Here is a 57,634-nt window from a genome sequence, read left to right as displayed (position 1 = left end):
CCAATGAACCAAAAAGAAAAGTTCTGCAGAGAAGATGGTGCTGAAAAGGTTGATGAAAAGCTGTTTAGATCCTTAATTGGATGCTTAATGTATTTAACTGCCACCAGACCAGACATCATGCATTCAGTGAGTTTGTTATCAAGGTACATGCATTGTGCTAGTGAAATTCATTTTCAAGCAGCAAAAAGAATTCTTAGATATGTTAAAGGCACAATTGATTATGGTATACGGTTCAAGAAAGTTGAAAGCTTAAGTTTTCATGGTTATTCAGATAGTGATTGGGCAGGATGTGTTGATGATATGAGAAGCACTTCTGGTTATTGTTTCTCACTTGGTTCTGGAGTTTTTTCATGGTGTTCCAAAAAACAAGAAATTATAGCTCAATCAACAGCAGAAGCAGAGTATGTTGCTGCTGCAGCTGCTGTAAATCAAACTGTCTGGATAAGGAAGATCATGGCTGATTTACACATAGAACAAGAAGACAGCACAAAGATTTTTGTTGATAATCAAGCTGCAATTTCAATTGCCAATAATCCTGTTTTTCATGGCAAAACAAAGCATTTTAAGATAAAACTTTTCCTTTTAAGAGAAGTTCAAAGAGAAGGACAAGTGAAACTAGTCTACTGCAAATCAGAAGATCAAGTTGCTGATATCCTAACCAAGGCACTTCCAAAATCTAGATTTGAGTTCTTGAGACAAAAGCTTGGAGTTTGCAGTTCCAAAGTCAAGGAGGAGTGTTGATTAATGACTATTGGAAATTAAAAAAAATTAAAATTATATGTTATGCTATTTTTTAGGAAAATAAAAAAAATAAACGAACACCATTTACTATCCTGCCAAGGACCGAATTTAGTTGTTTCGTAATAAATGTGTTTTTATGAACCCAAATATAGTATTATACCTTCTAAATTTAAAAGGGGGGACTAATTAAGTAACTCTGTAATGTTTTAATTTTGAATAGTCGTTTTAAAAATATTTCTTTACATTATTATATTTAGTTGCGAGTTAATTATAAATAACAGTTAATTATAAATGGCAGTATTTGTGTCAAATCGAGATGAAATAATACACAATGTTTATCACTAAATAACCTAATAAATGTATTTCATTAAAGAAAAGTTATTAACTTTATTTCATTATCCATCATCACAAATTTTATTAACAAACAATTTAATTGAGGGGTCTTGCTTCCTTAACTTGTTTGAATTAGGTAATATACATTGATTACTGTTTTCGTTCCACTCCTCAATTTCCTATTTTTTACTCATCACTTAACCCTTTTCGTTCTGTATTTGGTCACCATTATTTGTTGTTCCATTACAAATTATCTTCTCTTCCCTCAATCTCCTTGCCGCCCCTATTATCATCACCCATGTCATTCTCTAAACATTTGAAGCTCGGTTACAACTAGTTTCACGCTCTCAAGTTCATAAAAATTTAAATTTCTCTTTTATATATTTTTTTATATATTTGTATTAAAGTATTTTTTTATGTTTAATGTGTTTTTTTGGACATGTTTGATATATGTCATATTGTTTGTTTTTTATAATTCGTAATTATATGTGCTTATATGTTATTTACACGAGAATTGTTATTGAGTTAGCTTTAATTTTCTTTTTGAGATTACTCAACAATCATCACAAATAGTTTGACTAAACACACATACTGCTAAACAATCATAACAAACAGCTCAATCAATTAAGCAAACACACAATATAACATCATACAAAAATAACACAGCAACAAACCCAAAGATCATAACATCATACAAATAGCATGACTATAGACTCCAAAATAAATAAGATAAATATTTCTTTTTTTTCACAAGTGATGTATAACTCAGTTAGCAAGAATTTCTTGTAATAGGATAAATAGTTTGATGTTTAAGTAATAAGAATATGATTTTATTATTTTATTTAGTCTGTTATGTATCCAGGGTATGAATAGGTATTTTTTTTATTAAGTCAGACTATCCAATCGAATACCGTATATGATTTTTAATGCAAGTGATCCCTTTTAGTTAAAAAAAACACGTAACTTCCCATTTTTCGCCTTCCATAAACGTGTTTTCTCTCTTTTCCCACACCCTTGGACTATTTTTTCTTTTTCCACATACAGAATTTGTTGTCTTCCTTTTCAAACCTTGACGTTTTTGGTTTCACACAACAAATTTTTCTCAGAAGTAACCAAAAGATATGCAGGACTTTGAAATGGGACACAACCGTCATTATTTAGGCGGCTGAATTACAAGATTAAAAGGGTGTCTTCCTCCTTAATTGAAACTAAGCCAAAATTAACAAAGAAAACTGGAGGAGTGAACTAAAATAAGTGAACATTGTGCATAATATGGTTCGAACTTGTGTCGATTAAGAGCAGCTTTATTCTTTTGCCTCGTACAAAATTTTGTCATTTTCATAAGGGTAGGACAGATTTGTACCCTTTTAATTTTTTATTGAACATGTTATTTTAATTGAACTAATCTTCACTCTACACACCCTTTTGACGGTGATGATTCATATTGAATGAATGTATAACAAACCAAACGATCAATTAATACATCCACGTGCAACACTTTAAGTTATTTAAAGTTGCATCTTAATTGTCACATGGGTGGGACATCTTACTCTCTCATCCATAAACTTCCCTTTTAGTGCAGATTTTTCTGGTTTTATTTTTTACTGGAGGGTTAGACTTCTTTTCGGCTAAGATGCAGTGCTATTGTTCTCCGTCATCTTGAATCCATGAACAACATGATAATTCCTAAAACGAGTAGCTTAATTAATGAAAACTAAAAAGGATCTGCAGAACGTTTTAGTACAACATCATTTAAATCTGGTTTCGTTTTTATAATCTAATATATGCAAAGAAATTCTGTTTGGACATGCCTGGTTCATGGCCTTGAGTGCATAGTTGAACCAGTAATTAATTTCTGTTTAGTCTGAAATGTTTTTGATGTAGTGATATTAATGTTGGAAAGCTGACAAAATAGTATTTCCTGAGGCGTGTAGAGTCACTGTCCTTAAGGACTTATCCGCGGAGTGTTGCGCAAGTCCCCCAGGATACAACAGGAACTTCTCAGAATGTCTGAGGATCTCAGAACTAGCAAGTAACTCTTTAACAGAGTACAAGAATAACCCAGAATAATTTTAGAAGAGAGAAAGAGCCGAAGAAAGAAATTCAGAAAAGAGAAAATGAGAGAGAATGAATTTTGGTGTGTCTTGGAATGGAGGAGGAGCTCCCTATTTATAGAGCTGGAAAGAATCAATAAAATAAAAGGAAATTAAAACCCATAAATGATTTAATTAAAACAATTTTTAACATTTGAAAGAAAATGAACGTTGGGTGGCAACGTTCCAAACAATAAAGCTCACCATTTAATGGTTTTAAAGCACACATTAACTTTTGCAATAATATAATATTAATATATTATAACAATCCCCCACATATTGCAAAAGAAGTTGAAAGAAAATAGTCTTTGACTCAAATAGTTCAAACACTAAAAGAAAAATAAGAAACTTTTATTCTGGGTCTCATAGGATGTAATGCATCAGAGCTGGTATAGCAAGCTATATGAACCAGTCTTAGATTTAGAAACTTAACACACAATGTAGTTGGTATAGCAAGCTATATGAACCAAAGACATTTGACGTGTGTTAGAGGTTTATCAATCACAATACAACAGGAACTTCTCAGAATGTCTGAGGATCTCAGAACTAGCAAGTAACTCTTTAACAGAGTACAAGAATAACCCAGAATAATTTTAGAAGAGAGAAAGAGCCGAAGAAAGAAATTCAGAAAAGAGAAAATGAGAGAGAATGAATTTTGGTGTGTCTTGGAATGGAGGAGGAGCTCCCTATTTATAGAGCTGGAAAGAATCAATAAAATAAAAGGAAATTAAAACCCATAAATGATTTAATTAAAACAATTTTTAACATTTGAAAGAAAATGAACGTTGGGTGGCAACGTTCCAAACAATAAAGCTCACCATTTAATGGTTTTAAAGCACACATTAACTTTTGCAATAATATAATATTAATATATTATAACAATCCCCCACATATTGCAAAAGAAGTTGAAAGAAAATAGTCTTTGACTCAAATAGTTCAAACACTAAAAGAAAAATAAGAAACTTTTATTCTGGGTCTCATAGGATGTAATGCATCAGAGCTGGTATAGCAAGCTATATGAACCAGTCTTAGATTTAGAAACTTAACACACAATGTAGTTGGTATAGCAAGCTATATGAACCAAAGACATTTGACGTGTGTTAGAGGTTTATCAATCACAATACACCCCCACAATCCTTGCTGTTATCGCTGTCTTGCGCTTACTAGGCCATGCGCGTGCCCGGTATTCATGAGTGCTCTAGAGATCATGCCAAGATCTCATGCAAGCGGCCCCACTTGACACTCATATAGGTGATTTCATCAAGTGTATGCTGCAAATCATACACCACCCATAAGGGATATGAAAATCATTAAAACTTTGTTTCAGACAAAATTCTATCACCGTATAGAATTTTAATGACAAAGTTTAACCTCTCAATATTGCAGTCTCTAACACTTTCACACACACCATAGGAAGGGACATAATTGATTAAAATCAATTTAGTGCTATCAGAACTAACAAATGACTTGTTTTTACCCATATGAACCTTATTCATGGGATCTCCAATCACAAAGGTTGGGTTACCATCACTTGTTTGTTTGCAAGCGGCTTAAGTCCCATTCCCCTCGATGTTTCTAATATCATTTGTCTTCCCATGGGTTTTGTCAGAGGATCTGCTAGATTCCGTTCTGACTTCACATAATCAATGGAAATAGTTCCACTCTTTAGCAGCTGCTTCACCAAATTGTGTCTCAATTGAATATGTCTATTCTTTCCATTGTAATTTTTGTTTTTAGCTATAGCTATTGCCGATTGGCAATCACAGTGTATTGACACAGATGGGGTTGGTTTCATTCCTAGTGGAATGTTTGCTAAGAAGTTTTTCAACCACTCAGCCTCACTACCAACCATCTCAAGAGCGACAAACTCAGACTCCATTGTTGATCTTGCAATAATTGTTTGTCTGGCTGATCTCCATGTAATCGTACCACCCCCAAGAGTGAATACATAACCACTAGTGGATTTTGTCTCATCTGAATCAGAGATCCAGTTAGCATCACTGTACCCTTCTAGTACAGCGGGAAATCCACTATATTCAATGGCATAATCCATTGAACCTCTTAAGTATCTCATAAGCCTAGCAAGTGCATCCCAATGTTCCTGATTTGGACATTGAGTGTACCTACTTAGTCTACCTACTGCATAAGCAATATCAGGTCTAGAAAAGCTCATCAAGTGCAGTAAGCTCCCAATTATCTGGGCATACTGAGGCTGAGATAATGATTCTCCTCTATTTTTCATTAATTTAGAGTTAGCATCATAAGGGGTACTCACTGGTTTTAAGTCATAAAATCCAAACTTCTTAAGAAGTTTCTCAATGTATTGTTCTTGAGATAGTAATATACTATCTCCCTTCCTTATGATTCTAATACCTAAAATCACATTGGCTTCACCCATGTCTTTCATTTCAAATTTTGATCCTAGAAACAATTTAGTTCTAGCGACAATCTCATCGCATGTACCAAAGATTAACATGTCATCCACATACAAGCATATAATGACACAATCACCATTTTCAAACTTAGAGTATACACATTTATCAGCATCATTAGGTGAAAATCCATCACAAAGCAACACATCATCAAGTTTTTCATGCCATTGTTTTGGTGCTTGTTTCAACCCATATAAGGATTTTAAGAGTTTGCATACTTTATCCTCTTGACCAGGTACAACACACCCTTCAGGTTGAGTCATATAAATTTCCTCCTCTAAATCACCATTCAAAAATGTTGTTTTAACATCCATCTGATGTATCACTAGTTTATGGATAGCAGCTAAGGCTAACAACACTCTAATAGAGGAAATCCTAGTCACTGGAGCAAAAGTATCAAAGTAATCTATGTTGGGTTTTTGAGTAAAACCTTTTGCTACTAATCTTGCCTTATATTTTTCTATGGATCCATCAGGGTGATACTTTTTCTTAAAGATCCACTTACAACCAATGGGTTTTGCTCCTTTAGGCAAATCTACTAAAGTCCAAGTATTGTTTTTCTGAATTGATTCAATTTCAGTCCTAATGGCCTTATCCCACTGTTTTGCATCAGGAGCACTAGTAGCTTCTATAAAGCTTATTGGATCATTATCAACAAGATAAGTATAAAAGTCGTCTCCAAAGGAAGTTTCCTTTCTCTGCCTTTTGCTTCTCCTCAAATCCTCATTTATGGTATTACTATTATCATTATCATCAACAGGTTGAGACATCTCACTAACCTTTAAGGGAAACACGTGTTCAAAAAATTCAGCATTTTTCGTCTCCATTATAGAATTTCTCTCAAGTATGTTACTTTTAACAACTAGAAACCTATAGGCAGCACTATGTTCAGCATAACCTAAGAACATACAATCAGAGGTTTTAGATCCTATTTTCCTTTTCTTAGGATCAGGTAACATCACCTTAGCTAAGCACCCCCACACCCTTAAATATTTAAGGTTAGGCTGGTAACCTTTCCACAACTCATAAGGAGTTTTACCAGTTTTCTTATGGGGTATTCTATTTTGTAAAAAACATGCAGTAAGCAAGGCTTCTCCCCAAAGGTTATCAGGTGCACCAGAACTAATAAGCATAGCATTCATCATTTCCTTAAGGGTTCTATTTTTCCTCTCAGCTACTCCATTAGACTCAGGTGAATATGGTGGGGTCACTTCATGGATAATTCCTTCTTTAACACAATAGTCATTAAAAAGCACATACTCACCACCTCTATCTGATCTAATCCTTTTAATTTTCTTATTCAACTGATTTTCTACTCTGTTTATCATGCATATTAATCAATCCTAGTAGTTGTAATTTCAAAACATACGAGGAATTCACATGTCCTAATCTAGCATGCCATATATCATACGAGTCAACAATATAAGCAGAAGAACTTGATTCATTAATATTTTCAGAAACATTTAGAATGAAGAGTCCTTGATCACAATATCCCTTCCCCACGAACACATTATTTTTTGTCATGATGATCTTGTCAGACTCAAATGACACTTTAACCCCCACCTTTCCCAATAGTGCTACAGAGATTAAATTAACTCTGATTGATGGCACATGTAGCACATCACTCAAGGCCAGAGTCTTTCCAGATGTGAGTTTGAGAAGAACTTTTCCTTTTCCCAGAACAGGAGTGGTCCTGGAATCACCGAGGTAGACGTGTTCTTCTCCATCCCCTACACTAGTGTAAGAGGTAAAAGCACTTCTGTTCGCACAGATATGCCTAGTAGCACCAGAGTCTACTACCCACTTGCTCACATTGGTCATCAGATTCACTTGAGAAACGACCGCAGCAATAATGTCATCTCCTTCGGCTATATTGGCCCTAGGAGGATTGTCGTTTCTCACTCTACGCCTGCACTGTGGTGCATGATGGCCTGGCTTCCCACATACGAAGCAATTTCCTTTCTTTTTAAAAGTGGGTTTAGATTCATGGGGACGAGATTTAAGAAAATTATTTTTCTTTTTGTGATCAGGTTTGTATTCGTACCTTTTTGGAGTAGGTTTTACTTCTACCATATTTGCTTTCGCAGATAAAGCTTTGGCCCTTGTAGTAGCAGACTCCTTCCTGTTGGTATCTTCAATTATTATGTGTGTAATGAGTTCTGGTAGAGACATTTGCTTGTGCCTGTGTTTCAACTGTTGTTTGTAATCTGTCCAGGATGGCGGCAATTTCTCGATCAGAAGTTCTGAAACAAATTCATCCGGCAGTAGAATGTTTTCTGCTTTGATGTCTTCGAGCAACTTGTGGTATTCATTGATTTGAGTTTTTATGTCCTTGTCTTCAATCATTTCCCAACGATAGTAATTTCCTATGACGAATCTCTGTCTGACGACATCTTCGGCAGTGTATTTGAGAATCAACGAGTCCCAAATATCCTTTGCTTCCTTGTAGGAACAATACACGTCGAACAAATCATTAGAAAGTGCACTAAGCAAAGTGTGTCGGCATACCTTGTTCGCGTAAGTCCACTCTTCAACTAGTTTTGAGTTTGAAGGAATAGTGGAGTCGGGCTTTGGAGATGAAAGAGCAGCAACAACTCCATACATGTCTAAAAGGGTGGAAACGCGTTCTTGCCAACGTCGGAAGTTCTGTCCAGAGAAAATCTCGATCTTTGACACGTCCGGAAGAGATTTTGCGAAGACCGTCTGGGTTCCGGAAGCAATGGTTTGGCTCTCTGAAGGCATGTTGTTGATGTCAGCCATAAGTCCTTAAGATTGTTGGAAAGCTGACAAAATAGTATTTCCTGAGGCGTGTAGAGTCACTGTCCTTAAGGACTTATCCGCGGAGTGTTGCGCAAGTCCCCCAGGATACAACAGGAACTTCTCAGAATGTCTGAGGATCTCAGAACTAGCAAGTAACTCTTTAACATAGTACAAGAATAACCCAGAATAATTTTAGAAGAGAGAAAGAGCCGAAGAAAGAAATTCAGAAAAGAGAAAATGAGAGAGAATGAATTTTGGTGTGTCTTGGAATGGAGGAGGAGCTCCCTATTTATAGAGCTGGAAAGAATCAATAAAATAAAAGGAAATTAAAACCCATAAATGATTTAATTAAAACAATTTTTAACATTTGAAAGAAAATGAACGTTGGGTGGCAACGTTCCAAACAATAAAGCTCACCATTTAATGGTTTTAAAGCACACATTAACTTTTGCAATAATATAATATTAATATATTATAACAATTAATGGTATGGTTGTATCTTGAAAAGAAGTGGGATGTGTTTGAATCAATTAAAATTTGGGTATTAACGAATAACAGAGTTGGAAAGTTAAATATAAGGATATATGTGTGGGGTAAGTTGGTATTGTTGGAATTATCTTCAAATTCTGAAACGGTAGAAGACACGTTATAATGTGAGAATGATAGTATGTACTCATACAATTTTTCTTTTTATTGAAATGATTAGTTTAGTTAAATTAGTTAAACTTGAGACTATGGGAGTAACAAACACTAGTACAACCAAGGTGTTACTAGCGATCGGTCTTAGGGCTCACATACTATCGATCGGTCTTAGGCTATCGATCAGTCTCGACAAGCTTCTCAGCGGTTCAGTCCCGACAACCGTTGAGCAAAGTTAAGGCGCAATAACTGTGACAACGACTATAGTTAGACAGTAAAAGTTTGCATTAATGACCATTAAGAGGTAAATTAATTGGTCAGATTCCTTTAAACTCTATAAATAAGGGTTTAGGCTTGAGGTAAATTAATTGGTCAGATCCCTTTAAACTCTATAAATAAGGGTTTAGGCTTGAGATAAAATCACGATCAACTCATACTCCACTACGCCTTATTTATGTCCGGTCAGGACACAAATATACAACTGTGATATACAGTTCATTAAACCGCTCCTGACTTGAACATCGGAGTGCCTTTTGCAGGTACCTCCCCCTCCGGTCCAAAGCGACAACCGAGCGGTCAGGAGCATTGTCGACCAGAACTAAGTGACAACCGAACAGTAGACTGGGAGTATACAAGCGGAGCACACAAGTTAAAGGTTAGTGCCTCGGTCTCACAAACCCAACCGAAACACAAGGGATATTGCCATTGTTGTTTTTGATTTATGACCACAGTTATAGAACCGAGGTATATTCAAGTGAGGTAAAATGTTCGAACTTTTAGCTTCGGTTCAAAAAACCCGAAGCAGTAAACCAAAAAAAAGAAAAAATAGGTCTATTACCTTGGTTCTAGTTTGAACCGAGCCGTAACCCTTAAAAATAATTGATTTAACGGTCTATGACCTCTGTTGGGGTTCAGAACCGAGACAATAGACCCTTTTTTGCCTCGGCTCTTACCAAAATCACTGCCTAAAGTATGTTTTTTTAAAAAAAATTGCTTGTTTCTACAAACATTCCGTAGCATATATACAAGAACACAAACCCATAAACAAACATATAATCTGAATTTTAAAAAAATATTTGCATTGCAAAACTTAAAAAGTCTTTAACTTTCACTCTGTTAACCAATCAATATGTTGTTTTCTATTTTTACGATTTTTTTTTTGTTTTTTTTTTCAAACTTTACAAAACGAAAATATCAAAAACTTAAAACGAAACTAAACTTGAAGGTTGAAGACGAATTTTGTGCTAAAACAAAACGAAATAAACATCAAAAAACACTTGTGCACAAAATTAATTGGTAAAAAGGAAAGACAATGATAAATAAACATTTGATCAACGAAAAACGAAAGAAAAAATGAAAAAGCTGGAAGATGATGGTATGAAAGGCGTGGAGAGAGCAACGACGCATAGGAAATACAAATGTTTCAAATGTGCAAGAAATTTTGTTTGAGAAATTTAACCTTAAAAAAAATGTTATTATCTTAGTTATAATATTAACCGAGACGATAAGGTTTTATGGCCTCAGTTCTTTTAAGAACCACTGCCTAAAGCCTTTCAAACAAATTTTTAAAATATATTTAAGTTATTTTATGCCTCTATAGCCTCAGTTCTCTAAACAATCGAAGTCATAGACGCTTTAGGGCTCGGTTTTCTGTGAATCGAGGCATATACATTTGTGATAATTGTAAAAATGACACAGTACTACTTTATGCCTCGGTTGTAACTAAACTCAAGGTAAAATCTATATTAATGTATATTTTTTTTTCAATCTGTTTTGGTACGTGGTAAATAAGATAAAGTTAAAGTGTAAGACATAGATTATGGTATTTTAAAATTAAGAAAAATGGGATAAGAGTTTAGAATAAATTCTGATAAATATAGTTAGTCCTCTTATTCTGCTTAGGGAGACAAGTATTGAAGACTTTCCAATTTGAAGGTGAGATAACTTGGAGTGTTTGGAAGGAAGTAAAGGACATCTAGATCATAAAAAAATTTTAAATAAAATTCTAGATCATAAAAAAAAATTCTTTTTAAAAACATGTACTTATTTCAATAATCAAATAAAATATTAATAAAATTATAAATTTTATAAAACCCTTATATTAAAGGAAAAAATATAAAAAAAATCTTAAAAATAGAACTCACGATTAATAACAAGAGCATATAATAAATCTTGTAATTTAACACCACATATCTTAAGTGACTGATTTCGTCCACCAATTATCAAACCTACCACCAAACCTACCACTTGTATAGAAAATAATACAGCATTACCGTACGGACCAAAGTCACCGTTATTAAAGCCTTCAAATTCAATAACTACAGTTAAACCAATAAAAGAGCTGAAAACTGCTTAAAAACAAATCTTATGGACTAATATTTTGAAGAATCCAACTTTTAGGCATCCATTACTTTCTGTCCTTGTATTAATCCACGGCTCACCAGGAGAGTTCTAGAAGCTAGCTCCAGCTATAAAGCATGAAAGTGATGAGAGAAAAGGTTGAGAAAAGAGCATAAAAAATGGGAAAGTTGAAGTCAAGTGTCATTTCTTCAGATTTGGTTCACCGTCGTATTCTACTTTTCCTACTTCTTTTGTCACACTATTCCATTGAACCAGCGTCTTGTGCCTCCAGAGTGAAGTTCCTTCCAGGATTCGAGGGACCCCTTCCTTTTGTTCTTGAAACTGGGTAAGTTAAACTCTTAGTGCTAACTACTAATCCTATATATGGTTTAAGTTTTGGGTTATGAGATGGAAAGCATTTGGTTGAAACTGATAATATCAAAGGTATGTGGGAGTGGGAGAATCAGAGGATGTGCAGACATTTTATTACTTCATTGAGTCAGATAACAATCCCAAGGAAGATCCTCTCCTGCTTTGGCTATCCGGTGGCCATGGTTGTTCATCCCTAACTGCCCTTTTACTTGAAATAGGTAACACCGTTTATCTTCCTTTTCATTTTGCGTTTAGAAAGAGAAAAAACTATGTTTACTCCGTATGGGTGATACAGGTCCACTTGCATTAAAACAGGAGGAGTACAATGGAGGTGCACCCAACTTGATCGTCAGGAATGAATCATGGAACAAGGTGCTAGTCTACATCCACTTCTCACACAAATAAGTTCATGACATTACTAACATTATATACAAAATGACGTTACTTATATTCAAATTTTATTAAAAATATAAAAATCACTTGTGCATAAATGATTTTCTTATCACGAGTAAAATTGACATATTATAATAGCTGGATTGATGTCATAGTTGTAACAGTCATCACATTTAATTTGTCATAAAAAGTATTCGTCATTACAATTTATTTTTTATTACCTATCATATCATAAGATATTCAGTCTATCATAACAAACTTTTAGTTAACAGTCATATAATACATGTTATTTCGAATTAATCTATTATGACATCCAATCCTTTTATCATTTCATCTATTCAATTTATAATTCATGTACCTAAAAATAAATAGATTCAATTGAACAAACAAAATAAAATTTATTTCATATATTAAATTATCTAATAATATTTAATACATTATTTGTACCTAAAATTATATATTTAATCAAAATATTATATTAACCTACGTATACTACTAAATTGTAGTTAAGTTTCTACAATTGAGTAACACTTAAAATAAAAGAAATTCACTTGTTTCTAATGTCTTTCATGTTTGAACCTTCCATGGAAGATAAATCATTAAAATCTACAAATAAAATAATGAAGTTAAAATAATATCGTAATGAACAATTACATGAGTATTTAGTCACTTTTTTAATACCTTATTCCATGAATAAGTAATGTTTGTATAAATAATGGTGTGCATGTGTTTCATTACTTAATATCCACACTCATAAGTGTCAATTGATGTCAACATTGCAAATTAAATACAAATAATCAAGACTCATTCAAGATAAGGACACACAAAATTCAATTATACTCTAGCTATCTCTTTGCAATATGTAGTTTTGATCAATTTTACTAAACCAACCAAAAAACGAATTTCACAAAACCAACAAAACAATCAATTCCTCGTAAAAAAAAATAGTAATCACAAAAAACAGAACAAAGGTTAATTTCCCTTACAAGTCAGGTGTCATTATTTACATATACGGAACAAAGAATCACTGTATATATATATACATTACTGAAAGGCTTGGATTAACAACAACCACCTAGATGAAATTCAGACTTAAATACAACTATTTTTTCTTTTTTTACATTGTCAATAAAATTGTAATCTAAACTTTGCTTATTTTTTTTACTTGTCGGACTTGCTTTTTTTTTTTTTCCTTTTTTACTTGTCCTACATGAACCAGTCATGGTTTTTGTGTTTGGAGATTAAGGTTTTAAAAATTGGAAAATTTTGACACCAGTATCAAGATTTCTTTAGGAAATAAATCTCTAACAAGTATTTATGCATATAAACAGAATAGAAATAAAAATAATCTTTAAATCACAAAATTCAGTTAAAAGTTAGATTAAGTATGAATAAGATCAACTCGACAAGTCAAAACCCCACGAGGTAGAGAACCATTAACAAAACTATGTTGGTATGGAATAGTATACACAGAGACTGAGTAGAGACTAAACTTGCTATAAAATTATAGTAAAAAAAAATATTTATTAAAAATTTATGATTTTTTAAAAATTATTTTATATTTTAAATTTTATATGAAAAAAACATTTCTTATCATATTAAAAAGAATTATAACGAAACGATCCTGTTATATTTAAAAAAGGAAAAATATATTTTCTGTTTTCAAATTGGGTCTTATTCTTATGTTTTTTTGTCCTTTTGATAGGTTAGTAGCATTATATACGTAGACTTGCCTGTTTTAACAGGCTTTAGTTATGCCAGAACAGAACTTGCTGCTCAAAGAAGTGATACGTTGTTAGCCGATCAAGCCCATGAATTTCTAAGGAAGGTATTCTCCAAATTTTATTTCTTTATTTTAAAATCCTTGTCTTTTCTTTGTTTTTAGTTGCGTTTGCAGCTACATTTCTTTTCTTTTCTTTGTCAGTCAATCATTTTCTTTTCTTAATTGTTTGTAGTGGTTAATTGATCATCCAAAATTTTTGTCAAACGAAGTTTACATTGCTGGTGCTTCATATTCTGGCATTCCAGTTCCAGTAATTGTTCAAGAAATTGCACAAGGTAAAATGTTTCTAAATGATTTTAAAACCACATATTAACAATCATTAGACCGTTAATTGGTGACGGCTGAAATGTAAATTATATCATTAAGTTACTATAGTTTGTTATAATACGTATTAGCAAATTTCATTACTTTCAGCTAATCATGAAGGGATTCAACCAACGATAAATCTCCAGGTTAGCATTTTAAATTATTGTTTTATGTTGTATATAAAAATAAGTCTTTTTATAACAGTTAAAAATAAGTTTTTACATCGATTATATAGAAGTAAGGAAGAGTATTAATCAAGAATTCAAAATAAAAATAAAAAAAGAATTTGAAAATGCAAATGAGCAGGAAGATGTGAAATAATAGGTATTACAGAAAAAATTGAAAGTTATGAAATTGATATATAAATAAGAAAATGGAGACATTAGAGAAACCATGTATTATTGGGTGGTGAATCAAAGACAGTTTGGGAAGATGCAGAGGTTTTGAAGGAACTAAAGCGAGGTTTATTCCTCAATCAAGTCACAAAAAATAATGTGTTTATAATTAAAAATAAAAAAGAATATTTTTTATAACTGTTATAATTAGAATTTATATATACAGTTTTTTTCACTATGAAAATGAAAATGTTATTATTTCACTTTTTATATCAATTATAAAATTGATATAATTTTTTTTTCTTTTTTAAAAGATGTCATCGCATATAGTTATCTCTCACTTTTATACTAAATGAATTATAATTAATATAACAAAATTACTTTTACAATTGTGATATTTTAAATTAGAGTTGGACTGTATGTACATGGAAACTTAATATCGGATAATAATGTATTTTGTATGGTGATGTGAAATCATTAAATAATAATTAATTTTAGAGATAAAATAATTAGTTACTGAATTAACTAAGTAAGCTAGATACTATTTTGTAAATTAAAATATTAATATTTAAAATAGTCTCTATTATAAATAAAATATTATAATTGATATATGAATTAAAGTTAAATTAATCTCTAATATTAATTATCTAAATTTTATCTATTTAATATTATTGTTTTTAAATTATTTATAACTTTAAATTAAAGACTAATTTAGATACTAGTTTTTCATGGTAACTAAGTCAGAAATTAATTTAAACTCTAAATCACACAACAATTATAACTTTTTTATTCATGATAAAGAATATTTTATGTATTAACTGTTTTTAATTTATAAAATAGAATCTAAGTTAATATAGTGAATAATTATTTCTTTATGTAAAATCAATTTTTATTTAATAATTTATTGTACTATTATGAGAAAAATTAAAAGTTTATTTCAACTATGATAGAACTAGAGAAAGTTAACTAAAATGGAGATTCAAAGTAGTTTAAAACAAAAAATATCTTCATAATCAGCAATAACAAGATATAAAATATTAAAAACAATAATTTTAGAAAGAAAACGCTTTCATTATAAAAAGTTAGTACGTTACTTCCTTCCACTTTTATGTCATCAACCATGTTTTCGAATTCATAAATTTAATTAAAAATAGATTCATTATGGTTCATTTCAATCATTTTTCACAAAAATATTTGTTAAATATTTTTTAATAAACTTATATTTCATGTCATAATTCAACATTAATTTTAGTATAACATTGTTTTGAAAATACTAAAAGACAAAGATCTTAAAATATTGAAATACATTCCCAATATAAAATATCTTTCTTAAAATTACCATGATTAATGATAGAAGATTTCTAATAGTCACTTATTACAATATTACAATAAAGGGAAAATAAGTTTTAATTTTAGTTTTGGTTATCACAAAAAGGACCAAGTTCAATGAGTCAAAGCTTGTTTGATAAAGACTCAATGATGTAGATATTAATAAAAGAATATACTATATCTTCAACTTTTGTAATTACGAAAAAAAAAAAAAGAGAAATAAATAAAAGAACTTTTTTTCACCTGAATAAGAAAATTTAATGAAATGAAACAAGCTAGAGATCAAAATAAACAATTCTTAGAATATATTAGGATAACAAATGAGAAAAAGTATGGGATAACAAATATTAACTTTGCATGGTAAGAAAAATTAATACGCACTTATTTTTTAATACCGTATGTCAAATCACTTAAACGTAACGAAGAATCTTCAAACCTTAGCAGTATCAATAATTTTAAAGACTACAAATTTAGAAATTGTTTTAGAGAAAACAAATAACACACACACACACACACACATATATATATATATATATATATATATATATATATTTTGCTCTCAACTACTTATCTTTTTTTACAGTAACAAAATTCCATAGATGACCTATTTAATTTGGTACTCTTTGTGGTAGTACAGTGGAATGCAACATGAAAAACCTAGAAATAAGATTCTTAACAAAAGCTAAAAATGGAATTATGTAACAAATGAAAAAAATTATTTATATTTTAATAGAAAAAGGTGGCATCAAACTTAATTTCTGATAATGAAGCGTTATTTTACTTTAGGGATACCTTTTGGGGGATCCACTAACAACTAGAAGGGAACCAAACTATAGAATCCCTTTTGCTTATGGAATGGCACTTATTTCTGAAGAGCTATATGAGGTGATTTTATTTTATTTTAATTCATGAATTTCTATTTTAAAGGATTCTACTCATTAAAAAAAAAATCAAAGACTAAGGAATTCTCTTAATTTATTAATAGTCACTACAAAAAAATTGTAAAGGAAACTACATCGATGTGGACTCCGAAAATGCATTATGCTATAAAGATATGGAATCATTCAATAAGGTATGCATTCTCTCTTTTTTATATCCCTTCTTTTCTTATAAAATTTTGGTGACTAGAATTTTTAGTGAAATAATAAAACATTATAAGGTCAAATATTATTTATGTTATAATTTTAAGAGTAAAAAAATATAGTTGCTATGTTAGACATGTTTAATTTAGTGAATAGTAATATAGTAAATATAAGTTGTAGAAGATAGTTTTGGAAATAATGAATAATGTGGAGGAGTTTATATTGTTACAATAAGTGACTTTACCTATCTACTTAAGTAAACCACTAATTCTACACTTTTCTAGATGATTTTAGATTTTCTTAACTTTTGTAATTATCTTATTGTTATAATTTTAGGTTTTATCTATTATTTGTCTAGCATAATTTCTTTGTTTTTAGATTTTTCTTTTCTTATAACTTCTAGAAGTTTATGCCAAACTTAACACTTTTAAATGCAAATTTATGACTTTGGGTGATACCTTGGTGAATATGTTTTCAATTTGATTTTTGTGTTTATAGTACTTGAGTTGAATTTGCTTGTTTGATTATACCCCTTTGATGAAGTGATATTTAATAAGTGTATGATTTGTTTCTTGATAATGGAATGAATTATTTTACATTATCATAATTGGTTTGTTGTCATGATAGTAAATTTATATTGTTTTTCTTTTATTTATTCATGTATTCTTTCATGTTTTGTTGATTGACTTGTAGTTTTTACAACGGTCATATAAATTGTTTCTGCGGTTGATTTTTTTATGTCTATGAAACATAATCCTAATCCAAGTAAGGTGTAACCTGCTCTACTCTTCATGTCAACCAATCACTACTAGTGCAATTGACTAGTCTTAAGTTTTTCATGAACTTGTACTTACCAAACTCTCTTAATGTTTTAGGGATTAAAGTTCTTTTTTTGTTTCTCCAAGGTGTACTTAATTAATATCAACTTTGACAAAAGACTTCTAACTTACATAATATTTGACTTTGTGTTACCAGACATAATAAGTTTTAATTAAACATGTCTAACATGATGCATCAACTTACCGTGCTCCATCATCCTTTTGCATCTTCTCATTTGTCATTAGTGGAGTAACAAAATTTTTCACTATACATCTTGAACATCTTTAGTCAAGTCTCACTATATTTATTTTGAGAGGTAAACATTCTTTCTTTTTGTTGTCTTACCTCTATATGTCGAGGAAGTAATTTATTAAGTCAAGGTCGATTATCTCAGATGTTTTCATTATTTTTTCTGAGTTCCACCATCATATTGTTTCCTATGTAGATAAGATATACTTAAAAAGATATAATAAGAACATCATATTAACCTTAAGTCTTAATGTATAGAGTTGTCTCACTTTTTTTCCTCTTGAATCCTTTATTGATGATGCAGTTGTCAATTTTGCTCTATTAGGATCAAGGAGATTGCTCAAAGCCATATACAATTTTAACTTATGTTTTTTTTCTCCATTTTAACATCACCTATCCCTCATCTTCTATTATCATATATTACACATGTAAATCCATTAAAGTAAAAAGTGTAATATTTCTCCATCACTAGTTAATGCTCAAGAGATTCTTTGGAGATCTCCATGACTATGCAATTTATCCTTTCTAACAAAGTATTTTGTTATGAAGAATATAATTGTAAGTTGTTTAATTCTTTCATCCTCACGAAACTTATTGAATTCATGTGAGTTATGTTTTTTTCCTCAACCACTTCTTAAAATTTTGTATATGTCTACCACTTCATTTGTCGTTGAGAGCTTTAATCTTTTTGAATATTCCAAAAACTTCTAATCTTTCTACATCTAAGTCATTCTAGAAAACTAATTAGTGAAAAGTAAAAAATACTTGTTAGTTATTTATGGTAGCTCTAAAAAGTTTTTCACTCTCCATGCTTTTGTCTATTGAAAATGATAATATGTATTACTTTCCTATGAGATCCTTAGCTAACTTTATAATTTCATCTATGTATGGTAAACCTATCCTAATGTCTAATAACTTCAAATTTTGGGTGTTGACGCAACAAAATCTTGATTCCAATGTTATGAGTCATTAATGGTGGGACTTTCATGGAATTATCTATAAAAGCTTATATTTCTCTTCTCCATTTTAACTTCACCTATCTCTCATCTTCTATTATCATATCTTACACATATATCCCCATTAAAGTGAAGAATGTAACATTTATTTATCATTGGCTAATGCTCAAGAGATATTTTTTAAGATTTAGAGCTAAAAATAGTTCTTTTATTGGTCTTGTACTTTTCTTTATCTCTACAACAACATTGACTTTACCTTTTAACTCCACTAGTGCATCGTTCATTAATTGAACTTTCACTTTGATATACAATCATCAATATTTCTAAATATGCTCATGTATTTGGTAATGTGATTATTGAATTCGGTACCCAAGTATCAACTTTCACTTGTTTTTTTAATGAAATCTAATGTAGCATAAAAATGTATTATTCACAATCACATTCTTTGATGAAATTGCTTTATGGTTGTTTTTTGTAACAATTCTTTATGTGTCTAAATTTGTTGTAGTACTAATGTTGAGTTTCTTGGTGATACTAACAATCTCTTTCTTAGTAACTTGACATTTTGTAAATGTCACATTGAGAACATTTGTCTTTATTGGATTTTGAGAAGCTTTTAGAATTATTATTGTTTCAATTTTTTTCCTTTTTCTTTGCTTTGTTTCCTTTATTATAAGATTGTGATTTAACCTTTGATTTAAAAATATATGAAAAGTGTCTTTGTTGTACCTTTTCAATCTTCGCTTAAGGGAACCTATTCATATTAGTAATAAGATGGACATATCCTTATCTTGCTCGATCATTATCATAATTGCATCATAGTTTACAGGGGATAGAAATCATAATTTTTTTTATCAAGCATATGTCTTCATTTTAATGTTTTGATAAATATAATTTTTAGTGAAAATAGTCATGGGTAACGATGAAGTTGAATTTGTATAGATCATGATTAAGGCAACTTTTTGGAAAATACTCAAAAACAATTGAAATTTTGAGGTAGTTGGGTAAGATATCTATATCCTATAAATAACCAATCTTAACTTTGGTACACCATACTTAGAATTTTAGAGGAAATAGTAAAGGTTAATTGTTTTGTTATGATAGTTTAAGATTTTGTTTTAGTAACAATGTACTAAATATAGAGTTAGACATATTAATTTAGCTCTATCATATATGGTGTAAGTAAAAAGAGGGGGTGTATTTAGTATATGATTAACTATTTTGTGTGTTTCAGTTGACTTTATCTTGGTATGACATTTATTTAATTATTATCTTGTGAATGCAACTATGTGAGGGACAATTTTGTATGAGATACTAGACAACATATTTTCGAGTGTGAAGTTGTGAATATGTGTATTTCTGTTTGGTTGTTTGCGTGCGAGGATAAGACATGGGAGTACAGTGTGTTATTTTAAAATATGGGAAATATAGTGTAGATTGACATGTAAATTGGAGTTTTCCAGTCTCTTACTATATTCTCTAAGTGTGATTTTGGATTGTTGTTGTGTTGTTTAGGTGTGTTTTAGATTGTTCCTTTGTTGGTTGAGTGTGTGTTTGAATTGTTATTAATCAGTTTAGGTGTATTATTATGCGTGTTTTGGGATGTAGCTGACCTATTGGTTATTTTACTAGATTGATTTAGTTACAGTATAATGGTCTTTGAATGCTATGGGTGATGAGTGAATTGATATTGTTGGATTGTGGGTTGGATGTATGGTTGTATGAACTATAAATGCCAAACTATGTGTGATTAAACGTTGGTTATGATGTGGTTGTGCTGTGTGAAGTTGAAACAAGTGTTGTTTGCTTTGTCTTCTTGCCATACTTCATTAATTCGTTGTTGTACCTTTCCTCTTGTGAAATTGTAGAAAGGTGAATCTCTTCATATTTAAGAGGCAATGGAAGAGATGAGTCTCTTCATATTTAAGAGGCAATGGAAGAGATGAGTCTCTTCATCCATGATGGGCAGTAGAATGGCCTTATATTTGAGTGTTTCTCTTTCCGCTTTCAAGGGGTAGAACGAAATGGATGTCTCACTGTAGGGTTCCAAGTTATGTTGAGTATAGTGCCAATGGGAATCATATAAGAGTTTTTAGTCATAAGTCTTTAAGGAGTAGGAGAGAGAGGTCCAGAGCTACAATGGAAGACGATTCAAATCGTCTTATTTTGGTAAATAGGAATGGTGTGATGAAGTATGAAAGATGACATACGATTGTGGAGATAGTTGGTATTGGCACGAGTTGTCCTTAATTCAAACTTGTGTACAATGCTCATTATAATTTTATTGTGTATTGGTATTTTGATGTTTATCGGTAGCTTGATGTTTATTCTATTAGCTCACCCTTACTTGTTTATGTTTGTGTGATGATCATATAACTCGTGTTATTATACGAGAACAATTGTTTTTTATAGATGCATTAGTTGATGAGTAAAGTGACAATGATTAGCGAGTGTTTGGGAAACTTTTGGGTGTTCAACAATTTTTTTTATTTAATAATGTAATGATGCCCAGCCCATGAAATTCGATGTCGAATGAGTACGATTTCGAGCATAAAGAGAGAAGAAAAAGGAACTCTTTAGCAAGAATCTAGGTTTAGCAAGATAGCTGCCAGAAAGACTGAGCTTAGGTGCATAGCGCTTAAATAAGTGGTTGAAGAGTAGCTTTCCATCCCGACAATGACTACTGACTTTCCATTTTTGGGATTTCACTTAACTTAAAAGACTGGACTTCCAGCAGCAATGAGAGCAAAGGCAAGGAATTGATCCATTTCTTCTTCTTTTTGATTCCCTTGATTTTCTCAAAAAAGGAATACGGGAATAATTCAAATATTTGTTTGATTGAAAGAGTATTTTCAATTCCTATAAGATACATAGAATACATTACACTACTAGAATATAATAGAACCAAGATAGATTTTCTATTTGAAGGCTTATATGGTGTGAGACAAGAAAGACGACCTCGAGCTTGAGACTGACAGGGCAGGGCAACCTGTCTTCTTTTCTATTGTTTTTTTTATAATAAGAGCGAGATGTAGTAGTCTCCTTAGTTAGCGTCCGAGACTCAATTGTCGAAAGCTCAGAAAAAAGTTCCAAGATGGTGCGAAGACCTAGACCTAAGCCTAAGCCTTCAACTCCGCAGTCCGGTATTTGACGAAGATGTTTCTATCAATAGATAGGATTTAGTGTTCGATATAGGGGATAGGATCCATCTGCTCTTTCTCTCTCCATTTTTTAGAGAGAGCAGATCAGATATAACGCTAAAAAAAGGGGATAAAGATACATAGACATCTAAGGGGGTTCCTTCTCCCTGCTTTAGGGCAAAAGTGCCCAATCTACAGAGCATTGAAAGAAGAGCTATGTTGTTACCAATTCCTATCTAACCAGCAAGCCCAACAGCAAATAGAGTTAGGTACCTCTGTGATAGGTAGTAAGCGGAAGGGAAATGCCACTTCTTTTCTTTCGGGACAGAGACCTTTCTTTCCTCATTGCTGGATCGAGAGATTGAAGTCTTGCTGTGACCCGTGCTACCTATTCTAGTGCTCCTAGGGCTGTGGTGCTGCCTGAAGCTCTCCACTCCGATCTCGGAAGGACTAGGCAAGACATAAGAGCTGCTAAAGGCATCGGGCTCAGAGCCGAGTTGCAAGGCGAAAGTCAGTAGCTTTTGCCTTCCCCATAGAGTTGAGATTCAAAAACATCCTAATTCAATTGAATGACTTATCTTTTTTATTTTCGTATCGTATGTCCAGAAAAAGTATTGGAAACATATTCTAGAATAGAAATAAAAATCCAATTTGCATGAATTGTATATAAACCTTAAAACCCGGTCAAATAATTTCTGGATAAGTTATTCATTTAGTAGTAGGGTCAATCCCATCTTAATCTTGATACTAACCTACTTGATAGGGAACTCTGAAAGTTGAAACTTTTTTTTTCACTTGAAAAGATCTTTTAAAAAAGAACGTTTCAAAGATTAGAACTTACTCATAAACCATGGATCAAATTGACACTTCTATAGACGTGGATAACAACATTGAAGATTGAGGATAATATGTTAGAAATTTATATTACTTGTATTTTCTATTTTATATATGTTCAGTCAATTTTACAATTTTCTAAATTATTATCTAGAATTATATAGTTGTAATCTATTACTTATGGTGGTTATAAGAGAATCTAAGTTTCTAGATTTTTGTTTTCTTGAAACTCTTAGAAAATTGTATCGAATTTAACAATTCCACTGCCACAGCTTGTATCAGGACTTTATACATACAATATTTTGGAGCCGTTGTGTGTGTTCGATCAACCTGAAGCTCTTTTGAGAAGATCCCTAATTAAGAAATTTTCTGAAAAGCATTTCTTGAAAACTGATCTCAAAGTGTCAGACGTAACATGTCCGGTAATGTTGATGCCTTAAATGAATGAGAGATGTTCTCTAATTACTATTTCCTTTCCGTGTATTTGGCAATGATGTTTGCTTCTTTACCACTATTAGAGTTATACAACACTCCTTATGACTTATTGGGCAAATGATGATAATGTTCGAACTGCACTTAATGTTCGCAAGGTGAGTTCATACAACTCACTGCTTTTGGTTTTCCTTTACACATGCTAACTCATTATATAACAATTACAAATGCATGCATTGCAGGGAAGTATAGGAACATGGATTCGTTGTAATCATGATGAAGATTTCAAGTACGATATTCCAAGCAGCGTTGAATATCACGCAAATCTTAGTAAAAAAGGATATCGTTCATTAATATACAAGTTAATGTTCCTTCTTTATGTTGTTGTATTGCTTGAAGTAAAACTATACAACAAATTAACTATATATAATTCAAATTTCTTGTGCCAAATAACAGTGGCGATCATGACATATTGGTTCCTTTCTTGGGAACTGAAGAATGGACAAGATCTTTAAACTACTCTATTGTTGATGATTGGAGGCCATGGAATTCAAATGGCCAAGTTGCAGGGTATAATTTTATAACTTTCTTTTTTTCTTACCATAATTTGAACCCTATCTCTTACTGAATTGTCTTCCAACAATACCATGCAGACCAATAAATAAGTTATATTTAATCATGCTTAATATATATTAAAATAATAATTAAATATTGTATTTAATGTTTGTGTTTCCTGCATGTAGATACACGAGGACTTACTCCAATCGAATGACATTTGCAACTGTGAAGGCAAGTATCTCATTCTCTTTGTTACACTTGTGGGATCACGTACGCATATATATATATATATATATATATATATATATATATATATATATATATATATATATATATATATATATATATATTGTAAATCTTTGCCAGCTTTTTGTTTTGTTATTTTTTCTCCAATAATTTCAGGGTGCGGGCCACAGACCTCCGACTGACAAAGCCGGAGAATGTTTTGACATGTTCAGTAGATGGATATCTAAGAAGGCTTTGTAGAAAATTAAAACAAAGGCCATTTAAGATGCTGCAAAGGACCGAATTTATCTGTTTCCTAATAAATGTGTTCTGATGAACCCAAAAATAGTATTCTACCTTCTAATATAAAAGGAGGGATTAAGTAATTAAGTAATGTTTTAATTTCGAATAATCACTTAAAAAATAAGATGATATTTCTTTCCATTATTATATTTAGTTGCGAGTTAATTATAATGACAGTATTTCGTGTCAAATCGAGATGAGTTAACACAATTTTTATCGGTAAATAACCTAATAAATGTATTTGTCATTAAAGAGAAGTTATTAACTTTTATTTCATTATCTATCATCACAAATATTGATATATTGAAATTAATGATGTTTCATTTATTATAATGTTTATAAACAATTTAGTTGAGGAGCCTTGCTTCCTTTGAATTAGATAATATAGATTGATTATGAATTATGTGCATACAAATTTTGTTACTTCTTTATTTTTTACATCTCAATCTAAATAATTTAAGTTAACATTGATCAATTTTTTATTTGTATATTCTTATTATTTTAATTTTACATCAATACAACAATATAATGTATTATATTTCAGATATAATTTGTATTTTGGTTTTAATATTTATGGAGTTTATTTAATGTGTTTTTTTAATTTTTTGTTTTGTTTTCAATTCTGCCTTGATTTTATTTGAATGGTTTAATATAACTTTTTCAGTTATTTTGACATTAATATCATTTGAAAAGTAATTACATATCACTATTTTGAGTTTTTTGAGTTTGTTTTTTATTTTCTTATTGTTTTTTTTTTAATTTTAACTATCACTTATTTATTTAAATCAAGAGGTAAAGGAATAAAATTTTAAACATAGATACTTGAAAACGTATAAGATATTTAACAAATTGATTAATATTTTGATAAATTCATTTTATTTACACTACAAAAGTATATATTTATACCTGGGTTTATTTTCGCGTTACCAGGGTTTTAACATCTGGTAAATGTGTTACCTGTTGTTGGAAAAATCGCGAGAAAAACTGTCATCGATAAATAATTTTCACCGAGTTTGTTTAAAACCGTCGCTATTTACGAGAGTTTCATAAAAACCTACAGAAACCGACTATATTCGCTGGAGTTACTAAAACCGCCGAGACTTGTATAGATTATCCAAAATCGTCAAAAGTTTCTAGATTTACTTACTTAGAATTTTAAAAACCGCCCGCCGATAATACAATTCATTTAATTATTTAAATGATTTGTTTAATTTGAATAACAAAAAATATGTTTAATTATAAATCATAATAATCTGAAATCAAAAGTAATTAATAATATATAAAATAAATGTCAACATTAAAAATACAAATATTTTGTCATGAGGTTCTTAATAACAAGCTCTAACACGTTATTTTTTATTTTATTTCATGTCTAAGTTGCATCTACTTTACTATTGGTTTTCTCTTGAATTGCATTTTTCTCAATTTTCTCTTGAATTGCACTCTTCTCATGGTCATCTTAAAGCTAGTTTAAATTTCCCTTCTTTTCAATTTTCTCTTGAATTGCACTCTTCTCATGTCATCTTCGAGCTGGTTTAAATTTTCCTTCTCCTTGATCTTCAAGCTTGTGGAGAGAGTTGGGAACTCGAAATCCAATTGAAATTGTACTCTTCTTTCTTTATTTGTACTTTTGACTCTTGTTCTTTCATCTCTATTTTTGGAACGTTTCCCTGGAGAACATCATCAGTAGTATTGGATATTTTTACAGCAACATTTGCTTAAGACAAAACCGGTCTATAAGCTTCATGCAACATAGAAATCCCGCATGATTTTCTGAGCTCGCATTACACTTTTCTCAAGTACTATATAATATTATGGCTTAACACTAGTACAGAGAATAGAAATTGCATCGGTTAGATTCGTTTATACGCACCGGTTTTACAACCGGTGCATATAGAGGCGAGGTAGAAAAGTTCCGTTTAATGTCTCGGTTCTAAACCGGGTCAAAAAGAGATTGATTTTTGTCTCGGTTATCTTTTGAACCGAGTTAGTATCTTAAAAAATTCAACAAAAAAAAATTTCAGAATCCATGTCTCAATCCTTTTCGGTCCTGAATCATTTTCTGGTCTTTCCTCAATCCTTTAACACAGAAGCCATGTTTCAATGCAGAATTCGAACTCAAGCAGCTATAATTCCAAAACAGAAACCAACTCCAAAAATCAGAATAAGATACATCACAGCATCACAGAGCAGATAAAACCATAAATCAGAGTAAGGATACATCTAAGAACAGATAAAACCAGTATAACAAAAATGAAAGAAAATCCTCATTTGACGCTGCCATCGGCCCCCATTTCCCAGCTCCTTCCTTCTCCCCCATTTCCAGTACCATTTCCAGTACAAAGAAATCACCTTTTCAATTGGTAGAACCCAGCCTTCGAAGCGAAGCCGGACGGTCCCACAACGGCTTCATCCACGGTGATTGAGGGCTCGGAAGGGGGCTGAACGGGTGCTAGGCCAGCGGCTCCACCACTGGCACGGGCCGCACCAGGCGGTCCACGAAAAACACTAGATCTGAGATCGCGTCAGCTGGTGGAGTGAGATCGCGTCCGGTTGGGTGGCGATTGGTGGTGGGGTTGGGGTTGCGGGGTGGGAGGCACGACGGAGCGAGGGCCAGGGAGCGGCGGAGCGAGAGCGAGGGAGCGGCGGAGCGAGAGCGAGGGAGTGGCGGAGTGAGAGCGAGGGAGTGGCGGAGTGAGAGCGAGGGAGTGGCGGAGCGAGAGCGAGGGCGTGAGAGATTGATGGAGCGAGAGCGAGGGCGTGAGAGATTGACGGAGCGAGAGAGCAAGGGAGGAGGGAGAGCGAGGGAGAGGGAGGCAGAACGGGTGAGAGGGAGGGAGAGTGAGGGAGAACGAGTGAGAGGGAGGGAGAGTGAGGGAGCGAGGCAGGGAGAGCGAGGCAGGGAGAGCGAGGCACTGTTCTTAAAAAATGAGATCTGGAAAATGAATAGGTCTCGGTCCTCTGCTCGCCCGAAGCCATAAACGAGTATAGGTCTCGGTTCTACACCTGACCGAGGCCTATAGTTCTTAAAAAAAAAAAAAAAAAATTTCAGAGACTGTCAGGGGGCAGGTGGGCTTTTAGGCTTCGGTCATTACTTTAACCGAGGTAATATGACTTATATGCTTCGGTTGATTTTGAATCGAGGCGTATAAGTTGGCTTAAATTGCAAAAATGCCACCGCATTTTAATAGACTTCGGTTGCACCTAAACCGAAGCATATAACGCGAGTTAAAAAGCAGTTTTTTTACTAGTGTAAATAAATCATTCACAAACCTTTTCACACTTCCCCAAATTCTCTTTATCACCAACCTCATAACCAAAACGAATGAAAATTAGAAACGCAAGAAAATTATAATGAAAGGTAGCAACTCATTTTATAAGAGAAATTTCTAGAAATTAAAACCTTTAATTGTTAATAAAGAGGCAAGAATCACGTATAAATTTGTTAAGCTTCACCTTTAAAAGCTCTATCTCCTCTTTGGTTGGACAAAATTTAATGAGATTTTCCACCTAATCAACATCTAACACTGAATCATCCATGGACAGTACTGCAGCCTGGATATGAATTTCATCATGCAAAACCGTAAATTGAATAAGTTACAGTCAAGAGATTTAGCTTGATACTTTTGCAGATATATAATAAGGCAAGCAACTGTTTCCAAGAACATCTATTATCAAAAGCAAAAGCAGATATACAGTACAAGATTCTACTCTCTACAAGACTTGACTTACACTTTTCTTGGCACTTTATTGTGGAACCTTCTGTACCACAAGACTGGCCAATCTTTTGGATGAATATAGTAAGACTTTCTTTTGAGCTTGAGAGACATATTTTTAATCATCAATAAAGCATTTATCAATTTCATGCACAAAGCTGCCACCAGTACTGTCGCCACCACCCGAAATTTTTTTTATATGTGTCGGAACAATCGGTACCGTTATAGAGTTGCGCAGCGGAATAAAATACTCGGAAAGCGTGTTACGGTCACAAATCAAGTTATGATGGTCCATTTTAGAAAATCAATTTTCTTAGAGAAAATTTAACAAACACTTGATGTGCATAAAACAGTAACGAGTGTAAGGAAATAGAAAAGTTGACACACTGGATTTTTATCCTGGTTCGATTCAAAAGAATCTACGTCCAATTGTTAATCACTATAAAGAGTGATTAACGATTTCACTAAAATCAGTTTCAGCAAAATACAATTTAGAGTGAATAAACAAACCGAAATATAAAACCTTCCTTCGACCAACGAAATGGAAGCCAACAATCTACACTTTCCTTCAACTCTGGAACAGTGCAGAACAGTTCTTCCTTCGACCAACGAACCGGAAGAACAATAGCGTTGCCAACTCGAAGAGAATCGCTCCGACCTTTGACCCACAAAGCGAGAGCTTCTCCTTTTCACGAGACTAGGCAGTGCAATGAACTAGCTTTTGGAACTTCCTCAGATCACACTGTATTCTCAAAAGCTCAGTAGTATTTTTAAGAGTTTTGGAACTCACCTATATAGCCAACTGGTCTGAGTTCGCAAAGATGAATTATAACTGCCGCAGATAATCGATTATTGTTAGTGATAATCGATTATTCAAGTCCGTTACAGGGTTTTCAAAGAGTGATAATCGATTATTCCAGAGACTTTGGCAGTTCTCATCAGAACTAGTGATAATCGATTATTTGGAGTAATAATTGATTATTCCAGAGCAACGAGGTTTTTCAGAAGGGCTCAGGATAATCGATTATAGCTTCTAATAATCGATTAAATACGTAGCAGTTCTAACAATACGAATTTTTCTAAGTATTACACGTTTAAGGCTTTTCCTAATACATTTATAATCTTCAAATTGCTTTTAAAACAACTATAACAATGTATCATCTTTCAGCATCATCAAAATCATTTATCTTCAAATTTACCAATGCTCTTCATTGGTAACAATATGTTGAAATTTTCTTGTTTTGAACCACCGGAAATTTTTTAAAAAAGAAAAAGAATAAAGTTGCTGCGGTTTTAGTCATAAACCGCCGAAAATTTTCGGGATTTCATAACAAAAAATTAACTCTCCAAAATTGTACTATTTTTGTGTTAGGATTCGAGTGAATGATAATTATATAATAATGGATGAATTGATAATTTATTTATTTATTTAATTGTTTTAGTTTTACTTTTAGCATTCTCTAGAAAACAATTTTATTGTATTGCTTTTTTAACTTTTTGACGTATGTAGAAGTCTCTTGAAATTTGGTTTAGGTTTAATTAGTTATTAGGTCATAATTTTAGTTGAAAACTTTTACGTAGGTCTCCTTTTTTACTTTGTTTCAATTAGGTTTCAACACGTTAAAGAAATTTCAGTTGATAGTTTTTTTTTTCTAATTTTTTAATTTTTAATTTGTTTTTAATTTTTTCTTTTGCAAAATTTTTGGTGTTAACGTGTTAGGTCTGTGACGTGAGTGTCACGTGTTATTTGTTAGTGTGAGTTTCTAAGTGTTGTTGTCTTGTATTCACTTTGTAAGAAAAGAATTCCCTTCTTTCCCTTATCAAGAGGGGTGAATTGATGATAATAAAAACAATAACTTTTTCAATTTTTTCACAAACTTAAAAAAATCTTTAATCTATCTTGAAATCCAAGCAATAAAACACATGTAATGAAAGTAAAAGAGATAAGGAAAGAAATACAAACACAAGATTTATACTAGTTCAACCTTAATGCCTACATCTAGTGTCCTTTCAATCAACCTAAGATTGAAATCCAATTGCTCTATAAAGATCTCAGTTTTTACAACAAGACTTTACAGAGACCACCTCTCAAGTGTAACCACCTCTCTAACTTAGTAATCTAATATAGCCAACAACAAAACATTGCAGCAAGAACAATCCTCTTATGCAGTCACCCTTTGAGACACCTTTCAAAGTACAAATAACTACACGCTCTTCTTCTTGGTCGCATGCACAACGAACAACACAATCCAAGATTGCTAAAAACGAAATTAGATAAGTCAAGAATACACCTCAGTAGTGCGGTAGTTGATCAACAATGAAAGCTCAAATTTATTCTTCAAGAAACCTTCAAGATTATCATTTTTTGTGTATCTTGTTTCTTGGAGAGTCTCAACATACTTGTAACTCTTTTATCAATTCACAAATATCAAATATGAAAGTTTAGAATGATCAAAAGTCTTTAGAGCAGTGTGCAATGCGTCAATTTATAGTTTTCTCATAAAATACGCAATCTAATCGATTACTATAATAATGTAATCGGTTACATTAGTAACAAAGTTACATCTGAAAAATATTCAAACAAATTTAACCGATTAAGAACAAAATGTAATCGATTGACTTTATCATGTAAGTCAAAACATATAAAAATATGACCGTTGAGACAATTAAGACTTATCAACAAACATTTTTCAAAGTATAACAAGCATAATTGATTACATAAAATGTGTAATCGATTAAGTACAACACATAGGCATTTTGAAAACATTTTCAGTTCAAAACTTATCACAACACATTTCAAAAAGATGTCTGCAAAGATACGAGTTTTAATTGATTTTACACTTAATGTAATCGGTTAAAACTTGTTGGTTTGACATAGCTTAAAACATAAGCTGTCTGATGAACTTAATTGATTACAACATCACTGTAATCGATTATTTCCTACATAGTTGCTTTGTGCTTGTGGTTTTATCACACAAAAACATTTAGTATGCATATAGTAGATATAAACTCAATTATGATCATAGAAGTATGCAGACCAAACAACATATCATCATATGTATCAATCATAAAGAAACATTTACATACCAACATATGTATCAATAAAACATACACATTTATGTTGTTGACATGAAAATATATATGTTGTTACAATCAATGTGTTGTCATCATCGAAAACCAAACACATCAGGGATTGAGTTTAGCACTTATATTGCTCCCTTTATGCTCCCCTTATGAACACAGTTCATTCTCTATATATGTTGTTTTTTATTCATTTAAGTCTCAATTTGATTTTTAAATGGAAGAATGTTGATTTTTATAAAAAATGATTTTTTTATTAAATATGTTTGATATAGTAAAAACTATGTATGAGATTTGATGGAGGACCATCTAGAGGAACCCACGTTAGACCTCTGACAAGAGCCATGACTAGGAGAATGAAAGAGGAAAAGAGATTTCAAAGAACTCTACTCTTGTGGAGAATAACTTATTATCTTATCTTTCCTTCTCTTAAGTTTTGTAAATATGTAAGTCTTTTCTTTAGGCCTTGTTTTTGGGTCAAGGTCACATTTCATTTGGGCTTGTATTTTATCTATTTTTGTTGTTCAACTACTGATTTAATTGATTATGTAAAACTCATAATTGATTAAAACATACAACATCATGAAAAGTGTAGTTTTTATGATTTAATCGACTATGAGTTTCACATAATTGATTAAAACAAACAACTTTTGACAAAAACTGCAATTTTGCCTTTTTAACTTGATTCTTGAGTGGGCATGCGAACTTAGTGGTTCTTTGGACTTGCTTGAGCCTTAAGTAACCCACAGGACATAACTTACAACCTAAGGCACCTTATGCATGCATCTACACTCTTGATGAATGTTCTTGAAGTTTTTTAGATTAAATGCATTTATTTATTTATTCAATGTACTGTTTCTACTTTGTTATGACCTAAGTCCACTTCCCATTCTATAAAAAGGAGTGCTCGAGAATTGTACATTCAACTTGGAAATAATATTCGTATACTAATATTATTTCTATTACTTATTTTGGTTCAAAATTGTTTCCCTATTGAACATATTATATGATCCATTTTTATGTTTTCATGGATATTTTTCTTTCCTTCAAATTTTAGAGCATTTGTCTTCTACAAATAGCAATTTGTTGTCTTGGATTTCAAAATAGACATTCATCTTTAGGACTCATGTATGTATTAATGAAGGAGCACTTTGAAACCCGAAGACAGGAAAATGCGTTTTGGGGGATATAAATGAGATGAAATCTTACTAAAAGGGGAATCTTCAGAAAACTTAAACCACAGTTCATAATATGTTTAATGGTGAAACATTTTTAACAAATACCACTACCATTGCATAGTTTGATCTAATAGAGTCTTCTTGTTTATCATATTTGGATAATTCATTTTTTAAATTTTCCTGGAGATATTTTTTATGATCAAATTTCAGAGCAAATGATTTCTTTCTGTGAAAAACATCTTCAGGAATTTAAAAAATGAATCACACTATTACTTTGACATTGGACGTTGTTAGTGGCCGACATCAACATGTTTCATCAATAGGTGAATATGATGTGCAGTGGAACTCTTGTTCAAGTTTACATACAAAATGACGTTGAATAATTACATAATCCAACGTCAATTACCTTTGAGGATAAAAAGAAATCCATTATTACAAAATCTATGCTCAAAAATGAAAATTAAACCAACAAAAGAAGCAGAGGTTATATAAAATGGAGAAGCTGTTTGAAATCCAGATTTGTTAACTCTATGAAACCGTCAAGGTTCACAAAAATTATTCATAATGACGATGAATCAACTACAAAGAAATGTATTGCTTTTGTGAACTTGAAGGAGTTAATAGAAATTCAGAGACAAAGAGTTAACAATATAATTGTTGGTTACAAAAGCTCTTTAAGGAAGCGAAATTTTGGTGAATAGAGGTGTAGGGTTTTCAAAAGATCCGAACACTCTTTTGAAAGTGAAACTATGGGGAATATAAGGAGCGTTTCGTATTCATTTATTTTGGTATGGACGTCTGTTGTTACTTAAACAAACGTTATATGTTTACTCAGGGTACAATTTAACGTAGTTTTGGTATGTGGTTAGACGTCATTAATTTAATAATGTCATATAGTAGACCTAACATACATCTGGGTTATTGCATTTATTTACAACAATTTCAACGGTCATTTTTAACATTGACTTTTTCGTTTTCTGACGTTGAACTCTAGACATTGTAACCTTATTTTGCACCATTGAGTAATTCTCGACTTTTTCAAGCATTCAGAGTGGTCCTAATTTTTGTAATTTTTGTTCAATTTAGTCCTTTTCTATGATGACTCTAAATCGGTAATGACATAATGTTCACATGAGCCATTACTGAATGAGGTGTAACTTTTTTTTTTATACGTGACAATTGTCCAATGAGGGACTACCACATGGTAGTTTAATTTTCAACCAAAAATTAGGGTTTTACTATGGTGGAGGTTATTATTTGGAGATGGAGGTGTGAGAGGTCGCGACATGTGCTTTGTTCGTGATTTTGTTCCGGTGTAGTGGCTCTGTGCAATTTAGGTTATGTTTTTTTTTTATTTTACAAGTTTGATATTTGGGACTACAGGTTCTAACACGTGGAGAAGATCTCACAACCTAAGGTTTGCGATTTGTGATTTCATAGTGCTCTCGAACTACTATGATGGTTGTCATAGTGGTTAATGAAGGTTTCCCATTTTCACGTTCTCTGGGTGGAAAAAGGCTTGTAGTGGTTGCTACTCGTTAATTTGCGAGGTTGAAGAAGATCATAGTGGTGGGTTTTGATGACAGACGACTTTCGCGGTGGTTTAATGATGTTGTGGTTCTTCTAATATAGTGGCTAGATTTTTGGGTGATGAGAGGTTGAAGATGATGATGCGACCACATTCAATTACCACGTTTTCATGTCAGCCTTTGTTTAAGTTGTCATTGTCGCAACCAGAATCGCAACGAGCATGACAACGAGACTCTTAAAAAATGTGATTTCAAAATTTTGAAAATCAGAGTTCAGAGTGGCTACCATAGTTTATTCTGGAAAACCATAAAAGTAAGGCATGGTCTAAGAAATCAGAGTTTTGAGTTCGGGAGTTGGTTACGCGTAGGGAAGGTGTTAGCACTCCTACAACGCCTGGCTAAAAGCGGTACCTTTAATTAAACGTGCAAAGTTGATGTGATTTTTAAAATGGTTATTTTCCCCGAAACTAACAGTACAAGACAATACAAATGAAAGAAAAATGTTTTTGGAAAGTTGAGAAGTTGTTTGGAAAATTGAGAAGTTGTTTGGAAAATTGTTTGAAAATGATTAAGGATAATTTTGGATATTTGGGAAATGAACCTAACAAGGCATTGCCTTGCTCCTACGTATCTCCATTTTTTATGGAGAATCAAGGATCACGTAGTTTTGACTCGTTGTCATTTGAAAAAAAGTTTATATTTTTATATTTTGGAGTTTTTTTATTTTTTTGTTATTTCGGAAGAAAAAACAATATCATGATCAAATCAATAAGCTCGACACACCGTTGGAAGATAAAATTATTTTTGATTATTTTTTTTGAAGGTTTTGTGTTTTTTATGATTTTTGAATTGATTATAAAAATTAAGATGCAAAAGATAAATCACACCAATATTTACACTTATTTGTAATGAAAACATTTTTATATATTTTTAATTTAATTATCAAATAAATTCAAAATTATTATGAAAAGTTCAATTGTTAAACAAATTTGAAACTTAACATCACAACAAAAATTATTTTGAAAAGGTGATTATCAAATAAGTTCGAAACCTGATATGATAATCCATATTTTTTAATTATTATAAAAAACTTAATTACCAAGTAAGTTCAAGATTTAACATGATAAAAAACAATAACAATAAATTTTAGAATTAACTAGATTCACAACTGTACATTAACAATAAAATAAACGATCAAGAGTGTGTGCGATGAGCAAATAAGATGTGTGCATGTGAACAATTAATATGAGTATGCATATGAACAATTAAAATATGTATGCATGCGAACAATTAAGATGTGTGTACATGTGACCAATTAAAATGTAACAAATACAATCAAACCACCACAAAATAAAACACAGGAGTGTGGGGTTAACAATTATGGGTATAAACTGAAAATAAATAAAAATAAAATCCAAAGAATAATAGGTGAAAACAGAAAAAACCAGAGGTGCACGAAGTTTGGTCCAACCAATGAAGACTGTGGTGAAAAGACTGAAATCAGATGGTGCACAAAGACTTGGCTTCAACACTTCCATTCTGACAGCTTCAGCACTTCCTTCCTTCCGACCATTGCTGAATATTTCATTGATAACTTTTTCTACAAAACTCCAAATGTAATGAAACTTTTTTCCATAGAAATTAGACTCAGAGAGCTTTCATTTGATAGCGCACACATAATTTTTGAACCTCTGTACTAGCTGCAGTTTAAACTCGAAATCAGGTTTTGAAATTTCGTTTCTGGCACTGACCTTTGGTCACTGTTTTGATTATATCTTTTTCCATAGAACTTCAAATGCGATGAGACTTTTTGGGTTAGAATCTAGACTCAAAGGGCGTTCATTTGAGTACTCACACATAGTTTTTTGGACATCTGAGTTAGGTGCAGTACGATTTCGAAATCAGGCTTTGCAGTTTCGTTTCTGGCACTGACCTTGGCTCACTGTTGTGCTCATATATTTTTCCATAGAACTCTAAATGCAATGAAACTTTTTGGGTTAGAATCTAGACTCAAAGGCCTTTCATTTGAATACTCACATATTTTTTGGAGATCTGAGTTAGGTGCAGTATGATTTTGAAAAACACGAGTTGTGAAAGGATTTCATCAGTGTCACGGTTATGACGATGGAAATCAATTTTGTGGATGAAACATGTTGAAGATGGTTTGCTGAATGATGTAAGGAATATGGAGAGTGTGGAGGAGGAAAGAGGTTGAAAGCAATTGGGTTTGGTGTTAGAAGACCTATTTTCAATTTCTCGGATATGCTAGAATGGATGACGGGTTTCCCTCATGTTCTTCGTTGTGATGGCCTCGGTAGTAGGCATTGTTCTGTTTGTGACCATTAGTTCAGAGGGAAAGCTAGAGAGGAGGAATCAAATCAGACTTGAAAGAGTGTTAGGTATGTAAAATGTCGGTCATTTTGATTGGCTCAAGATGTAGTGGGTTGGTCGGAAAATTTGCAGTGTCTATCATTGGAGGGTTTTGCTGGAAAATGTTACCAACATCATTAGTAAATTTATCTTGATAATTATCTCTACAAATTAGATCCAATCAAGTAAAGAGAAATCCAATATTTACGATAAATAACATTGTCTACAAAGTAATTAATACAACGTACTTCATGAGCGTCCTATTATCTTTACACACATAATCTCTAAGCAGACCAGTATGGGTGACTTTTCAAATTTGAAAGCTCGACATAATTTGAAGTGTTTGTAAAGAAGTGAAGCCTGTAAAATATATTTGACTTTACTAAAATAAATCATTAAAAATAAAATACAAAATCTTAAATAAAACTTAGATCATAAAAATATCCTTTTAGAAAAATATGTATTTATTTCAATAATCAAATAAAATATTAATAAAATTCTAAATTTTATAAAACCCTTATATTAATATAAAAAAATATCTTAAAAATATAACTCACGATTAATAATAAAACCTTATAATAAATATTGTCAGAGAGAACGTCATAGGTGTCCAATTTAACATCACATATTTTAAGCGTCTGACTTCGTCCACCAATGACCAAACTTACCACCTGGTACAGAATTTAATTCAGGGTTACCGTACGGACCAAAGTCTCAGTTATTAAAGCCCTAAAATTCAATAACTACAGAAAAAATCCAACAAAAAAGCTGAAAACTGCGTAAAAACAATCTTACGGACTAATATTTTGAAGAATCCAACTTTTAGATTGGTCAAAAATTTGATTTATCGAATTCACAGGTTGGCCTACATGAACATGCAGTTACAGGAAGATAGGGATTGAAATTGATTGGCTTTTACTTTCTGTCCTTATATCAGTCCTCGGCTCACCAGGAAAGTTGTAGAAGGTAGCTCCAGCTATAAAGCATGAGAGTGATGAGAGAAAAGGTTGAGAAAAGAGCATAAAAAAATGGGAAAGTTGAAGTCAAGTGTCATTTCATCAGATTTGGTTCACCGTGGTATTCTACTTTTCCTACTTCTTTTATCACTCTATTCCATTGAACCAGCGTCTTGTGCCTCCAGAGTGAAGTTCCTTCCAGGATTCGAGGGACCCCTTCCTTTTGTTCTTGAAACTGGGTAAGTTAAATTCTTAGTGCTAACTACTAATCCTATATACGGTTTAAGTTTTGGGTTATGAGATGGAAAGCATTTGGTTGAAACTGATGAAACTAAAGGTATGTGGGAGTGGGAGTGGGAGTGGGAGAATCAGAGGATGTGCAGACATTTTACTACTTCATTGAGTCAGATAACAACCCCAAGGAAGATCCTCTCCTGCTTTGGCTATCCGGTGGCCCTGGTTGCTCAGGCCTAAGTGCCCTTTTTCTTGAAATAGGTAACACAGTTTATTTTCCTTTTCATTTTGCGCTTAGAAAGAGAAAGAAACAATGTTTACTCTGTATGGGTGATACAGGTCCACTTGCATTAAAACAGGAGGAGTACAATGGAGGTCCACCCAACTTGATCTTCAGGAATCAATCATGGAACAAGGTGCTAGTCTACATTATCATCAAATTACACTAAAGAAAACATTTCTCCTCATATATTTAAAAAAGGAAAAATACATTTTCTGCTTTCAAATTCGGTCTTTCTTATGGTTTTTTGTCCTCTTGGTAGGTTAGTAACATTATATATGTAGACTTGCCTGTTTTCACAGGCTTTACTTATGCCACAACAGAACTTGCTGCTCAAAGTAGAGATACGTTGTTAGCTCGTCAAGCCCATCAATTTCTAAGGAAGGTATTCATCCAAATTTTATTTCTTTATTTTAGAATACATTTGTTAGTGAATCGCAATAATGCTTAATTGTTTGTAGTGGTTAATTGATCATCCAAAATTTTTGTCAAACGAAGTTTACATTGCTGGTGATTCATATTCTGGCATTCCCGTTCCAGCAATTGTTCAAGAAATTGCACAAGGTAAAATGTTTCTAAATGATTTTAAAAAATTAGAACCTCACATTAACAATCATTAGACCGTTAATTGGTGACGTCTGGAATGTAAATCATATCATTAAATTACTGTAGTTTGTTATAATTATGTATTAGCATATTTCATTACTTCAGGTAATGAGAAAGGGTTTCAACCAAGGATAAATCTCCAGGTTAGCATTTTAAAGTATTCTTTTATGCTATATGTTTTAAATTAGAGTTATGAAAAAAAAATTAAGTTTATTTCAACTATGATGAAACTATAAAAAGGTAAACTAAAAAGATTCAACGTAGTATAAAAAAAATATCTTAATAATCAACACTAACAAGATAAAAAAATATTAAAAAGAATGATTTTAGAAAGAAAACACTCTCATTCTAAAAGGTTAGTCGTAAACAATATTTTCAAATTCATAAATTTAATTAAAAATAAATTTATTATCGTTCATTTCAATATTCTTTCACAAAAATATTTTTTTAAATATTTTCAAATAAACTCATATTTTAATTTTAGTATAACATTGTTTTGAAAATACTAATAGACAAAGATCATAAAATATTGAAATACACCCACAACATAAAATATCTTTATTAAAATTATTATTATTAAGGATAAAAGGTTTTGAATAGTCACTAATTACAATAATGGGAAAAGAAGTTTTAATTTTAGTTTTGGTGATCACAAAAATGACCGAGTTCAATGAGCCAAAGCTTGTTTGATAAAGACTCAATGATGTAGATATTAATAAAAGAATATACTATATCTTCAACTTTTGTAATTAAGAAAAAAAAAGAGAAACAAATGGAAAGAACTTTTTTCTCACTCTAGGATTATCTGAAGAAAATTTAGTGAAACGAAACAAGTTAGATATCAAATTAAAAATTCTAATAATCAATAGTATTAGGATAACAGATGAGAAAAAGTATATATATATATATATATATATATATATATATATATATATATATATATATATATATATATATAATGTTCTCCTTTTATAATAACATAATCCCATGATGATCTATATAATTTGGTACTCTTTGTGGTAATATAGTAGAATGCATCATGAAAAAGCTGGAAATAAGATTTTAAACAAAAGCTAAAAATGGAATTATGTAACAAGTGAAAGGAATTATTTACTTTTTAATAATAAAAGATGAATTTTTATATAACAACTTATTTTCTGATAATGAAGTGTTTTTTTCTTTAGGGATACCTTTTGGGGAATCCAATAACAACTAGAAGGGAGCATGACTATGGAATCCCTTTTGCTCATGGAATGGCACTTATTTCTGATGAACTATATGAGGTGATTTGATTTAATTTTATTTTAATTCATGAATTTCTATTTTTAAGGATTTTACTCTAAAAAAAAAAATCAAAGACTAAGGAATTTTCTTAATTTATGAATAGTCCCTACAAAAAAATTGTAAAGGAAACTACGTCGATGTGGACTCCGAAAATGTATTATGCTATAAAGATATGGAGTTATTCAATAAGGTATGCATTTTCTCTTTTTTCTATCCTTTTTTTCGTATGAAAGTTTGGTGACTAGAATTTTTAGTGAAATAATAAAAAATCATAAGGTCAACTATTGTTTCTATTAGAATTTTAAGAGAGAAAAAAAAGGTAGTTATTATGTTAGTATAATGAAGTAAATATAAGTTGTAAAAAATAGTTTTGAATGAATAATGTGGAGGAGTTTATATTGATCTTTCATGTATGTTACAAAAAGTGGCTTTACCTATTTATATACTTGAACTAATAATTCTACCATTTTCTAGATTATTTTAGATCTTCTTAACTTTTGTAATTATCTTATTGTTTCAATTTTAGGTTTTAGGTTTTATTTATTATTTTTTTTTCTAGCACAATTTCTTTTCTTTTTAAAGACTTTTTTTTATGATGTTTAGTGAAATTAATTAACTTTAAGAAAAAGTGATTTTTATACTATTACGAAATAACGAAAAATTAAATACTTTATTTATTATCGTGAAAACAATTAAAATAATGTGAAAATAAAAAATAATCTAAAGTATATATTATAATAATGTTTGAAAATTTCAAATTAATATATTATTTTTTCAAATATATTTCAAAATTTATTTATAAGATTTCTCCATGTGTCTTGTCACTCTAAACAACATCAACATGATATAACATCATTTTTCGTAGAGTTATACGATTATTGCACAAACACAAACAAACAAAAATGAACTAACCAAAAAATAATACAAGATAGTAAACAATATCCACACTTACCCACACTATTCAAATAATCCATTCCAATCCATGAAATTACATCACATTCGTGAAACACCACAATGTATCACCACTAAGTGATAGTAAACAACATCACACGAAATCACATAACCACCAAGTGATACCAAAAAATATGCCATTCTCCATACTATCACAACACTTGCTTACCAAAGCATCTTACTTATCAAAGTAGTACAATTTGATTCATTTTGCCTTATTCCATAACCCTTACTAGTAATACTATGTTTAGGCCCAAAGCCTTACGATCAGACTTTCCTCTACTTGCTTCCATAAGCCTTACAAGTATACTTTGCTTAAGCCCAAAGTCTTACTCTCAAGATTTGTTTCTCCTACTTCTATAAGCCTCATGAGTATCAATTATGCTTAAGCCCAAAGCCTTATGGGCAACACAACCTTCATTTTTTCCGACTTACCAAAGCCTTAGGCAAAAAGAAACAAAACTCGACTTTACAAGTTATAGAAAGAAGACATAAAAACCAAACTTGTCTTCCATTACCAATTGAGACGACCGAGAAAACACACAAACTTATCTCTCAATACCAATTGAGACAGATAAGCCATATCACACCAACTAGCACAACAAATCAATACATAACATAACACGGTCCAAGTAGAACATCAACAATCAATCACATAGTTGGACCCTTACACATGAAACTTAGCATTCATCACAAACAACTCAACAATTATCACAAACAGCTCGAAAATAATCACAAATAGCTTAGTCAAGGTAAAACACCTACAAGTCAATCTCTAAAACACATAGGCTAACTCGGCTAACAACCAATGTGATCTAACAAACCTCTCATACAACTAAACTAATACTAAAAACCTCATGGTCGAGCTTTAGAACTCACAGGCTAAGCTCTAGAACCTCAAAACCAAGGTCCCAAACAACTCAGTTTGAAACAACTCGACTAATCCAGCTCAACCAACAAAACTCAGCCAACACAACTCGGTCAACTTAGCCCATCCACGTACAAAAATAAGCATGGCAATAGTCCAAAACATACCCAAACATCATGGCAATATTGTGGAAACATGCTTAAATAGCATGGCAAGCATTACAACAACATGGCAACAAAGACATATAACTCGACCAAGCCCTAAACATTATGGTAGCATTGTGTACAACTCGACATGGCCCTAAAACAACATGGTTACATGTAAAACAACTCGGTCACATGCTTCAAGCATCATAAGACAACATGGCAACAAATTAATGAGTAAAATATATCTAGATTAAAACATTAGTTAATGAGTAAAATAATAGCATATATCTAGATTAAAACATTAGTTAATGAGTAAAATAATAGCATATAGCTAGATTAAAACATAGATCAGACAACTTAGCTCTAACATGAATCTATACAAGTTAGGATGCACACAACCTGGACCAACCAGAACCAACTTAGATCATGCATAAATAGCACAACTAGATAAAATAATAGCTTGATTCATCAAAACGCATAACATAACAACCCAACCAACCCAACACCCTTACATTTTGTGATTAATCCACACTTAGACACTAGTTTTTTTATGGAACTTCCCCGTATAAGGTACCTTTACAAAACATCCATTCATGCAAATATGGAAAATAAAGTCATGCATAGATTCAGAAAGTATGTTTAAGTATTCACAAGCACCATGTACCATGCACCATGCGAAAATTCCGAAACTTCTCAAAAATTTATTCACATGCACAAATCATATGGCCCAAGGAAACTTATCCAACCTAAGAATTTACCGATTTATTTTTTGAAGACATAAAAGAACCCTTGCACCCTCCCAATCATGGTCCAACAACGCATCAATTTCAGAACCAAACATGAACCGAAAATAACATAGTACATTATAGGCAAGCCTCTAAACTAGTGCTAACACATAATCACCCATTACCTCTGCCCCATAAACACCACGACTACGTAAAAACACTATGATGTCAGGTAAAACACCACGGCATAGTAAAAGATCACTATAGTAATAACATATCTCATAAAGATTAGCATGCATCTCAAAAAGAAGAGAAAAGTAGCACAATCAAACAAAAGGATAACCAATGTGGACAAAGAAACCTACATTTTATAAACCAAGGACAAGATATCAATTATATAAAAAGATAACAATGTGGAAGCAGAATTAGGCACAACGAAAGATTCAATGAACAATCACTAACAACAATAGTGACAATCAATCATACTAACATAATAGAATCATGGCCAGGACTGACAAACACAACATGGAACAAACAATGTCTCAATCAAAAGTAAAACAACAAAGGATCGCTCCCCTTACCTAGGTTTCCTGCTAAGCCTTTTCCTAGAATAACAATGTCTTTCTACTACACCCCGCACTCTCACATATCTTCACTTGATCAAACTCTCACTCTCACGACACTCTCAAAGTTTCTACCTTTCTTCCTAATGGTCAAAGTTTCTATCTTAACATAATATAAATAAGAGACATAACTAACATTATCGGGTTTATTTCTTGAAATCTTTATAAAAACCCATTATTTTCATAGTATAATAAAATAAAATTATCTTGATTCTAATTAATTCTAATAAGTCATTCAATAAAATATTTTATTTTAATTTTTCTTAAACTACTATATTTAATATGTGATTTTATTGTTGTTAAAATAATGATACAATGTTTAGGAAGCAAAAATAACCACATTAATATCTTTCTATCACTAGTGCAGAAAGGGCATTTAACGTGTATTATTTTGGCCTTTTAACGTCAGCTCCAGAACCGATGTCTTTGTGGGTGACGTTAATCAAACGTCGGACTCAAACAGGCTCGACGTCTTTATAGACGTTGATTGCATGACCCCGACGTCTAAAGGGCTCCATAGACGTCGGACATTGCATTAATCGACGTCTACTGCAGCTCGTGTCTTTGGGTAGCGTAGTAGCACCTTCTTCCTTTGCCAGTTTCGTCATAGAAAAGGTTGCGTCTTTTGGATCTCTTATAGCATTTCAACCGAAAACCGAATCTGGGTTCTTGCCTAGTTCCATTAAAACCGCCAATGAAAACGAACAGTGACAATAGAACTAGGCAAGGACCAAAGTTCGGTTTTGGATTGAAACGCTATAAGATATCCAAAAGACGCAAGCTTTTCTTACGAGGAAACTAGCAAAGGGAGAATGTGGTACAACGCTACCCAAAGACACGAGAAAAACCGCACCAAAACACAACAAAAACTCATTTTAATCGGTTCAAATGAAAGATAATCAACCAAAGTCTAATATAATCAGAATAAAAGTATGTTTAAACAGTTCAAAAGAGACAAAAATGCACCTGGAAAAGCAATGCCGCAGACAGAAAAGGCGAGAAGGAAGACGATGAAGTGCTCGTAACAACGAATTTGATGTCTGATTTAACAGCAAACTAGACGTCAGCTCCCGAGGTAAACCGACGTCTATTCTGGCCTAGACGCCGGGGCCCTCACTAATATGACGTCCAAAACAACTTTTCATCAGGTCACTTAGACGTCGGATGGTTTGATCTGACGTCTGTACGGCGAAAAAAAATAACTTTTCATCTACCTGTCAGACATATACACGTCTGTTAGGAGGGCACCGACGTCTATAATCGAATATAGACGTCGGGGTGGCAGGATTGGACGTCTCTAAGGCGAAAAAAAATGACTTTTCACCTACCTGTCAGGCATTAAGACGTTTGTTAGGAGGGGCCCCAACGTCTATAGCCTCGACGTCTATAATATTTTAGACGTCGGGGCCCCTCCTAACAGACATCTATATGTCCACTTATTTACAAAAATGCCACCGGTCAATAATTTACGTTGGTTGTTTTGTGGTCCGACGTCTACGGGGTGACGTTAAAGCCCAATTCTGCACTAGTGTATGTTGATTATCATGCTCATGATTACCTTAATAAACATTTTATTCCCTATGCTTGTGACCAGATACAATGAGCCTACTCTCATCCCTTTCCAAAAAGGCACGAGCAAACATAATATAATTTTGGCTCTAGCCATGGCTCAAACACAGCACACACAAATTCCAAATTAACACATCAAACCACACAACTAACACATTTACCTTGTCATACACATGCACACAATAAGAATCAAACACATGACCATTAATCATAACACGGAGCTCTAACAATCTCTGCTACACTTCACTTCTATAATACTCATTTTTTTATATTTACTAATTAAGCCTAAGCCCACCACCTTTCTAGATATCTATTTTTCCTTAGTCTTACACTTTTAAAGTTTTCTTTTCTTGTAACTTCTAGAAGTTTGTATAAAATATAACACTTCTTAATGCAAATTTAGATAACTCCAAGCATAAATCATATAAATTTGACTTTGGGTGATACCTTGGTGAATATGTTTTCAACTTGATTTGATTTTCTGCCTAATAGTACTCGAGTTGAATTTGCTTGTTTGATTATACCCCTTTGATAAAGTGATATTTAATAAGTATATGATTTATTTTATTGATGACGGAATGGACTATTTCCCATTGTCATAAATGGCTTGTTATTATAGTAGATGTTAGTAAAGTTATATTATTATTCTTTCCACATCTTGCTGATTGACTTGTAGTTTTTACAATTGTCATGTAAACTGTTTCAACTGCTGATTATTTTTACGCGTATGAAAAAAAATCTCAATCCAAGTGAGAAGGCATAACCTGATCTACTATTGATGTCAACGAATCACTATTTGTGGAATTGAAAAATCTTAAGTTTGTCATGAATTTTTACTATATACCAAACTTTGTCTTAGGGATATCTTTAAAATTTATTTTTTTTTGCTTCGAAGTGTACGTGATTTACATCAACCTTGACAAAAGACTTCTAACTTACATAATTGTTGACTTTTTGGTTGTTAGATATAGTAAGTTTTCGATTAAACACCTTTAACATGATACATTAACTTCTTGTGCTCCATCATCTTTTTGAATCTTCTCATTTGTCGCTAGTGGAGTAACAACAAAATTTTCATCATACATCTTAAACTTCTTTAGTGAAGTCTCACTATATTTATTTTGAGAAGTAAACATTCCTTCTTTTTATTGTCTTACCTCTCTATGTCGAGGAAGTAATTCATCAAGTCAAGGTTGATCATCTCAAATGTTTTCATCATTTTTTCGGAGTTCCATCATCCTATTGTTTCTTGTGTAGATAAGATCTATTTATAGAGATATAATACGAGCATCATATTGACAATAAGTTGTGATGTATAAAGTTGACTCACTTTTTCTCCTCTTGATTCCTTGATTGATGATGCAGTCATCGATTATTTTGTACCAGGATCAAGGATTTTGCTCAAAGCCATATACAATTTTAACTTTTGTTTCTTTTCTCCATTTTAACTTCACCTATCACACATGGATCTCCATTAAAGTGAAGAGTGAAAAATTTCTCCATCATTGGCTAGTGTTCAAGTGCTTTTTTAAAGATTTGGAACTAGAAAGACTTTTTTGATGAGTCTTGTACCTTTCTTTATCTCCACAACAACAATGGTTTTACCTTTTAATTCCACTAGAGCATCGGTTAACTTTCACTTTGATAGCATCATCAATATTTCCGAATATGTTCATTTATTTGTTAATGTGATCATTGAATTCGTTATCGATGTACCAACTTTGTCTTGTTTTTTCAATGAAATCTCATGTGAAACACATGAAAACACAAAAGGGGAGGGGGTAGGGGTTTGAGTAGTGTTTTAAAACTTTTTCGAAAAATAGTGTTTAATATTACTTTGTACAGATTAGACGGTCTGCGACAATATTAAACACTTAAGTTTATAAAGAGCTTTGAATGGAAAACTTTCAAAAGTAAAAGCAGTAAATTTTTATACTAGTTCGTTTCAAGTTGAGCTACGCCCAATTCTCTCTTAAAATCCTTTAAGGGGTTCTACTAAACACGAGTTTACTCTTGGTTTACAAACTAACTAACAGGTTAGATGAGTTTCACCACTCCTAATATCAACTTTTAAGCATTTAGGATATATAGTGTTTAATGTATATAGCATTTAGTGCTGGTTACATGTACCCTAGAGTGTCTAACTTTTATTAGACGCTATTGCAATACGTTTTGTTACAGTCCTTATAGTGTTTCGCGCTTATTAAACAAAAGTTAGACACTCTTATATCATTAGACACTCTTGTATCGTTTAGGCACTTAAAGAGTAACGTTTAACGCTTCCAATTATTTGTGTTAGATGATTAAGCATTATTTCGTTTTAGACATTTATGTTAAACTTCAAAACTAGGTTGCTTAGACGATCTTGTCTTAACAAATCTTTTTTATGTGTCTAAATTTGTTGGACTAACGTTACTAACAATCCATTTTTTAGTGATTTGACTTTTTACAAATGTCACAAGAGAATATTTGTCTTTACTGGACTTTGAGAAACTTTTAGAATTATTGTTGTTTCTAAACTTTTTTCCTTTATTCCTTTATTATAATATTTTGATTTAACCTTTGGTTGGAAAATATCCTCAAAGTGTCTTTGTTAAACCTTTTCAATCTTCAGTCAAAGGAGCCTATTCATTTTATCACTAATAAGATGGAGATATATCTTTATTTTGCTCAAAATCAAAATTGCATCATTTCTATAAAAATCATTATTTTCTTATCAATAATATGTCTCCATTTTAATGTTTTAATAAATATAATTTTGTAGTGAAAATAGCCACGATATCAATGAAGAAGAATTTGTATTGATCATGATTAAGGAACTTTTTGAAAATACTATGAAACAATAGAAATTTTGAGATAGTTGGGTAAGATATATATTTCCTATAAATAACCAAACGTAACTTTGCTACACCTCAAAATTTTAGAGGAAATAGCAAAGGTTAATTGTTTTGTTATGATAGTTAAAGAGATTGTTTTAGTAACAATGTACTAAATATAGGGTGTAGGTAGCAGCATTGAAGATTGAGGGCAGTATGTCAGAAATTTATATTACTTTTTATCTATTTTCTATTTTATATATGTTGGATCAGTCACTTTTACATTTTTCTAGATTATTTTAGGCTTTCTTAACTTTTAGAACTACCTAGAATTATATAGTTGCAATTTCTATAAGAGAATCTATATTTCTAGATTTTTGTTTTCTTGTAACTCTTAGAAAATTGTATCCAATTTAAGAATTCCATTGCCACAGCTTGTATCAGGACTTTCTGGTTACAATATTTTGGAGCCGTTGTGTGAGTTCGATCATTCTACACCTCCTTTGAGAAGATCCCTAATTGAGAAATTTCCTGGCAAGCATTTCTTGAAAACTGATCTCAAATTGCCAGACGTAACATGTCCGGTAATGTTCATGCTTTAATTGAATGACAGATGTTCTCTAATTACTGTTTTTCCTTCCCATGTATTTGGAAATGATGTTTGTTTCCTTTCCATTATTAGACTTATACATCATTCCTATCTGCTTATTGGGCAAATGATGATAATGTTCGAACTGCACTTAATGTTCGCAAGGTGAGTTCATACAACTCACTGCTTTTCATTTTCCTTTACACATGCTTACTACATTATATAACAATTACAAATGCATGCATTGCAGGGAAGTATAGGAACATGGATTCGTTGTAATCATGATGAAGGTTTCAAGTCCGATATTTCAAGCAGCATTGAATACCACGCAAATCTTAGTAGAAAAGGCTATCGTTCATTAATATATAGGTCAATGTTCTTTCTCTATGCTCTCATGTTGCATAAGGTAGTAAAACTATACAACAAATTAACTATATATAATTCAAATTTCTTGTGTCAAATAACAGTGGCGATCATGACATGGTGGTTCCTTTCTTGGGAACTCAAGAATGGATAAGATCTTTAAACTACTCTATTGTTGATGATTGGAGGCCATGGAATTCAAATGGACAAGTTGGAGGGTATAATTTTATTTTTTTTCTTACCACAATTTGAATCATATCTCTTAGGTTATTGTCTTCCAACAATACCATGCAGAGCAAGAATGTAGTTATATTTAACCATGCTTAATATATATTAAAACATAATTAAATATTGCACTTAATGTTAGTGTTTTATTACTACATGTAGATACACAAGGACTTACTCTAATCAAATGACATTTGCAACTGTGAAGGCAAGTATCTCATTCTCCTTGTTACACTTGTGGCTCACGTGTGTGTGTAAATCTTTGGTAGTTTTTTGTTTTATTATTTTTTAATCCAATAATTTCAGGGTGCGGGACACACAGCTCCGATGTACAAATCGAAAGAATGTTTTGACATGTTCAGCAGATGGATATCTAAGAGGGCTTTGTAGGAAAATAAAACGAACACCATTTACTATCCTGCCAAGGACCGAATTTAGCTGTTTCCTATTAAGTGTGTTTTTTATGAACCCAAAATTAGTATTATACCTTCTAAATTTAAAAGGAGGGACTAAGTAACTCTATTTGAGTAATGTTTTAATTTTGAATAATCGCTTAAAAACAAATAATTTGATATTTCTTTTCATTTTATATTTAGTTCCGAGTTTATTATAAATGACAGTATTTGTGTCAAATCGAGATGAGTTAATACACAATGTTTATAGGTAAGTAACCTAATAAATGTATTTGTAATAAAAGAAAAGGTATTAACTTTATTTCAATATCCATCATCACAAATATTGATATATTGAAATTAATGATGTTTTATTTATTATAATCTTAATAAACAATTTAGTTGAGGGGTCTTGCTTCCTTAACTTGTTTGAATTAGGTCATATAGATTGATTATGAATTATGTGAATACTAATTTTGTTACTTCTTTGTTTTTTACATCCCAATCTAAATAATTCACGTTAACATTGATCAATTTATTCTTTGTATATTTTTATTATTTTAATTTTACATCAGTACAAAAATATAATGTATTATATTTCAGATTTAATTTGTATTTTGGTTTCAGCACTTACTTATGGAGTTTGTTCAATGTGTTTTTTTATTTTTGTTTTTTGTTTTCATGTCTGGATTTTAGTTAAATGGTTTAATGTATATTTTGTTTTGTTATTTTAACGTTAATATCATTAAAAAGTAATCTCATGTCAATATTTTGACTTCTTTTCCTTTTATTCTGAGTTTGTTTTTTATTTTTTTTGTTGGTTTTTTTAATTCTAACAATTATTTATGTGTTTAATTCAAGAGTTCTCAATCATATATACTTGAAAACATTTGAGATATTTAATAAATTTATTGATGCTTGATTAATTTTATTTTATTTAGAAGTTGAGTGAATGATAATGGATTAATTCAGTTGTGGATGAACTACGAATTAATTTGTTTCTTTCATTGTTTTATTTTTCATTCTTTTATAATTCTCTTCAAAACAATTTCCTTTTATTGTATTGTTTTTTCTGATTTTTTTACTTCTGAATAAGTGTCTTGAAATTTGATTTAAGTTTAACTTGTTATTTGATTCCAATTTTGATTGAAAACTTCTAAGTAGGCTTTTTATTTCAATTAAGTCTCAATATTTAAAAAATTCATCGAATTTGGTCCTTTCATTAGTATCATACGAACAATATTAAACACATGTCATAACTTACTTAATAGTTTTTTTTTTAACTTTTTAACTTTGAATTCTTTTAATTTATTTTATTTTTCTTTAATTTTCTTTTACAAATTTTTTTGTTGCTCAAGTGTTAGATCTCTGACATAAGTGTCACGTGTCAGTACGAGTGTCTGTTGTGTGAATGTTAAGTGTTATTATCTTGTATTCACTTCACACTATATATGTTTTTTTTATTCATTTCAGTTTTAATTTTTTTCAAAATTGATTTTTTATTAAATACTTTTAAAATTATTTTTAAATTAATTCTAAATTCTATTTAAATAGATTATTTATAATTTTATAAAAAATATGGATTAGTAATATAATAGTTTTAAGAAGGTTTAATACCCTATTTTGTCCCCAGTTTCGCTCGAAAATGTCAAATTAGTCCATCCTTTAAAAAATGCGTCAATTACGTCCTCACTTAATAAAATTTGCATCAATGAAATCCTTTCCGTTAAATCCGTACAAACGACGTTAATTGAGGAAGTAGAAGAAAGAGAAAAATAATTAATGTCGTTTGTACGGATTTAACGGAAGGGATTTCATTGATGCAAATTTTATTAAGTGAGGACGTAATTGACGTATTTTTTAAAGGATGGACTAATTTGACATTTTCGGAAACTGGGGATAAAATAAGGTATTAAGCCTTTTAAGAATTTTCCCCAAATGAAACTTAAATTTATGTAATAAATATAATATTATTTTTATCATAAATAAAAAAGTATTGTTTCACTTAAAATAAAATAAATATAGAATAAATATTTGTATGATTTAAAAATATTAAAATTTACAATGAAAATAATTTAAAAAATCAATTTTTCTTACATAATTAAAAAATAAAATTATCCAATAATTTAAATTATTAATAACTACAAATTAAAATTTAATTATTATTGTTATTGTTATAACAATAAAGTAATTTAATATGTATTTATTTTAATTTATTATGTTAAAAAGTTAATTTTAATAAAAATATCATAATAACATTTATACTAATATATTTGGTCTCAATTTTGAGCGTGACAACATTACTCCATTTAAAAAAAATGGAACTAAATTAATTAAAAATATTGAATTGAATACAAGACAATAAAACTTGACATTAACATTAACACTTGACATTAACATTAACGCGTGACACTATTAACATGTGACATTGTCACTATCACATGATAGTAACAATGCCACATGAAATGAGACATACACCTTACACGTGGAAAAAAATATTTTGAATTTTTTTAAAAAATTAAAAAAAAATACTACAAACATGTTTTTAATGTTGTTGATATACATTATTAAAAGAAAGAACTTGATTATTTTTCAAAAAGTAATTGAAAGAAAAACAAAAAAGGGAACCTACTAAAATGCTTTCAACCAAAATTGATACACCAATTGAACAAAATCATAAATTTTTTCAATGTTCAAATTCAACCAGCATAGACAAAGGAAGATACCAAAGGCTAGTAGGAAAATTAATTTATTTGTCCCATACTCATCCAGATATTACCTGTGCAGTAAATGTTGTTTGTCAATTCATGCTGACCAACGAAAGCTTCATATGGATGTTGTTGAGAGGATTTTGAGATATTTGAAGTCCACTTCTTAAGATGGGTTTAAAGGTCACTTTTTAACATGGTATCAGAGCTACGGTTAAAGCTTATCCTAACAATATTTGTTGTTTATTGGGCATATTGTTCCACCCGCTATCGGATCGTTATCAGACCACCTATTAATGTCTAGTCTCACGCTCAAGATGTATACCTCGACGTCAGGAAGTGTTTTGAAAGTCCTACCTCGATGCGAGAGGGTGTTTTGGAAGTCCTACATCGACTAGAGATAAAACAAATTTAAAATGTATATAAGTAGGTGCAAACCCCACCTTGTAAGATGATTTTGTGGGCTTGAGTTAGCTTTCTTAACAACTTGAACACAATTGATACAAGATGAAGAAAATCAATAAAAGATAATAAAGAAAGAAGAAATAATTTACAAAGATTATATTGGTTTTGAAAACCAACTGATCTTACATCCAATCTCAAGTTTTCCTTCAAGAAAGACAGGTTCCATTATCAACAATAAGAGTTTGGACAAAACACTCAACAATTACAACACTCTGCTATAGGATATCACCCTCAACCTTGCACTGAATATATAAAACTCTCGAGAGTCCAGTGTTAAGTTCCTATTTTGTCATATTTTTAATTGTTAAAAGCACTTCTTTTGGAATTAATTGTTTTGATTTTAATTATATTATTTTAATATATATAAAATGTTAAAATATATAGAAAAGCAAACTTTACAAACTGTTATGAAATTCCTAAAAGAAAATCACTATATTATGAGAAATTATGAGAATTTAAAAGGAATTATGCAATGCCGAGAACCAATACAATTTACAATACTAAATGCATCTAAAATATGAAATCTAAACAATTAGAAGACATGTAAATCACTGGATTTGAATTAAAGTGTAGAAAAACATGAAAATGAGAGCTATCGATATGGCTGGTGTGTGAACGAAATGCAATTTTCTATGTATGAATAGTCGAATAAATGGAACGAATGACGAGGAAATTAACGTAACATGTCGTTATATTCATTATTGTATTATTTACTAATATATGAAAGGAAATATTAACTATTTTAACTAAGTAAATATGATACATAATAGTAAAATGATAATATCATAATCTGTAAAAGAATAAAACATACTAAAACTTATTTAACATCAATTATTACCTAAACTAGAATTCACATTTAACTTAGCAAAGCTAGATAAAATCCTAAACTAAAAATAGCAATTGGATTAACTACTCTGACATAAAAACAACAACTACATTAGAAAAATAAATCTGCATTACAATTAACAACCACAAGAATCTAATACTACACTACTTAAACTACTACAAGAAAACTAAAATCAAGCTAAGACTTAAACTAAAAATGCAAAATAAGCAAAACCAATATTAGAAATAAGAACATAATAGACAATCCCATGCTATCAACTAAAGTCTAGACTAAAGAAAATTAAACTAATTAAGAAAGTCTAAGACAACACTACTCTATTTTCAATTATCATTAAACTATGTTTAAAAACTATCAATTACGAGAAAATACAAATTAATGCCTAACTATCTAATCTACACTAAAATTGTCCTAAATATTTTAAGACTCTCACTAACAAGTCCTTAAAGGCGTTTTTAACTTTGAAAAATTCTACCACTTAAGGATTCATTAATGTCATGTTTAAATGATGGATTTTCTTTAAAATACATATAGATGTCTTGGATAAGCGTGGGAAATATTTTCGTGAGAGGTCCAAAGTATACAAACCATTTTTTAATGAACCATTTTGGAAACTTTAAAGGGATTCCTTTTCTAAACCAAACCATTTAATGAACCATTTTGAAAACTTTAAAGGGATTCCTCTTCTAAACCAAATGAACCATGAGAAAGAATTAATGTAGTGACAAGGAAAAAAGTGACATTCTCTACCATTTGGTATCTGGTCTCGACATTCTAGAGAGTTATGCTGATGAAATAAACTGGTCTATGTTCATTGTCGACCTCTTGGACAAAGACGACGCTCACTACATCATCTTTTGCCGCTATGTAGACTAAGAGAGGTTGGTTGGTGTCCGATTTGCAAAGAATAGGCGGAGATGTCAAAATATTTTCAAAGAATATAAAGTTTTATGGTCAAATTAGTTGATTAAGAGCTTGTATAATCAATTCAATTATTCATGAGAGGTTCATAACATTATAATCAATTATGTGTTTTTATAATCGATTAAAATAAAAAATACTCTTAACTGTTTTCTATAGATCACTAAAATAATCAATTATATTCCTTAATAAATGATTTAAGTTGTTTAGAAAAATTAATAAAGAGCACGTTCGATCAATTACCACATTCCATAACTGATTATAACATAGATATGTGATAACTGCTTTTCAAATTTTAGTGAAATAATCAATGAGGAATTTTGTTTAATCAATTAAAAGCATTGTCTTCAACTTTAAAATCAACGTTTTGTGATTTATAAACAGAGGACTGATCTCAATCTTTAAATAACTTTAGCAAGCAACTCTTGGCTAAGACAAATGAATTATTTGAGTTGTGTTGTGATGGATAAATCATAATGTTGTTTAATAGAGAAAAATATCATCTAATGCAAGATTTATGCACACTTCTCTCTAGTTTGTTAGGTGAACACGAATGTACTCTAAGTAGCTTTCATGGACACAAAGTTGAGCAATGCTTTGTCAGTATGTAACATGATCTCAGTTTTTACAAATTAGTTTTTGGTCCTTGACCATCCTAAACTCTTTTGAAAGTTTTTCTTTCATCCGACGAGTTTGATTGTGAAGGATGAGTTAAATGTTCTTCATCTAACATTAAATTAAATGTTCTTTTCTTATTTTACATATCTTAGTTATCTCTTCTCATATCGTGTATCTTTATTTGAATTTTTCTAAAGCACAGAGTCATACAAAACATAGAATTCTAGTGTTGACAATGTTAACTTCAAGGAGTTGTTGAAAAAAAATAACTTTAACTCTTCATTCAAAAGATGACTTTATTTGACTTGTCATTTTGCAAGCAGATCTCTTTGAAAATGACTATGATATGTTAACAACTTTTTAACAATAGAATATGTGTCACTATTTTATTGGTCCGTATATTTGAAACGGACCAATCACGAACTACCACATAGGCGGTTGTAAAAAAATTGTCAAAAAAAGTTGTTAAAAGAACATTTTTCCTTTGACAAATGAAAGTACTAACAAAATTTCCTTCTAACATGGAATAAGTATATTCTGTCATGCAATACAATGTTAGTTGACAAGTATTTAGATTACTTAAATTTTCATATAATTTTGACACTTATAATGTATGAATCGTTCATATTATCCATTAATTCAATCTTCTTTAGCTTAATATTACAAAATGTGGTATAAAGAAGTAGATAATTGACAAATTATTGATACTTTTAAGTTTTAAATGAAATCTATAGAAATTAATGATGGCACAGTTGAGCCACAAAAATTGGCGTTGGATACTCAAGGTAGCAAAGAAAGAATTCAAGATTTGGCCTTGTAGAGCCCTATAAGAAAAACCTCATAATGAAGAAACCTGAAACACTAAATTATGGAGCTAATAGCCATCAAGGAAACTCTCCAAGGGATGTAACCTCAAGTGTTAACCATCAGAGTAAAAGGTTGAGCCAGAAAGAAAATCCACCTTGGGAGGAAACTAATGTTGTTGAGCACCAACTAATGAAGCTGAGTGTTGGCCCAAAACTCTATAAAAATAGGGCATCACCTCTATTTTAGACATTACTTTTCATAGTTTCTTTAGACATACTCTGTACTAAACTAGAATATCTTGTTTAGAGACATAGGGGATGCATGACAACTCCAAGATTTAGTAATATTTTTCATCATTAGGAGTTGAATTCTCTTGAGTTGGTTGAGGTTGGATGTATTTGATCCTAACTCTTTTTTATCGTTACATCTTTAATATTTATATACGCTTTCGTTCAAATGTTTTTTATTTGATTTATGTTTTAGTGTTGGGATGATTTGATCATTCATCTTATCTCAATATTTTAGATTAACTTAAGAAAAACTAATTTTAAATTATGGTCAAATCAAATCACCTCTTATTTTTAGATGTTAGAAATAGATTTAAAGCTCTAACTAGATACATGCATTTAAGGCAACGATTCGTTCAATTAGGAGTTAATGAATCATCCTAAGTCATTAGGTTTTAGATGTTAGGGATGAATTTAGAATTACCTTAAAGAACTCCTAGAATATTGATTGATTTGCGTAATTAAATAAATAAAGATCGCAACAATGTAGCAAAGGAACGTGAAATGAAATCTAACCTGAACACACTTTCTTTGCATTTGTTAAAACTCAATTAGTTCTATGTTGATAACCATTAAAATCACAACAAAAATTGTTCCACTGAATCTAATTTAGATTTGAATGTTGAATGATCTTAACAAATATATATGGACATGACACTTAATTTATACTACAAACAAACCGAATAAATTCGATGAAATTAATTTGAATTAGACTGTTAGCACTAGTTTAACTTAATTCTATAAATTTAATGTTTGAGCATTTTTATACTTTGTCAAAAGTAAACTAAGAGTACATGTGTCTCACATAACCTATTGATACTGAAGCTATTATCCTACAAACGAAGCCTAATCATGTATTATACTTAGTTACTTTCAATACTTAATTAAAATTATAAATGTTGCAATTTTAAAAAAGAAAGTCATTTTTTTATGGTTTTTAAACCACCAAAGTTAAGACAAGATATTTTCAAAATCATGTTCAACATATCAAATTTTCAAAAAGAAAAAAAAAACATTTTTCATAATCAAACTTATATGTATGAACATTTAAAGAATTGGGTTATCAAAATCATAAGTTCAATTCTAATTAATCCTATCATATCAAGAAGATACTATCTTAGATATTTGATAGTGACAAAGAAAATTCAAACATGATTATAACAAATGAAATACTTGGAAAACATTAGAAAGGAAAGTTGAATGGTATTATAGGAAAACTTTTCGTCAAAAGGTGATTTAACAATCTTTTTAAAGATTAAATAGTTTGTATAAGTTATTAAACACTTGAGTTAAAAAGTTTTGTTTAAACTGCAAGTTCCAAAATAAATATTTTTCAATTGTCTAGTTAAATATACAATAGTGTTTTGAGAAAGATAGCTCTTAATAAGAATAGCATTTAGTGATAATAGTTTTTATAAACAATTGATATAATAAGTGATTGCAAAGTTTGTATGGAAAACGTTTAACAAGACTGAAGTAATAAACATACAGTTATTTTATATTGGTCCACTGAAGCAATAAACACACAAGATTACAATTGACTATTGACACCACTTCTAGTTAGTGTTGTCAAAATGGGTTGTAACTCGCGGGCCAACCCGGCTCACCACGAGTTTGTGTTGGGTTGGATTTGAGTCGGGTTGGGTTTGAAAAAATATAATTTTTTTATGCGGACTACTTTTTAACCCAGCTCACTTAGAACCCGGCTCACCGGGTTGACCAACCTAATTTAATTTAATTATTTATTATTCTGTATTTCAATATTATTAGTTAGCATTTTTTTTATTATATTGTAGATGGTGATTAAGATGTTTCAAAAGAGAAAAATATTATAGATTTATCTATTCAAGACTCTATTATTATAAATGGACAAGTGATATAAAAATTATCAATATTATAAACTTATTTGTTTGCCTTTTGTACATGTTTTTGGATTACACTTGGATTGTATGATATTTTTTTTATATTCTGAATTATCTTTGGATTTTAACATCATTTTAGTATGATGTTTATTTAAATTTGATTTAAA

At 31.1% G+C, this 57,634-nt stretch overlaps 2 protein-coding genes across 3 annotated transcripts; both read left to right on the top strand.

Moving 5' to 3' along the window:
- The first annotated feature begins 11,344 nt into the window (after positions 1-11,344).
- Positions 11,345-24,601, top strand: LOC124828896 (serine carboxypeptidase-like 13). The gene is made up of 14 exons (XM_088106235.1): positions 11,345-11,684; positions 11,783-11,928; positions 12,006-12,082; positions 13,809-13,931; positions 14,059-14,161; positions 14,301-14,338; positions 16,643-16,741; positions 16,842-16,928; positions 23,209-23,358; positions 23,455-23,526; positions 23,611-23,729; positions 23,825-23,938; positions 24,112-24,157; positions 24,329-24,601. Exons 1-14 carry the CDS (start codon positions 11,518-11,520, stop codon positions 24,410-24,412), a joined length of 1,425 nt encoding a protein of 474 aa, XP_087962361.1. The 5' UTR covers positions 11,345-11,517; the 3' UTR covers positions 24,413-24,601.
- A 12,702-nt stretch (positions 24,602-37,303) lies between these two features.
- On the top strand, positions 37,304-49,196 carry LOC124843921 (serine carboxypeptidase-like 13). 2 transcript variants are annotated; one of them, XM_088106233.1, is made up of 14 exons: positions 37,304-37,523; positions 37,622-37,779; positions 37,858-37,934; positions 38,061-38,183; positions 38,260-38,362; positions 38,510-38,547; positions 39,589-39,687; positions 39,792-39,878; positions 47,821-47,970; positions 48,069-48,140; positions 48,226-48,344; positions 48,443-48,556; positions 48,726-48,771; positions 48,870-49,196. In XM_088106233.1, the coding sequence occupies exons 1-14, from the start codon at positions 37,357-37,359 to the stop codon at positions 48,951-48,953; spliced, it is 1,437 nt and encodes a 478-aa protein (XP_087962359.1). In that variant the 5' UTR covers positions 37,304-37,356; the 3' UTR covers positions 48,954-49,196. The 2 variants fall into 2 exon arrangements, with proteins under 2 accessions (XP_087962359.1, XP_087962360.1); XM_088106234.1 differs by having other exon boundaries at positions 37,330-37,523; positions 37,622-37,934.
- Positions 49,197-57,634: the final 8,438 nt, after the last annotated feature.

The sequence above is a fragment of the Vigna umbellata genome, chromosome 2 (genome assembly GCF_029865625.1).
Source record: "Vigna umbellata cultivar VRB3 chromosome 2, Vumbellata_1.0, whole genome shotgun sequence".
Taxonomy (NCBI): Eukaryota; Viridiplantae; Streptophyta; class Magnoliopsida; order Fabales; family Fabaceae; genus Vigna; species Vigna umbellata.
The sequence above is the reverse complement of the archived record's forward strand: the minus strand, read 5'-3'. Positions and strand labels throughout refer to the sequence as shown.

Coding starts and splice junctions, on each gene's coding strand:
- LOC124843921 (XM_088106234.1), top strand. CDS start 37,357: ATGGGAAAGTTGAAGTCAAGTGTCATTTCATCAGATTTGGTTCACCGT. Junction 37,935..38,060: donor GGAATCAATCATGGAACAAG/GTGCTAGTCTAC, acceptor TCCTCTTGGTAG/GTTAGTAACATTATATATGT. Junction 48,141..48,225: donor CTGCACTTAATGTTCGCAAG/GTGAGTTCATAC, acceptor CATGCATTGCAG/GGAAGTATAGGAACATGGAT.
- LOC124828896 (XM_088106235.1), top strand. CDS start 11,518: ATGGGAAAGTTGAAGTCAAGTGTCATTTCTTCAGATTTGGTTCACCGT. Junction 23,730..23,824: donor TATCGTTCATTAATATACAA/GTTAATGTTCCT, acceptor GCCAAATAACAG/TGGCGATCATGACATATTGG. Junction 23,939..24,111: donor TCAAATGGCCAAGTTGCAGG/GTATAATTTTAT, acceptor TCCTGCATGTAG/ATACACGAGGACTTACTCCA.